Genomic DNA, 72,089 nt, shown 5'->3' on the forward strand with positions numbered 1-72,089 from the left:
GCGGCTCCCCGAACTACAAACCTCCGGTGCCTGCTGAGTGACTCGCGGCCCGCTCCTCCACGAGAAACGGCAGAGATTTCCGAGAGAAGCAACATCCCCTCAGCTCGAGGATTGAGAGCTGTGCGCCGGATACCTCGCAGAGGCACTGATTCAAAGACTGTCCCGCTACCCCTTTTCCCTCATCACGAGATCGCTGCCGCTTGTGGCATCAATTCTGCACCTGCCTTCCGGGTCATAAAGATCCCTGACAACTACCGATAAAAATCTATTGTCTTACAACGAATTACTGTGTGGTGTCCCTCTATCCGAAGAGAGAGTAAGCGCAGCGTGTGCGATCCTAGGTACGAGACCCTTCCAGGAAGGGCCTCACCGCTCTTGCTCGGCCTAACTCTGGGAAAGGTGGGCCTCCGGGTGGTCAGGAACGCATTCCGTAGCCTCCCCGGGGAACGCCTTCCAACATTTGGTGGCAGGCGACGGGATCCGAGCCAACACCTAGAGATCGTGCAGTAGACGGCTTACGCACTACCAGGAAGAAATGGAAGAAGAAACTTCCCTAGGTGCCGCAGGCACCAACCCGAGCACCATATTCCAAAAGGACCTGTTAGAATCTTATACTCACCGAGAACTGAAAAAATTTTGCAAAGACCTTGGAATCGCTACCACCGGACTGAGCACGAAACAGGACTTCCAGGGGGCATTAAAAACCTGGGTCGAGGCGGGAACTCCCCGGACACAAACAGAAGGAGAGCCTCCCAACGAACCACGAAGCACCCCGGGGAGGAACGGCGCCCCCGAGGGGGGCCTATCCCCAGAGGAACTAGCGGACCGAGAAAGAGGTCGCAACCACGAACTAGAACTAGCAAAATTAAAAATCGAAGGAGAGCTAAAACTGGCGGAAAAAAAGCTGGCGGTGGATCAGTTACGCCTACACGGAGAACTCGAGGAAAAGAAACAACAAAGAGAACACGAGGAAAAGAAACAACAAAGAGAACACGAAGAAAGAAAACTCCAACTGGAGCATGAACGTAGCCTGAAAGAGATCGAGCTCAAAGCGAAGAATGCGGAGGCCAGACCCTCGGAAACCCAACCCCTCTCCTCCACCGTGGAACCAAAGGTCCACATCCCCAAAGACGTGGTGAAAGAATACTATAAGAACGACGACATCCAGCAATGGTTCAAAGCCTAAGAAGTCGCCATGACCTCCCACCGAGTCCCGCAGAAAGACTGGGGGGCTGGGCTGTGGGGCCGGTTCCTGAGCGAGGGGAGAGATACCCTGCTGGACCTGCCCTCCACGGTGTTGAACTCCTACAGTCACATGAAAGAGGCCCTAGTAGCCAGATGTTGGAGGGAGGACCACCGGGGAGTCGGGAGGACTACTCCGGGGCACTTCCTACCGCAAAGTTATAGCCGAGCGCCCCTGAGAAGCCTCCTAGGAGAGGTCCTTCTCCTATGATCGTACTAGGCCCAGCAACACCACCACACAGGACTCTGTATCAGTTGCTTATCTTGGTTCTTTATATAAAAAGGAGCACGTTCAATATTTACAGTGGGATCGAGTGATCCAATAAGAGTCTCAATGTCTTTGGAGGGATAGGTTAGCGGGACAGTCTTAGTACCAGCAAGGTACGGGAAGGCTCTGCGCCAGACCTTGGGTGCTGGTCTCAGAGCGGCTCGGACGTGGAGAGCCGCGATGGCGTCAGCAGGGCTCGGGTGGTAGTTCCGCTAGGGTCGAGCCGCGACACAGTCAGCAGGGCTCCGGTGGTAGGTCCGCTTCGGTCGAGCCGCGACGAGGTCAGCTGGGCTCTGATGGTACGTTTCAGCAAGGTCGGGCCGCGACAGTGTCAGCAGGGCCCCAAAGGTTCGTGGAGGTCTTGTAAGCACGATGGAGCCACGACGTCGTCAGCAGGGCTCAGAGTGTGGTTTCAGGAAGAGTCTTTCTCCGTAGGGTCAGCCGCGATCCGATCAGCAGGGCTCTTGACTCCGGGATACAACTGTCGTCTTGTTGCCGGGTCGCCCCAGATATAGGTCTGGAGCCCTTTGATGTCCGGACCCTTGCGCCCAGGAGGGCGGAGAGGCCGGGTAGGGCGCGGCCAGACGCCCAGCAGGAGAGGCGCCTGGCCCCAGAGAGCTGTGGGGCGATCGCACCTAGGTGTGGAAGGACGGTTGGGGGTCCCATCGATACTGCCCTCCTCCGGGAGTGGGAAGGGCTCACGTGGTATCCCCCGGGCCAGGGGTTGGCGCCTCGATGTCAGGCCTTGCTGGGACCGAGGCCGGGTAGAGCAGGGTCACGTAGGTGGTCACGTGGAGTGACGTATAATCCAAGATGGAGGAGCCCCGAGGTGCATGGGACCTCGTGCGGCTTAGCGAGGGGGAACAGGACCACGCCACGAGGCCGGCTCCAACACCAGATATGGGCTCACCCCTGAAATGTACCGGCAACGGTTTAGAGACTGCAAGAAGATACCCGGTACCACCTGGGTGGAGTACGTGAACTTTTACAGCCGGGCCTTGGACGGGTGGATCAAGGGCAGCAAGGTCTCCACCTTTGAGGAGCTGTTCGACCTAATCGCATGGGAACAGTTGTCCGCTAATTGCTTTGTAGAGCTGCGCCAGCACCTCCTGGACAGCAAACTCACAGACCCTCGGAAACTGGCCGTCGAGGCTGACCGGTGGGTAAACACCCGGGCCTCCCGGGGCCCTGTGGGAGACTACAGTCGCCACAGTCAGGGACCCCCCCGCCAGAGGGGCAGAGGGAATCAAGGCCAGCCAAGGGAACTCCCCCAGAGGACAACCTCCGCCCTTTCCAGCTCCACCTCCGGCCAGCACCGGGCCACCGAGGAGGCCGGGGCCCCGAGTGAGGATCACCTGTTTCCGCTGCCAACAGACCGGACACTATGCCAGCGACCCTCAATGTCCCATGTACCAGCGAACCGCCACAACAACCCCGCCGGCTCGACAAATGGCCTCCATAGCCCTGGGGGAAGAGATGGAAGACTCCGAAGAATGGGAACCAGCCGCCATGGCCTTGGTCTCCCTAGGGGACCGGGAGATGGTCCCCGGAACGTCCCTGCCCGCCAACACGAAGAAGTACCGACAGCAGGTAACGGTCAACGGTCACCGCGTCGAGGGCCTCCGGGACACGGGGGCGAGTGTCACGGCGGTTCATTGTCACCTGGTCTCCGAAGAACAGATCCTACCGGCGCCTTTTGTCCCGTCATATCGTCAGACAATTCCGAGAACCTCTGCCGGATAGCCCTAGTCCCCTTCGAATGGGGGGGAGTCACCGGCAAGTTAAAGGTGGCGGTCCGAACCTCCCACCCCGTGGACTGCCTCCTGGGCAACGACCTTGAGAACTCCCCGTGGGGACAAGTGGAACGAAGAGCCCATCTCGAGATGATGGGCCTACCCGAATGGGTATGCGCCACCACGCGCTCAATGACTCTCAGGGTGCCTTCCTCCGAGGGGGGAGAAGCCATGCCGCTAAGCACCGCCACCATCCCCGAGGTCCAGAATACGCCACCAGGGGCCAACGACCCCCTTCTGGACGAAACGACCGCTCCCGACGAAGGGTCCGTGCCTTCCGACCCCGAATCCCTGACCGAACTCGGGGACCTGCCAGAACTGGCCCAGTGGCACTGCGAAGGAGGCCCCTCCCGTGAAGAATTCTGCCGAGAACAATCCACCTGCCCGTCCCTCATTGGACCCCGACAACAGGCCGAGGCCCAAGCAGCAGGCGACCGGACCGGCACCCACTGGGTATACTGGGAAAACGGCCTCCTGTACAGCGAACAGAAGTCGGCCGAGTTGGGATCGGCCCGAGTACTAGTGGTACCCCTGCGCTTCCGAAGTCTCCTCCTGGGCCTGGCCCATGATGTACCCCTGGCCGGACACTTAGGCCAAGATAAGACCTACCAACGACTCGTCACCCACTTCTATTGGCCCAAGATGCGAGCAAATGTGGAGGCCCATGTGAGAAGTTGGCCTGATATGTAGTGCTCACTATTCTAGTGATCACTGTGTATCATTCCAAACGACCCTTATTGATGATTGGTTGTAAGTCAACCTTGTAGACCAGCTATCCTAGTAGCGTGGACAAGAGCAGTCTTCAGGCTAAACTCTAGAGGGCGTGTTAAGCCAGCTGTTTACCACCACATATACCCCTTGAACACCAATGTGAAAGGACACCACACCAGTTGTTATGAAAATAAAGGATATTTATTTATAACAAGACTACCCTGGCTCTTTATGAGTCAGGGAGCTAAGCACAATACAAAACTCTTGGGAAAATACTTCTAGTTGCACAATTTACACAAATGCCCGAAGGGCACGAAACCATTTACACTGCAAGTGGAATGGGAGAGGTTAGAGAGTCTAAAGTTACTGATTCCGGAGGAATCCGATCAGTTGGACTAAACGGCAAAGGAGCTGGACACTTGTAGAGTGAACCTACGATGGAGCACCGAAATGCTCGAGTTACCTAGCCCAGAGGCTGCGGCTGCGTGGGGTTCAGCAAGATGTCTGGAGTCCTCGTTGTAGTCTCGGGAGCCTGAAAGAAGAAGTTGCTGGCAGGCGACCAGTGTCGATATTCAGCGAGATCCAAGCCTGGATCGGTGATGAAGGAAACCTGAAAGCAGAGGGGACTCAGTTCTCAACCGCTAGCCAGCGATCGTGTGGGCACCAGGGAGGTACCGGCTGAAGTCACCTTGACCAGGTGAGTGGGCGACGTCGGACTCGGCTGTTCCTCGGACCAGGAGGCGCGGCGGCGACCAGGATGAAGGGCGAGCTGTCCCACGAAGGTGTCTGCTGTCGATGATGCTGGGCCCAGGAGTGGGGCAGCAGGTCTTAGCAGAGGCAAGCCCACGCGGGGGAGTCAAGATGGCGTCTGGAGTGGACCAGGAGGGTCCGAGGTACTCCTCTGTTGAAGGGGAGCAAGGACCAGTCTGGAGCAACCAGACCAGTGATGAAAAACTGTCGTGGTGCGTCGTGAAGAGGGCCACTAGCCGACGGCGAGTGGCCGGACAACGCGGTGAGCAGCAAGGAGCAGAAGGGCCCCCACGCAGATCTCGTGGATGCTGGGGAGGCAGGCTTCGGTGCTGGAGCTACTCAGGGTTAGGGCTTCTCAAACCCTAGGTGCACTCACTCGAGGGTCCCTCGGTGGTTGTGCTAGATAAGCGTCGTGCAGGTTCGGAAGATGGCTGGTCCCGCAGGTCTCGTCACACCTACGAATCTCAGCTGGGCTGACGATGTAGGTAGAGGTCAGAGATGGCGGGGAATCCGGGTCTCGTCGAGCTGGGCAGTCTTGATCTGTAGGAGAGACGTACAGCAAACCGCAAGCGCTTAGGTGGTGCCTGCTGGTGCAGGGTGGCTACTCCTTAGCCACAAGGGAGAGTCTTCAGAAAAAGTCAAGAGTTCCTTTCGTGGAAAGTAGTTCAAGATTCAGAATTATCCAATTTGGGAAGGGGACTCGCTCCTACCTTTATACTAGGAAAAGGGGCTGGCCCGTGACTAGGTCCTACCTATGGGTGGGACCAGGAGGGGGGTGGTTACACCCCTATCCTTTGTCCGGCTTCGCCCCAGCTCAGGGGCTGGGGTGCCCCCGAAACTGGTTTGAGCCGGGCTATGCACAGTGAGCACCGGGGTGCCACTTGCAATCACCTTCCTTTCAGCCCTGCCTACCTGGGATACACAAACCCTGTCTGGGATGGGGCTAACCCCGCCCTCGACAGGAAACCCTTTGTCCAAGCTCCCTTCGCTGGAAGGTCTCCCAGCAGCAGGAGGTCAGACTTGTGTCGGGTGGCAGCATCCATTTTGTGATGCTGAGGCTTGAGTCAACTTTAACCGGGGTTCAAGGTTACTTCCATGTCATGTCCCTCTAGAAGGGTGGAATGCTAACCCCGTCGCCAGAATTGGCGAGGGGTTCGTATTCCAATTCGTATGACACCTTACTCGACATGTGTGGGTGATGCGATGCCATAGTTAGCAAATAACCGCGAGGATTATAATGCATTTTAAGGTAGATGGCACGCGTCACCATGGAACAGCTATTAGGACTTGGTTCCGCAAGCTGTCGACGGGCTCAGCTCGCGACAGAGCACCATCTCACATGATTCCCAGCACTCTGCCTTCAGGATTGATAAGGCCTGCCATAGGAGTGACTGATAGGAATCCATGCGTCCATTTTAGGGTTAGGTATAGGAATACTACACCTACAGCAACGGGTGATTACACCACCTTGCCCCAGCTGTCATGCAGCCAGTTGTGTCAGATTTGGGTGGCCATCCAGGGGTGGCATAATACATGCTGCAGCCCCTGGTAGGCCCTGGGTACGCCGATGCCCTGGATACCTGTGGTATGCTGATACAGGGACTGATAAGGCGGCCCAGTTCCAATTAGTGGATGCACCTAATGTACATGCGTTTTAATCTGGAGAGAGAACAGCTAGGCTGTGGGTCTGACTGGCAGGCCCACAGCCAGGGAAAGTCGTAAACCAATGAAGCAAAAGCAAAAAAATCTGGGTGATCATAGGATTGCAGACCCTACTCTCCTACATGACCCCCCCCCCAAACTTTGGGACAATAAGCTAACCTTGACCAGGTGAGTCTTCTTGCTCTAAGTGGAAATACCTGGAGAGCCCATCTGCATTGCCATGATCAGTGCCAGGTCTCTGCTCCACTGTGAAGTCCATCCCCTGTAGGGAAATGGACCACCTAAGCAGTTTGGGCTTTTCACCCTTCATTTGATTTAGCCACAAGAGGGGCTTATGGTCGGTCTGAATCTTGAAGTGAGTGCCAAACAAGTATGGCCTCAACTTCTTCAGGGCCCAAACCACAGCAAAGGCCTCCCTCTCAATAGCTGACCAATTCTTCTCTCTGGGGGTCAGCCTCCTGCTAATAAAAGCTATGGGCTGGTCATGACCATCAAAATTCAGCTGAGATAGAACAGCTCCCACAGCCAACTCCGAAGCGTCTGTTTGGACAATGAATGTTTTGGAGTAGTCTGGACTCTTTAGGATAGGCGCTGTGCACATGGCCTGCTTTAGGTCATCGAATGCCTTTTGACAGCTTGCTGTCCACTGAACTTTTTTTGGCATCTTTTTACTTGTCAGATCGTTTAGCGGGGTCACAATGGATCCATAATTTCTGACAAATTTCCGGAAATAACCAGTCAGGCCCAAGAAAGCTCGAACCTGAGTCTGGGTGGTTGGAGGAGCCCAGTCCTGGATGGCCTGTATCTTGCTCTCCAATGGCTGAACCTGGCCTCCACCTACAAGGTGGCCCAGGTATACAACCTGTGTCTGCCCTATCTGGCACTTAGTGGCCTTGATAGTGAGGCCTGCCTTTTGCAGAGCCTCTAACACTTTCCTCAGGTGGACCAGGTGATCCTCCCAGGTGGAGCTAAAGACAGCGATATCGTCCAGATACGCCGCACAGAAGTCGTCCAACCCAGTGAGAACTTGATTCACCAGCCTTTGGAACGTGGCAGGTGCATTTTTCAAACCAAAGGGCATTACCACGAACTGATAATGCCCACCCGGGGTAGAAAATGCGTTTTTGGGCTTGGCCTCCTCAGCTAACCTGATTTGCCAATACCCAGCTGTCAGGTCAAATGTACTTAAGTAGTTGGCCGAAGCCAACCGGTCTATAAGTTCATCTGCTCTTGGTATTGGGTGGGCGTCAGTCTTAGTGACTGCATTGAGGCCTCTGTAGTCTACGCAAAACCTCATTTCTTTCTTACCGCCCTGGGTGTGAGGTTTTGGCACAAGAACTACTGGACTAGCCCAGGGGCTGTCCGAGGGCTCAATGACTCCCAGCTCCAACATTTTCTGCACCTCTGTCTTGATGCAGTCTCTGACATGATCAGGCTGTCGATAGATTTTACTCTTTACGGGCAGACTGTCCCCAGTGTCGACCTCATGGGTACACCAATTGGTCTGACTGGGTGTCAGAGAGAACATATGTCGGAAGGATTGAAGAAACTGTTTACAATCCTTTTGTTGATGTCCAGAGAGGCTGCCACAAAAGACAACACCATCTACTGATCCATCGTCAGGGTTCTGAGAGAGCAGGTCCGGGAGAGGGTCACTCTCCTCCTCCTGTCCCTCATCTGTGGCCATGAGCAAGCCCATGCCCTCCCTGTCGACATATGCCTTGAGCCTGTTTACATGGAGCACCCTGTGGGGGCTCCGGGGAGTTCCCAGGTCTACCAAGTAGGTGACCTCTCCCTATTGCTCAATGATCGCGTGGGGCCCAGACCATTTGTCTTTGAGCGCTGCTGGGGCCACTGGCTCCAGCACCCACACCTTCTGTCCAGGCTGATACACAGTCAGACAGCCTTTTGGTCGTGCCAAGCTTTTTGTAATTCCTGGCTCGCCTCAAGGTTTTTAGATGCCTTTTCCATGTACTCAGCCATCCGCGAGCGGAGACCGAGCACATAGTCCGCAATGTTTGATGCCGGCTTTTTGAGAGGTCTCTCCCATCCTTCCTTTACCAAACAAAGGGGTCCCCTTACAGGATGTCCGAACAGAAGCTCAAAAGGGCTGTAGCCAACCCCCTTCTGCGGGACCTCTCTGTAGGCGAACAAGAGGAAGGGTATCAGGACATCCCATCTCCGCCGAAGCTTTTCCGGTAGTCCATGAATCATCCCTTTCAGGGTCCTGTTGAATCTCTCAACAAGCCCATTGCATTGTGGGTGATAGGGTGTGGTGAACTTATAGTTGACACCACACTCTTTCCACATGGCAGTCAGATATCCCGACATGAAGTTTGCACCTCTGTCAGAGACAACCTCCTTAGGGAAGCCCACTCTGGAGAACACTCCAACTAGGGCTCGTGCCACAACAGGTGCTGTAGTGGTCCTAAGGGGAATAGCTTCAGGATACCTGGTGGCGTGGTCCACCACCACCAGTATAAACTTGTGCCCTGATGCTGTCTGGGGTTCCATTGGTCCGACAATGTCGATCCCCACTCATTCAAAGGGTACCCCCACCACCGGCAGTGGTATGAGGGGGGCCTTTGTCGTGCCACCTGACTTGCCACTGGCTTGGCAAGTGACACAGGAGCGACAAAACTCCTTCGTATCTTCGGACATGTGGGGCCAGTGAAAGTGTGGAACAATTCTGTCCCAAGTGTTATTCTGGGCTAAGTGACCTGCAAGGGGAATCTCGTGGGCCAAGGTAAGAAGGAAACCTCTCAGAGACAAGGGGATGACCAGCCTCCTGGTCGCGCCAGGCTTGGGGTCTCTTGCCTCGGAGTACAGGAGTCCATCGTCCCAGTACACTTTGTGGGTACCTGTGGCGTTCCCTGCAGCCTCAGCAGCAGCCTGCTGTCTGAGGGGTTCAAGTGAGGGGCAGTCTAACTGTGCCTTCCCCAGGTCTTCTCTAGAGGGTCCCCCTGAGCCCAGAAACTCAACCTGACCAGGTTCAAGCTCTTTTGGCTCAGTTTCCCTTAGTTCGTTAAGGTCAGCCTCCTCAGAGACTTGATCCACGACCTGGGGCAAGGGGGAAGGCGAGGCCTTACCCTTACTGCTCCTTTTCTTGGATGGTGTCTGGTCCGTTCTTCCAGGATCCAGCACCTGTTCAGTGGGGCATCTTTTGGCCTGTGACCTGGTCACAGCAAGGACATGTGCTGGCAAGCCTAACATTTCCATGTGAGTCCTCTGCTCCACTTCTGACCATTGTGACGTTTCCAAATCATTGCCCAACAGACATTCTACGGGGAGGTCTGAACTAACCACAACTTTCTTTGGGCCACTTACCCCTCCCCAGGAGAAATCAACAACTGCCATACTGTGATTGGTAGTGACATTGCTGGCATTGGTCACTAGGTAATCGGTACCTAGCATGATCTGTCCAGGGTCCACAAAGTTAGGTGTCACCATGGTGACACTGGCACAAGTGTCCCTGTAGGCCTGAGCCACTTTTCCATTGATCAAAGGCGTCTGCCTGTATTTGCCCAAAGTATTGGGACTGGCATCAGGGGACATATCCATATCCCCTGTACAGACAAGGACGGCCTGAGTGAGCGTGCCAACTAAGTCGTCACACCCCTCAGTTCCCAAGGTTAACCCAACTAATGCCTTGGGAGGCGCACTACCACTGCTGACTGTACTAGGGGGTGCAGGTGCCTTAGGGGCTGCAGTGGCAGGAGTTTGCCCTCCTTTCTTGGTGCACTCACTAAACCAGTGAGTCTTACTTTTACAGTATTGGCACCACCTTTTTGACTGGCCTTCTTGAGTCTTCTTCTTCTGTGAAGCCTGACCCCCACCCTCTTTGGTTTGTTGGAGACCTGTCGAAGACTTCTGGTCATTTTGTTCGTTCTTGTTACTACCCTTTTGGTCTGCTTTCTTCTGACCACCCTGGTTCTGAGTCTGGTTCTGCTTGACTCTTGTTCTGACCCATCTGTCTGCCTTCTTTCCCAATTCTTGGGGAGAGGTCAGCTCCGAGTCGACAAGGTGCTGATGCAACAATTGGTTCTGACAGTTGTTTAAAATCTGTTCTCTCATGATAAGATTGTACAATCCTGTGTAATCAGTAACCTTGCTACCCAGCAACCAGCCTTCCAAAGCCTTAGTGGCACAATCGACAAAGTCAGTCCAATCCTGAGACTGAATTTTCTGGGTGTCTCTGAACAGCAACCTGTACTGCTCAGTGGTTAAGCCGAACCCATCAATCAGTGTATTTTTCAGGACTTGGTAGTTGTTAGCATCCTCAGCTCTCGTAGTGAGGAGCTTGTCCCGTCCTTTACCTTCAAAGGAGAGCCACAGTATAGCTGCCCACTGACTTGGGGGGACGCACTGGACAGTGCAGGCCCTCTCCAAAGCAGTTATCCGCTTGTGGATGTCGTCCCCTTGTTTAAAGGGGGGCACTATTTTACTCAGGTGTCTAGTGTCTATACCCCTGTCTTTCTCTCTAATGAGAATGCTGCCACCAGTGGGGTCTAACCCACTCAATTTCTGCTCTCGGGCCAAGGCAAGTCTTTCTTTGGCGAGGGCAAGTTCTTCCCGCTCGATCCTCAGATTGACTTCCCTCATCTTCGCCTCGTGCTCCCTTCTCTGAGGGGACGTCATTCCTCTCTGAGAAGATGCCTGAGAGACATGTGTTCGAACAGATCTGTTAGAGCCTCTCGAGAGAGACCTAGCTCGTCCGTTCCCAAGGTTAAGCCTGCTTGAGCGTGGGCCCGGGGCTCCCCCAGTTCCATTCTCGTGCCTGCTTAAGTTGGTCCTCGTGAGCCTGCCGACTACTACTGGACCTTTGTCTGCCTCGTCTCCTGATAATTCCTCCTCTTCTTCCTCCTCTGTATGGAGGCCGAGGTCTGGGTCACCAAGGGTTCCCTCTAAGGGGGGCATGCTCCCATCTGGGTTAGAGGGGCCTACGTTAAGAGCCCTTCTAGCATCATAAGTCTCTAAGAGACCTATCAGGAATGGGACGGTAGGGTTAGAACCCTGTTTTAACTTCCTGGAGGCACACAGTTGTCTCATCTCCGTGAAGCTAAGAGCTGCATATCATGACTTGACCTGTGGAGGGTCGATGACCACTAAGGCAGTCTCTGCAGACTCTCCGCGGACCGACATGCTTTCTAGTGAGGTGTAAGTGATGCACCTACCTACACTATGTGTTTCCCTACTGATCCCTTGCTAAGAGTTATAGTCAGGGTGTGCTAGTCCCTGTTTCACTATAACAGCTGGTTCAGTAGAACTCTGAGTAGTCTAAGTTACGTTATATGTACCTGGGTACTTATGTGATCTTTCAACTTGATATTCTTAGGATACGTGTGTGGTAAAATAACAGCAAGCTCAAATCCCAACCGCTGCTCACCAATGTGAGAAGTTGGCCTGATATGTAGTGCTCACTATTCTAGTGATCACTGTGTATCATTCCAAACGACCCTTATTGATGATTGGTTGTAAGTCAACCTTGTAGACCAGCTATCCTAGTAGCGTGGACAAGAGCAGTCTTCAGGCTAAACTCTAGAGGGCGTGTTAAGCCAGCTGTTTACCACCACATATACCCCTTGAACACCAATGTGAAAGGACACCACACCAGTTGTTATGAAAATAAAGGATATTTATTTATAATAAGACTACCCTGGCTCTTTATGAGTCAGGGAGCTAAGCACAATACAAAACTCTTGGGAAAATACTTCTAGTTGCACAATTTACACAAATGCCCGAAGGGCATGAAACCATTTACACTGCAAGTGGAATGGGAGAGATTAGAGAGTCTAAAGTTACTGATTCCCGAGGAATCCGATCAGTTGGACTAAACGGCAAAGGAGCTGGACACTTGTAGAGTGAACCTACGATGGAGCACCGAAATGCTCGAGTTACCTAGCCCAGAGGCTGCGGCTGCGTGGGGTTCAGCAAGATGTCGGGAGTCCTCGTTGTAGTCTCGGGAGCCTGATAGAAGAAGTTGCTGGCAGGCGACCAGTGTCGATATTCAGCGAGATCCAAGCCTGGATCGGTGATGAAGGAAACCTGAAAGCAGAGGGGACTCAGTTCTCAACTGCTAGCCAGCGATCGTGTGGGCACCAGGGAGGTACCGGCTGAAGTCACCTCGACCAGGTGAGTGGGCGACGTCGGACTCGGCTGTTCCTCGGACCAGGAGGCGCGGCGGCGACCAGGATGGAGGGCGAGCTGTCCCACGAAGGTGTCTGCTGTCGATGATGCTGGGCCCAGGAGTGGGGCAGCAGGTCTTAGCAGAGGCAAGCCCACGCGGGGGAGTCAAGATGGCGTCTGGAGTGGACCAGGAGGGTCCGAGGTACTCCTCTGTTGAAGGGGAGCAAGGACCAGTCTGGAGCAACCAGACCAGTGATGAAAAACTGTCGTTGTGCGTCGTGAAGAGGGCCACTTGCCGACGGCGAGTGGCCGGACAACGCGGTGAGCAGCAAGGAGCAGAAGGGCCCCCACGCAGATCTCGTGGATGCTGGGGAGGCAGGCTTCGGTGCTGGAGCTACTCAGGGTTAGGGCTTCTCAAACCCTAGGTGCACTCACTCGAGGGTCCCTCGGTGGTTGTGCTAGATAAGCGTCGTGCAGGTTCGGAAGATGGCCGGTCCCGCAGGTCTCGTCACACCTACGAATCTCAGCTGGGCTGAAGATGTAGGTAGAGGTCAGAGATGGCGGGGAATCCGGGTCTCGTCGAGCTGGGCAGTCTTGATCCGTAGGAGAGACGTACAGCAAACCGCAAGTGCTTAGGTGGTGCCTGCTGGTGCAGGGTGGCTACTCCTTAGCCACAAGGGAGAGTCTTCAGAAAAAGTCAAGAGTTCCTTTCGTGGAAAGTAGTTCAAGATTCAGAATTATCCAAGTTGGGAAGGGGACTCGCTCCTACCTTTATACTAGGAAAAGGGGCTGGCCCGTGACTAGGTCCTACCTATGGGTGGGACCAGGAGGGGGGTGGTTACACCCCTATCCTTTGTCCGGCTTCGCCCCAGCTCAGGGGCTGGGGTGCCCCCGAAACTGGTTTGAGCCGGGCTATGCACAGTGAGCACCGGGGTGCCACTTGCAATCACCTTCCTTTCAGCCCTGCCTACCTGGGATACACAAACCCTGTCTGGGATGGGGCTAACCCCGCCCTCGACAGGAAACCCTTTGTCCAAGCTCCCCTCGCTGGAAGGTCTCCCAGCAGCAGGAGGTCAGACTTGTGTCTGGTGGCAGCATCCATTTTGTGATGCTGAGGCTTGAGTCAACTTTAACCGGGGTTCAAGGTTACTTCCATGTCGTGTCCCTCTAGAAGGGTGGAATGCTAACCCTGTCGCCAGAATTGGCGAGGGGTTCGTATTCCAATTCGTATGACACCTTACTCGACATGTGTGGGTGATGCGATGCCATAGTTAGCAAATAACCGCGAGGATTATAATGCATTTTAAGGTAGATGGCACGCGTCACCATGGAACAGCTATTAGGACTTGGTTCCGCAAGCTGTCGACGGGCTCAGCTCGCGCCAGAGCACCATCTCACATGATTCCCAGCACTCTGCCTTCAGGATTGATAAGGCCTGCCATAGGAGTGACTGATAGGAATCCATGCGTCCATTTCAGGGTTAGGTATAGGAATACTACACCTACAGCAACGGGTGATTACACCACCTTGCCCCAGCTGTCGTGCAGCCAGTTGTGTCAGATTTGGGTGGCCATCCAGGGGTGGCATAATACATGCTGCAGCCCCTGGTAGGCCCTGGGTACGCCGATGCCCTGGATACCTGTGGTATGCTGATACAGGGACTGATAAGGCGGCCCAGTTCCAATTAGTGGATGCACCTAATGTACATGCGTTTTAATCTGGAGAGAGAACAGCTAGGCTGTGGGTCTGACTGGCAGGCCCACAGCCAGGGAAAGTCGTAAACCAATGAAGCAAAAGCAAAAAAATCTGGGTGATCATAGGATTGCAGACCCTACTCTCCTACAGCCCACTGCAAGTCCTGCCTCACGTGCCAGGCCAGCGGAAAGAGTGGGGGCAAGCGCAAGGCTCCGCTACAACCCTTCCCAGTCGTCAGTACCCCTTTTGAGCGGGTAGGAATCGACATTGTGCAACCACTGGACCCCAAGACCGCCCAGGGCCACCGGTTCATCCTCGTCCTGGTGGATCATGCCACCCGTTACCCCGAAGCCATCCCTCTCCGCACCGTGACGGCCACCGTGGTAGGCCGGGCCTTGATGGGAATCTTCTCCCGCGTGGGGTTCCCCCGCGAAGTCGTGAGTGACCGGGGTACGAACTTTATCTCCCGATATATGAGGTCCCTCTGGCAGCAGTGCGGAGTATCGTACAAGTTCACCACCCCGTACCACCCCCAAGGAAACGGCCTAGTCGAGCGCTTTAACAAAACACTGAAAGGAATGATCATGGGCCTCGAGGAACCCCTACGCCGGAGGTGGGACGTCCTCCTCCCATGCCTCCTGTTCGCCTACCGGGAGGTTCCACAAAAATCCCTGGGGTTCAGCCCATTCGAACTACTATATGGACACCCCGTCCGGGGACCCCTGAGCCTGGTCAAGGAGGGTTGGGAAACGACTCCCCGGGGGACCCCTCCGGATGTGTTCCGATACATCCTGGTGCTCCGCAACCAGACCCGGAAATTCCGAGAACTCGCAGAGGCGAACCTCGAGGCTAGCCAGGAAGAGATGAAGCGCTGGTATGACCAGAATGCTACGCTGGTCGAGTTTCAGCCGGGCCAACAAGTCTGGGTCATGGCCCCGGTGAAACCCTGCGCCCTCCAAGATAAATGGACTGGACCCTTCAAGGTGGTCGAGCGGAAGAGCCAAGTCACCTATCTCGTCAATGTGCAGTCCCCGCGGAACCCCCTCCGGGTTCTCCACGTGAACCGCCTCAAACCCCACTTTGTACAGACAGAATTGAGTTTGCTCCTGGCCACCGACGATGGGGCCGAAGAAGACACCGAGCCCCTTCCAGACCCCCTGGGGGTGAAAGAGGCCGATGGTTCCGTGGAGGGGGTGAGACTATCAACCACCTCACAGCCCAACAGTCCGACGACTGCCGCCAGCTACTAAGGCAGTTCGCGGACCTCTTCTCCCTAACCCCTGGGGTCACCAACTGGTGTGTCCACAACGTGAACACCGGCGACAGCCCGCCAGTGAGACACCGGGCCTACCGGGTCCCTGATCGGGTCCGAACCTGCATCCAGACCGAGGTGGCGAAGATGCTGGACCTCGGGGTGATTGAACCCTCCGACAGCCCCTGGGCCAGCCCGGTAGTCCTGGTTCCGAAAGCGGCTACCCCGGGTGTCGCCCCCGAGCTGAGGTTTTGCGTGGACTACCGAGGGCTCAATGCGGTCACCCGAGCGGACGCTCAACCTATCCCCCGTGCCGACGAGCTAATTGACCGCCTCGGGCCGCTCGCTACCTCAGCACCTTCGACCTGACTAGTGGATACTGGCAGATTGCCCTCACCGAGGGAGCCAAGGAGCGCTCCGCCTTCTCTACCCCGGATGGGCAGTACCGCTTTAGGGTGATGCCGTTTGGAATGAAGAATGCCCCGGCCACCTTCCAGCGGTTGGTGAACAGGGTCCTGTCCGGACTAGAAGGGTGCAGCGCAGCATACCTCGACGATATAGCGGTATTCAGCTCCCAATGGACCGAGCACCTCCAGCACCTCCGACAAGTCCTGCTGGCTCTGCGCCAGGCCGGCCTCACCATCAAAGCCAGCAAATGTCAAATTGGGCACGGCTCCGTAACCTATCAGGGGCACCAGGTGGGAAGTGGGCAGGTCGCCCCCCTCCAACCGAAGATCGACGCCATCTTTTCCTGGGAACCCCCCACGACCCAAACGGAAGTCCGGGCCTTCCTGGGCCTCACCGGTTACTACCGGAGGTTTATTAAGAACTATGGCAGCATCGCAGGCCCCCTCACAGAACTAACCTCCAAAAAACACCCCAAGAAAGTACACTGGACTCCCTCCTGCCAGAAGGCGTTCGACACCCTAAAGGCCGCCATGTGCGCGGCTCCGGTGCTCAAAGCACCCGACTACGCCCAGGAGTTTGTGGTCCAGACGGACGCCTCGGAACACGGCATCGGGGCAGTCCTCTCCCAGTTCGACGACAAGGGCATAGATCGGCCCATAGCCTTCATCAGCCGAAGGTTGCTGCCCCGAGAACAGCGGTGGAGCACCATTGAGAGAGAGACCTTCGCAGTAGTCTGGGCCCTCAAAAACCTACGGCCCTACCTGTTTGGAACTCACTTCCGAGTACAAACGGATCACCGACCCTTGCGGTGGTTGATGCAGATGCGAGGGGAAAACCCCAAGTTGCTACGCTGGTCCATCTCCCTCCAGGGGATGGATTTCACGGTGGAACATCGCCCCGGGACGGACCACGCCAACGCGGATGGCCTGTCCCGATTCTTCCGCTTCAGCGAGGAGAACCCCCAAGTGGATGGGTAGTTCTCCCCGCCTTTCAGCTGGGGGGGGCACATGTGAGACCGGCCTCGTGGCATGGGCCCTCCCGACCAGCAAGTTACCCTGCAACCACGCCGAACCTCGTTGATACAGCCTTCCGGCTCCCGCGGGCCAACATCCCGAGGGCCGACCAGATCCCCAACACGCATGCCCGGCCGAGGGAGAGCGAAACCCCCCCCAAACCAGACCGAGAGGCGCCGATCCTGTCACACCTCTGGTCTCTCCCCCGAGGGAGGTTTCGATCGACCACCAGGCTCCCGGTGAGCAGGCGCCTCGCCCGCTGGGTGTCTGGAGTCCCTCCCGGACCCACCTGAACAGATCAAAGGGCCGAGCGACAGGAAACCCCGACACACCGCCCCCCAGGCACCAGACCCCTCTCCGCGAGGACTCCGGACTTCAAAGAGGAGGGGGAGTATAACAAGGGGTGCTGAAGGGACAAGAGCAGAGAAGACCTGGACTGACGAGAGCCTGCTGACCTGGTCGCGGCTCGATCGCTCCCCGAACCGAAGAACGCTACCCGAACTCTGAACCATATGAGCCCTGCTGACGCTGTCGCGGCTCCCCGAACTCTGAACCATCTGAGCCCTGCTGACACCGTCGCGGCTCCCCGAACTCTGAACCATCTGAGCCCTGCTGACGCTGTCGCGGCTCCCGAACTCTCTACTACTCGCTCTCTACTACTCTATTACACTCTCTACTACACTCTCTCTACTTCTCATTGCTACTCACTCTCTACTAACTCTCTACTACTCACTGTACTACTCTCTATTACTCGCTCTACTACTCACTCTACTCTACTCGCTGCCTACTACTCGCTCTCTACAACTCCCTACTACTCACTCTACTACTCTCTCAATTACTCACTCTCTACTACTCACTCTCTACTACTCTACTACACTCTCTACTACACTCTCTACTACACTCTCTACTACACACTCTCTACTACACACTCTACTACACACTCTACTACTCACTCTAGTACTCACTCTACTACTCACTCTCTACTACTCTCTCTACTACTCGCTCTGTTCTACTCTCTACTACTCGCTCTCTTCTAGTCGCTCTACTACTCGCTGTACTACTTCCTCTACTACTCACTCTACTACTCAGTCTACTACTCTCTCTACTACTCACTCTCTACTACTCACTCTCTACTACTTTCTACTCTCTCTACTACTCACTCTACTACTCTCTCTACTACTCGCTCTCTACTAGGCTCTCTACTACTCGCTCTCTACTACTCACTCTACTACTCACTCTACTACTCTCTTTACTACTCACTCTCTACTACGCTCTCTACTACTCACTCTCTACTACTCACTCACTACTACTCTACTACTCTCTCTACTACTCACTCTGCTACTCACTCTCTACTACTCACTCACTACTACTCTCTACTACTCTCTCTACAACTCTCTCTCTACTACCCTCTCTACTACTCTCTCTACTACTCTCTCTACTACTCACTCTCTACTACTCACTCTACTACTCACTCTACTACTCACTCTCTACTACTCTCTCTACTACTCACTCTCTACTACTCACTCGCTACTACTCTTTACTACTCACTCTCTACTACTCTCTCCACTACTCTCTACTACTCTCTAGTACTACTCTCTACTACTCACACTACTACTCTCTACTACTCTAGTACTCTCTACCATTCATTCTTGTTGGAAGGCGGACCTTGGGGGAGTTGGAGAGACCACCCAGGGGGGCCCCCACACTGGACGAAGTAGCCGAGCGCTGCTGAGAAGCCTCCTAGGAGAGGTCCTTCTCCTATACCGTACTAGCACAGTAACACCACCACACAGAACTCGAGGATGTTCATCAAGACGAGCAATTCTTTATCAGCATTTAGGAAGTTACGGTTATCGATATATACAAGGGGGGGATCGAGGGATCCGCAAGAGTCTCAAAGTCTTTGGTAGGGATGGGGTAGCGGGACAGTCTTTAGTAGCAGCTGGGTACGAGGGTACCTTAGGCCCAGTTCTTGATCCTCAAGCTGGAGGGACTCCGGGTCTCGGAGTGGTCGAGCCGCGACGGCGTCAGCAGGGCTCTGGCGATCAGTTCGTAGAGCTTGAGCCACGACTGGGTCAGCAGGGCTCTTTAAGGTTTTTTAGTTCAGCTCGAGCCGCGACGACGTCAGCAGGGCTCTGGTGGAGGTTTCAGCGAGGTTGGGCCGCGACAGCGTCAGCAGGGCCCCGATGTTCCGTGAGGTTCCTGGTCTCAATAAGGTGGAGCCGCGACGCAGTCAGCAGGGCTCGTGGTATACTATCAAGCAAGGGTTCTTCTCCGTAGGGTCAGCCGCGTTTCCGTCAGCGGGTTCTTGACTCCGGGATACAACTCCTGTCTCATTGCGGGGTTGCCCCAGATATAGGTCTGGAGCCCTTTGATGCCCGGACCCTTGCGCCCGGGGGGGCGGAGAGGCCGGGCTGGGAGAGGCCAGACGCCCAGCGAGAGAGGCGCCAGGCACGGGGAGGCCGGAGGACGATCGCACCTAGGTGTTGAGGGACGGTGGGGGTACCATCGAAACTCTCCTCCTCCGGGAGTGGTGAAGTGGCCATGCGGTGCCCCCTGGCCAGATCTTGGTGCCTCGATGTCAGGGCTTCGCTGGGGCCGAGGCCGGAGGGAGCCGGGCTGCATGGGCTGGTGCGTGGAGCAAGCATGGGGGGAACCCCGAAGGGATGAGGGGTCCCTGTGCGGCCTGGAAAAGGGGGCCGCTGAGGCAGGTGTAGAAAAACGGGTACAATCCAAAGGGGGCCTCGAAGGGAAGAGGGGTCCCTGGCGGCCTGAAAGGGCGGCCCATGTAGGCCGGTGCGGGGGACGAGCACAATCCAAGAGGGTTAAGACCACGCCACGAGGCTGGGTCCAACAGGCGTCCCCCCCAGCCGAAGGAAGGGAGAGTCACCCATTTCCTTAGGGGTTCTCCTCGTCGAGGCGGAAGAAGCGGGACAGGCCGTCGGCGTTGGCGTGGTCATTGCCGGGCCGGTGTTCAACAGAGAAGTCCATCCCTTGCAGCGAGATGGACCATCGCAGCAGCTTGGGGTTCTCGCCCCTCATTTGCATTAACCACCGCAAGGGCTGGTGGTCGGTCTGGACCCGAAGTGGGTGCCGAAGAGATAGGGCCGGAGCTTTTTGAGGGCCCACACTACAGCGAAGGCCTCCCGCTCGATGGTGCTCCATTGCTGCTCCGGGGCAGCAGCCGTCGGCTGATGAAGGCCACGGGTCTGTCGAGTCCCTCCGAATCTACCTGGGACAGGACGGCCCCAATTCCATATTCGGAGGCGTCCGTCTGCACCACGAACTCGTTGCTGTAGGCAGGGGCCTGTAGTACGGGGGCAGTGCACATCGCCGTTTTGAGAGTCTCGAAGGCCATCTGGCAGCGGGGGGTCCAGTGTACATTCTTGGGTTGCTTTTTTGACGTGAGCTCTGTGAGGGGGCCGACGATGCTCCCATAGTCTCTGATGAATCGCCGGTAGTACCCGGTGAGGCCCAGGAAGACCCGGACAGCTGTCTGGGTGGTGGGGGGTTCCCACGCCTGGATGGCATCAACTTTCGGTTGGAGGGGAGCCACCTGGCCACTCCCTACTTGATGGCCCAGATAGGTCACCGATCCTTGGCCTATCTGGCATTTGCTGGCCTTGATCGTGAGCCCGGCCCTTTGGAGGGCGGCCAGGACTGCTTTGAGGTGCCCTAGTTGCTCAGCCCAGTGGCTGCTGTATACGGCAATGTCATCTAAATAAGCCGCGCTGAAGGCCTCTAGCCCAGCCAGGACCTTGTTCACTAGTCTCTGGAAGGTGGCCGGGGCGTTCTTCATGCCGAAGGGCATCACCCGAAAGTGGTAGTGCCCATCAAGGGTGTGAGGTCAAAGTGCTCAGGTAGCGGGCTGCCCCTAAGCGGTCGATGAGCTCGTCGGCCCGGGGAAGAGGATGGGCATTGGTCTTGGTAACAGCGTTCAGGGCCCGGTAGTCTACACAAAATCGTAGCTCCGGGGGGGGTGCCTGGTGCGGTGGCCTTTGGCACCAGGATGACGGGACTGGCCCACGGGCTGTCGGAGGGCTCGATGACCCCGAGGGCCAGCATCTTCGCCACCTCAGCCTGGATGCAGGCCCGCACCCGGTCGGGTACTCTGTAGGCTCTGTGTCGCACGGGGGGACTGTTCCCAGTGTCGACATCGTGGACACACCATGAAGTCACCCCCGGAGTGAGGGAGAAGAGGGCCGCAAAGGGCTGCAACAGTTGCTGACAGTCGTGGTGCTGTTCCGGGGTCAGGGAGGAGGCGAGTTGGACGCCTTCGATGGTCCCGTCGTGGTCGCTGGTCCGCAGGAGGTCGGGTAGGGGCTCGGAGTCGCCTTCGCCCCCGTCGTCGGTCGCTAGCAGTAGGTTTAGTTCGATCCGGGCAAAGTGGGGTTTGAGCCGGTTAGTGTGTAGAACCCGGAGGGGGTTCCGGGGAGACTCCATGTCGATCAGGTAGGTGACAGGGCTCTTCTTTTCCACCACCTTGAAGGGCCCGGTCCATTTGTCCTGGAGGGCGCAGGGGTCAACCGGTGACATGACCCAGACTTGCTGGCCCGGCTCAAACTCGATGGTAAAGGCGTTTTGATCGTACCATCTTTTCATGTCCTCTTGGCTGGCCTCGAGGTTGGCTTCGGCCAGGGCTCGGAACTTTCGTGTCTGGTTTCGTAGGGTCAGGAGGTACCTGTAGACGTCGGGAGGGGCATCTCGGGACCTCGTCTCCCAGCCCTCCTTGACCAGGCTGAGGGGTCCTCGGACTGGATGCCCGTACAATAATTCGAAAGGGCTGAATCCCAGGGACTTCTGCGGGACCTCCCGATAGGCAAACAGGAGGCACGGCAGCAGGACATCCCATCTCTGCCGTAGGGGTTCTTCCAGGCCCTAGATCATGCCTTTTAAGGTTCTGTTGAACCGCTCGACCAATCCGTTCCCCTGAGGGTTGTATGGGGTGGTGAACTTGTACGTGACCCCGCACTGCTGCCACAGGGACCGCATGTATTTAGAGATGAAGTTCGTACCTCGGTCGCTCACCACTTCTCGGGGGAACCCCACTCTCGAGAAGATCCCCATTAAGGCCCGGCCCACTACGGGGGCTGTCACAGTTCGAAGCGGGATGGCCTCAGGGTACCTGGTTGCGTGGTCTACGAGGACCAGGATGAAGCGGTGACCCAGGGCAGTCCGGGGGTCCAGGGGCCCTACGATGTCTATTCCGACCCGTTCGAACGGGGTGTTGACTGCTGGGAAGGGCTGGAGAGGGGCTTTGACCCGTCCCCCTGTCTTGCCGCTGGCTTGGCAGGTCTGGCAGGACCGGCAGTGGTTGTCCACGTCCCTCCGCATCCGGGGCCAGTAGAAGTGGGTCACCAGGCGGCTGTAGGTTTTGTCCTGCCCCAGGTGCCCGGCGAGGGGCACATCGTGTGCCAGGTTAAGGAGGAACTCCCAGAATCGGAGGGGGACCACCAGCACTCGACTGGCCCCCAGTTCTGCAATCTTCTGTTCGCTGTACAGTAGTCCTTCGGCCCAATAGACCCAGTGGGTTCCAGTCGGGTCACCGTTGATCTCATCCGGGGGGGGCACCGTGGATCTGGCATCGGGGTCCGAATCTTCTTCGCTGGAGGCAGGTGGTGGCACGGGCCCCTCGGGCTCGACGGTGTCGGCGGCCATGGACGAATGGGGGGCCTGGGCGGCCATGGACCGGGTGGTGGCGCAGGCCCATTCGGGTAGTCCTAGCAATCGGAGATGCTCTCGCCGCTCCACTTGAGCCCAGGGGGAACTCTCAAGGTCGTTCCCCAGGAGGCAGTCCACCGGAGCGTCGTCGCGGACAGTCACCTTCAGCATGCCCGTCACCCCTCCCCATTCAAAGGGAATCTGGGCCATCTGGCACATGCTCTCGCTGTTGTCGGCCGCCCGGACAGGGCATAGCACATTCGGCAGGATCTGTTCGGGGGCCACCAGGTGGCAGCGGACAGCGGTGACACTGGCTCCGGTGTCACGGAGGGTTTCGGTCCGTCGTCCATTGATGGTGACCCACTGTTGGTACTTCTGGGTGTTGCTCGGGATGGGTGTTCGGGGCACCATTTCTCGGCTGCCCAGGCAGACCAGGGACATGGCCGCTGGCTCCCACTCAGGGGACCCCCCGTCGAGGGGTTCTTCCTCTTCCTCCCCTTCTCCCAGGGCGGCAGCCGCTAGTTGTCGGGGCGGGGGCCCGCTGGTCCCACTTTGTCGGTTCCGGGGGCAGGCAGGGTCGCTGGCATAGTGTCCGGTTTGTTGGCAGCCGTAGCAGGTTATCGTGGGCCGGGGTCCGGTTTTGGCTGGCGTCGTCCCTCTTCGGGCTAGGTTCGGGGAGGTGTGTTGTGGAGGCGGCCCCCGAGGCGGACTCCGGGGCGGCCCGGCTGGGATGTCCCGATTCCTGTTCGACCCTCCTCCCCCGCCGCGCTGGCGGGGGGTCCGGTGGGGTTTCGCTGGTACTCCCCCATCGAGCTCCGGGGGACTCGGGTGTTGACCCATCGATCGGCCTCGGCGGCGAGCTTCCGCGGCTCGGTCAGCTTGCTGTCGAGGAGGTGTTGTCTTAGCTCCATGAAGCAGTTGTTGGAGAGGTGTTCCCAAATAATGAGGTCGACCAGCTGCCCGTAGGTGGTGACCTTGCTCCCCTTGATCCAACCTTCTAGGGCCCTGCTAAAAAAGTCAACATACTCTACCCACGTGGTACCGGGGATTTTCTGGCAGTCCCTGAAACGCTGGCGGTACATTTCCGCGGTTAGTCCATAGCGGTGAGCAGGGCCTCCTTCATATGGTCGTACAAGGTCATCACCTCTTCCGGGAGCTGGAGTAGGGTGTCTCGACCCTCGCTAAGGAACCGACCCCATAGGCCGGCACCCCAATCCTTCCGGGGTACCCGATGGGAGGTCATGGCCACCTCGTACGCCTTAAACCACTGCTGGATGTTGTCGTTTTTATAGTACTCCTTGACGACATCTTTGGGAATATGGACCTTGTATTCGGTGGGCGGCAGAGCGTCTCTATTGCTGGGGGTGCCGGTCTCCCCCTTCTGGGCCTTGAGCTCGAGTTCTTTGAGGCCCCGCTCGTGTTCAAGGGTCAGCCTTTTCTCCTCCAGCTCTCAATGCCGCTTCTTCTCCTCTATCTCCTCTTGTAGCCGTAGCTGTTCCATGGCCAATTTCTTTTCGGCCAGCAGGAGTTCGCCATCCAGCCGAAGTCGTGCGAGCTCTAGCTCATGGGTCCGGACCTTCTCCCGCTCTCGTATTTCTTCCGCGGAGAGGCCGGTTTCCAGGCTGTTTCTCCCTCCGTTCGCTGGGGTCGGTGCTGGTGGCGTGGCTGCATTCAGGGGCAGGAGACCTTCACTCTGGGAGGGACCCGCCTCGGACTCTATCCAGGTTCTCAGGGCTTCCTGCATCTCTTCCTTGGTATCTAGGCCAGTGGTCGCAATGCCCTTGTCCTTGCAGAACTGTTTTAACTCTTTGTGCGTGTACTCTTCCAATCGTTCTGGTTGGAACTCCATGGTCTCTGTTCGTCTGAATGGATAGCGAGTGGGTTACTTGCTTGTACGATCTGCGTTCGGCTTGGATCCCGTCGCTGGCCACCAAATGTTGGAAGGCGGACCTCGGGGGAGTCGGAGAGACCACCCCGGGGGGCCCCCACACTGTACGAAGTAGCCGAGCGCTGCTGAGAAGCCTCCTAGGAGAGGTCCTTCTCCTATACCGTACTAGCACAGTAACACCACCACACAGGACTCGAGGATGTACGAGCAATTCTTTATCAGCATTTAGGAAGTTACGGTTATCGATATATACAAGGGGGGGATCGAGGGATCCGCAAGAGTCTCAAAGTCTTTGGTAGGGACGGGGTAGCGGGACAGTCTTTAGTAGCAGCTGGGTACGAGGGTACCTTAGGCCCAGTTCTTGATCCTCAAGCTGGAGGGACTCCGGGTCTCGGAGTGGTCGAGCCGCGACGGCGTCAGCAGGGCTCTGGCGATCAGTTCGTAGAGCTTGAGCCGCAACTGGGTCAGCAGGGCTCTTTAAGGTATTTTAGTTCAGCTCGAGCCGCGACGACGTCAGCAGGGCTCTGGTGGAGGTTTCAGCAAGGTTGGGCCGCAACAGCGTCAGCAGGGCCCCGATGTTCCGTGAGGTTCCTGGTCTCAATAAGGTGGAGCCGCGACGCAGTCAGCAGGGCTCGTGGTATAGTATCAAGCAAGGGTTCTTCTCCGTAGGGTCAGCCGCGTTTCCGTCAGCGGGCTCTTGACTCCGGGATACAACTCCTGTCCCATTGCGGGGTTGCCCCAGATATAGGTCTGGAGCCCTTTGATGTCCGGACCCTTGCGCCCGGGGGGGGGCGGAAAGGCCGGGCTGGGAGAGGCCAGACGCCCAGTGGGAGAGGCGCCAGGCCCGGGGAGGCCGGAGGACGATCGCACCTAGGTGTTGAGGGACGGTGGGGGTCCCATCGAAACTCTCCTCCTCCGGGAGTGGTGAAGTGGCCATGAGGTGCCCCCTGGCCAGATCTTGGTGCCTCGATGTCGGGGCTTCACTGGGGCCGAGGCCGGAGGGAGCCGGGCTGCGTGGGCTGGTGCGTGGAGCAAGCATGGAGGGAACCCCGAAGGGATGAGGGGTCCCTGTGCGGCCTGGAAAAGGGGGCTGCTGAGGCAGGTGTAGAAAAACGGGTACAATCCAAAGGGGGCCTCGAAGGGAGGAGGGGTCCCTGGCGGCCTGAAAGGGCAGCCTGTGTAGGCCAGGGCGGGGGACGAGCACAATCCAAGAGGGTTAAGCCCACGCCACTACTCTCTAATATTCAATCTACTACTCTCTCTGCTACTCACTCTCTACTACTCTCTCTACTACTTGCTCTCAACTACTCTCTCTACTACTCTCTCTCTACTACTCTCTCTCTACTACTCGCTCTCAACTACTCGCTCTCTACTACTCTCTACTACATTCTCTACTACTCTCTCTACTACTCTCTCTACTACTCACTCTCTACTACTCTCTACTACTCTATCTCTACTACTCTCTCTAGTACTCTCTCTCTACTACTCGCTCTCTACTACTCTACTACACTGTACTTCACTCTCTAATACTCTGTCTACTACTCTCTCTCTACTACTCACTCTCTACTACTCGCTCTCTGCTACTCGCTCTCTACTACTCGCTCTACTACTCGCTCTACTACTCTCTCTACTACTCACTCTACTACTCACTCTACTACTCGCTCTCTACTACTCACTCTCTACTACTCACTCTCTACTACTCACTCTCTACTACTCTCTACTACTTTACTTCTCACTCTCTACTACTCTCTACTACTCTCTCTCTACTACTCTCTCTCTAGTACTCTCTCTCTACTACTCGCTCTCTACTACTCTCTACTACTCACTCTCTACTACTACTCTCTACTACTCACTCTCTACTACTCTACTACTCATTACTACTCACTCTCTACTAACTCTCTATTACTCACACTCTACTACTCACTCTCTACTACTCACTCTCTACTACTCACTACTACTTACTACTACTTACTCTCTACTACTTACTCTCAACTACTCTACTACACTGTACTTCACTCTCTACTCTCTCTACTACTCACTCTCTACTACTCACTCTCTACTACTCACTCTCTCTACTACTCACTCTACTACTTGCTCTCTAATAGTCTCTCTACTACTCTCTCTCTACTACTCACTCTCTACTACTCGCTCTCTGCTACTCGCTCTCTACTACTCGCTCTACTACTCGCTCTCTACTACTACTCTCTACTACTCACTCTCTACTACTCACTCTCTACTACTTACTCTCTACTACTTACTCTCTACTACTCTCTACTACTCACTCTACTACTCTACTACTCTACTACTACTCTACTACTCACTCTCTACTACTCACTCTCTACTACTCACTCTCTACTACTCACTACTACTCTAGTACTCTCTCTGCTACTCTCTCTCTACTACTCTCTCTCTACTACTCGCTGCCTACTATTCGCTCTCTACTACTCCCTACTACTCACTCTCCACTACTCACTCTCTACTACTCACTCTCTACTACTCTACTACTCTCTCAATTACTCACTATCTACTACTCACGGTCTACTACACTCTACTACACCCTACTACACTCTCTACTACACACTCTCTATTACTCACTCTACTACTCACTCTCTACTACTCTCTCTACTACTCTCTTTACTACTCACTCTCTACTACTCACTCTCTACTACTCTCTACTACTTACTCTCTACTACTTACTCTCAACTACTCTACTACACTGTACTTCACTCTCTACTCTCTCTACTACTCACTCTCTACTACTCACTCTCTACTACTCACTCTCTCTACTACTCACTCTACTACTTGCTCTCTAATAGTCTCTCTACTACTCTCTCTCTACTACTCTCTCTCTACTACTCACTCTCTACTACTCGCTCTCTGCTACTCGCTCTCTACTACTCGCTCTACTACTCGCTCTCTACTACTACTCTCTACTACTCACTCTCTACTACTCACTCTCTACTACTTACTCTCTACTACTTACTCTCTACTACTCTCTACTACTCACTCTACTACTCTACTACTCTACTACTACTCTACTACTCACTCTCTACTACTCACTCTCTACTACTCACTCTCTACTACTCACTACTACTCTAGTACTCTCTCTGCTACTCTCTCTCTACTACTCTCTCTCTACTACTCGCTGCCTACTATTCGCTCTCTACTACTCCCTACTACTCACTCTCCACTACTCACTCTCTACTACTCACTCTCTACTATTCTACTACTCTCTCAATTACTCACTATCTACTACTCACGGTCTACTACACTCTACTACACCCTACTACACTCTCTACTACACACTCTCTATTACTCACTCTACTACTCACTCTCTACTACTCTCTCTACTACTCTCTTTACTACTCACTCTCTACTACTCACTCTCTACTACTCTCTACTATTCTCTCTCTACTACTCTCTCTCTACTACTCTCTCTACTACTCTCTTCTATTCACTCTCTACTACTCACTCTCTACTACTCTCTACTATTCACTCTCTACTACTCTCGCTCTACTACTCTCTCTCTACTACTCTCTCTCTACTACTCACTCGCTACTACTCTCTACTACTCTCTACTACTACTGTCTACTACTACTCTCTACTACTCTCTACTACTCACTCTCTACTACTCACTCTCTACTACTCACACTCTACTTCTCTCTACTACTCTCTACTATTCACTCTCTACTACTCTCTCTACTACTCACTCTCTACTACTCTCTCTACTACTTGCTCTCCACTACTCTCTCTAATACTTGCTCTCTACTGCTCTCTACTACTCGCTCTCTACTACTCACTCTCTACTACTCTCTACTACTCACTCAACTACTACTCTACTACTCACTCTCTACTACTCACTCTCTACTACTCACTCTCTGCCACTTACTCTCTACTACTCTCTACTACTCACTCTACTACTACTCTACTACTCACTCTCTACTACTCTCTCCCTACTACTCACTCTCTGCTACTCACTCTATTACTCTCTACTACTCACTCTCTACTACTCGCTGCCTACTACTCACTCTCCACTACTCACTCTCTGCTACTCACTCTCTACTACTCTACTACTCTCAATTACTCACTCTCTACTACTCACTCTCTACTACTCACTCTCTACTACACTCTCTACTACACTCTCTACTACACACTCTACTACTCACTCTCTACTACTCACTCTCTACTACTCTCTACTGCTAGTCTACTACTCACTCTCTACTTCTCACTCTCTACTACTCACTACTACTCTCTAGTACTCTCTACTACTCTCTAGTACTCTCTCTACTACTCTCTACTACTGTCTCTAGTACTCTCTCTACTACTCTCTGTTGGACCCGGCCTCGTGGCGTGGTCCTTAACCCCCTGGATTGTGGCCGTTCCCCGCCCCGGCCGTCACGGGCCACCCGTCTGGACTGCACCAAGGCCCTTCACCCGGAGCTGCACGTGGTCGCATACTCCTCGTGGCTCCGCCATCTTGTTGGCATCCACGTCACACCGTGCCCCAGCTGGCGCGACCCCGCTCAACCCGGCCTCGACCCCAGCGAAGCCCCGACATCGAGGCACCACGAACTGGCCAGGGGGTGCCGCAGGAGCCATTCATCGCCCCCGGCGGAGGACAGTATCGATGGGACCCCCAACTGTCCTCCCCTCTCGAGGTGTGATCGCCCTGCAACTCCCATGGGCCTGGCGCCTCTCCTGCTGGGCGTCTGGCCACCTCCACCCGGCCACTCCGCCCCCTCGGGCGCATAGGTCCGGACATCAAAGGGCTCCAGACCTATATCTGGGGCGACCCCACCACAGCTCGGCAGTTGTATCCCGGAGTCGAGAGCCCTGCTGATCGAATCGCGGCCGACCCTACGGAGAAGAACTCTTGCCGGAACCATCACGAGCCCTGCTGACTGCGTCGCGGCTCCCTCTTGTAACCCCTTTCTGAACCACCTGGAACATCGGAGCCCTGCAGACGCTGTCGCGGCCCAACCTCGCTGAAACCTTCCTCGGAGCCCTGCTGACGACGTCGCGGCTCGAGCTGAGCAGAAACCATCTTGAGAGCCCTGCTGATTGAATCGCGGCTCTCCACGAACTGTACGCCAGAGCCCTGCTGACGCCGTCGCGGCTCGACCCCTCCGAGATCGGAGGTCCTCCAGCTTGAGGATAAGAACTGGGCCCCAGGTACCCTCGTACCACATTCCTGCCAAAGACTGTCCCGCTACCCCTACCCTTCCAAAGAGACATTGATACTTTTGGTGGATCCCTCGATCCCTTTGTGTAAATATTGAACTCGTAACCTTTTATTGATGATAAAGAATTGCTTGTCTTGAGACAACCTCCTTGAGTCCGGTGTGGTGGTGTTACTGTGCTAGTACGTGATAGGAGAAGGATCTCTCAGGAGACTTCTCGGCAGCGCTCGGCTACTTCGTGCAGTGAGAGGGCCCCCCCCCCTTGGTGGTCTCACCGACTCCTCGGGGTCCGCCTTCCAACATTTGGTGGCCAGCGACGGGATCCGAGCCGAACGCAGTACGTACCAGCCAGTACCCACTAGCTACCCATCCAAACGAATAGCATCATGAGCAGCCAGGAAAACAACGCGACAATGGAGTTCCAGCCCGAACGGCTGGAAGAATATACGCACAAAGAATTAAAACAGTTCTGCAGAGACAAAGGCATTGCAACCACCAGCCTCGGTACCAAGGAAGAGATGCAGAAAGCTCTGAGGGCATGGTTGGAGGCCGGGGCAGGCCCCTCCCAGGAAGAAGGGCCCTTGCCCCTGACGGAGACCACAGCAACCGCACTGACCCCGGCAACCGGAGGAAGAAAGAGCCTAGAAACCGGCCTCTCCGAAGAAGAAATACGAGAGCGGGAAAAGGTCCGGAGCCACGAACTAGAGCTCGCCCGACTGCGACTGGACGGCGAACTCCAGCTGGCAGAAAAGAAACTGGCCCTCGAGCAGCTACGCCTTCAAGAAGAAATAGAAGAGAAGAGATGACACCGGGAGTTGGAGGAAAAGAAACTAACTCTTGAGCACGAGCGCAGTCTCAAGGAGCTCGAGATCAAGGCCAAGAACGGGGGGACCAACACCCCCAGTACTAGAGACACTCTACCGCCTCCCGAGGCCAAGGTGCATATCCCGAAGGAGGTCGTCAAGGAGTATTACAAGAATGACGATATCCAACAATGGTTCAAGGCCTACGAGGTGGCCATGACCTCCCATCGAGTGCCCCGAAAAGACTGGGGCGCAGGCCTGTGGGGGCGATTCCTGAGTGAAGGGCGGGACACGCTGCTCCAGCTACCGGAGGAGGTGATGACCTCCTACGATCACATGAAGGAGGCCCTGCTCACCCGCTACGGGCTAACAGCGGAGATGTACCGCCAGCGGTTCCGAGACTGCAAGAAAATCCCGGGTACCACATGGGTGGAATATGTGGACTTTTTCAGTCGGGCCCTAGAAGGGTGGATCAAAGGCAGCAAAGTAACCACCTACGGGCAACTGGTCGACCTCATCGTGTGGGAACATCTTTCCAACAATTGCTTCGTGGAACTGAGACAGCACCTCCTCGACAGCAAAATGACCGACCCGCGAAAACTTGCCGTCGAGGCCGATCGATGGGTCAACTCCCGGGTCCCCCGGAGCTCAATGGGGGAGTACCAGAGGAACCCCAACGGACCCCCACGCCAGCGCGGTGGGGGGGAGGGCCGAACAGGAACCGAGACCCTCCCGCTGGGGCCCCCAGGAGCCCCCCTCGAGGGCCACCGCAGCCACATCTCTCCCCGAGCCTAGCGCGAAGGGTGGGCCCGGCCCAACCCGGACCACGGCCACCAGTGACCTGCTATGGCTGCCAACAAACCGGACACTTTGCCAGCGATCCGGCCTGCCCTCTGAACCGAAGAAATGGGGCCGGCGGGCCCCCGCCCCGGCAGCTGACAGCCGCCGCCTTGGGGGGAGGAGAAGAGGAAGAAGAGGCCCTCGACCGAGAAAACACTGAGTGGGAACCGGCAGCCATGTCCCTGGTCTGCCTGGGTAGCCGAGAGATGGTACCCTGCACCCCCATCCCAACTGTTAGAGTCGGGGATCTCTGGTTGGCGCAAAGTTGCCCTTGTGTCAAGCAGGGACCCTCTCCTCCACGTCAGGGCGCAGGATAACCCCTCGCGAATGACCCTTGCTCACCCTCTAGGTGCGTGGCGTGAGCAGCCAAGGCGATTCCTCAGGCGTTGTTGGTTAAGCACTTACAATCATACACACAGTAAATACATCAATCCCCCCAGAAACGGACACCAGACTTGGATATATATAAAAATACGATTCTTTATGTAAAAATAAGGTATATATATCTCAGCAGACTTATCACAAGACCAATAACGTTTTCGCTATGCCACCAGGTTGTAACGCGGGCAAATGTTCGTTGTTCGTAGCTTCAAATGGATACTGTGTGGTTCTCTTGCAAATGTTACTTGTGGTTCCAGTACTCACAGAGATCGGCTCCTGCGAACGGGGAAATAAGGCGTTGCGGGCCCCGAGCCCGATACTGGAACTTCTTTCGTGATGTGGAGAGCCGGCCCAGGTTGGTGCGACTCTCAGCTTGGGAAGTGTTCTTGGGTCCTCAATCAGCAGGTGTGGGCACGTAGGCAGGCGCGGCCAGCGACCCTTTAGCACGGCGGTGCAGGAGGGTCTCCACAGCGGGGGCGGCGCGGCCTGAGATGTCCGGGGATAGCGAAGCGGGGTCGCAGGGCACGGTTAGTGCAGCTGGATGACCCGGCGTAGATCACAGTCGTCGGACGGCTTCCGGCGGGAGGGGTGATAGCGCGGTCAGCGCGCTCCAGTAGCAGGCGGTGACAGGGATGCAGGCGGCCTGGCCCGGGAACAGAGAGCGGCTCGGGACGGAGCGGGGCTCTCACGGGTTTGAGGCAGGCGAGCTTCTGAGTGTCACGGCCCTAGGAGGGGCGATGAGGGGCGCAGTCTCTTTTCCAGCGGGATGCCCACACGGCTCGAATTGGAGGATGAGCAAGAAGCACAGAGAACCCACTGTTCCTGGGGTTCAGTTCAGGGGGCAAGCTCAGATCAAGCCCTTGGAGAATGTTCAAGCACAAAGTAGCAAAGTCTTTTCAGTAGTCTCTTCCTCTCCTTTCTCAGCAAGGCAAGCAGCAGGCCAGCTCCTCCGGCGTCTTCTTCTCCTTCTAGTCGGGCAGAGGTTCTTTGTGGTAAACAGGATTCTGATTTCTTAGGAGCCAGGCTCCTACTTTTATACCATGATTCTTTTGTTCTTTAGCGCCAGGGGGCCTAGGCCTGGCTCAGTCCAGTTCTGGAGCACTTTGTTATGGTGACTCTGCTCTTTCCTTTCAGCAGCAGGGCAGAGACATCAGCCGCCCCACAGGGGGTGGCGCCGGCTTTGTGGTGGCAGAGCACAGGTCTATTCAAGAGTCAAGGTGTACTCCTCCCACCCATCCAGGTGTCACCTCTCTACCCACCACCTGGCAGCCAACCTGTCTCTGGGGATTCCCCAACCCTGCTCCTTACTGTTGCCAGGCAGAACACATACACACAGCAGAGGCGGACTGAGATGGTCAGGTCAGTAAATACTAACTTTCTAAAAGTAGTATTTACAAACCCAGGATATTAAAATAACCTTGACTACAAGAAGTATTTTATTATTCTGAGTTCAGGCATACTAAACTTGACACTTCTACCATGCTCTCTGAGTCCACTGGGGTCACAGCGTTGGCGTGATCCCGGCAGCCCATTCTGGCCTATGGAGAGCAGGTAGCCTTCAATAGTGAAGAACGGAAATGGCTGTAATTCACTACTAAGACATGCCACACACATCAGGGCATGTCCTACCTTATGCCGACAATGCACCCTGCCCTTGGGCCTACCAGAGGGGTGGCTAATATGTAGGTAAGGGAAGGTTTAGGGACTGGCAAGTGGGGGCACTTGCGCAGTCAGCGCGACGGTCCCGGACCGCGCACAGGGTCTGCGGTGGCAGACCCTAGACACACTTTACAAGGCCGCTTCCGTGGGTGGCGCAACCAGCGCTGCAAGCCCACCAGCAGCATTGGCATTCACAAGCCCTGGCACCCCTGGTGCACTTTACTGGGGACTGACAGTGAATCCAATAAACCAATCATGGACATCAATTACAGGTACACTTTACTTAGGGAGCACTTGCACTGCAGCACGGATTAGCCGTGGCGCAGTGCCCTGAGCGGACATCACCAGCAAAACAGTCGAGGCACACCATCAAAAAGTGGAAGGGAAACTCACGCCAAGGTGCCAGGTCTAACACGTGTCCCCTCCAGCTGAAATGTGGGGAGAACTACCCTTGCCCAGGGGGTTCCTCGTCACTAAGGCGGAAATACCTGGACAGACCGTCAGCGTTGGCGTGATCTGTACCAGGGCGGTGTTCCACCGTAAAGTCCATACCCTGTAGGGAGATGGACCACCTCAACAGCTTCGGGTTTTCACCCCTCATTTGCATCAACCATCTGAGGGGCCTGTGGTCCGTCTGAACCCGGAAGTGAGACCCAAACAAGTAGGGTCTTAGCTTCTTCAGCGCCCAGACCACAGCAAATGCTTCTCGCTCAATTGCACTCCACCTACTTTCCCGTGGAAGTAACCTCCTACTGATGAAGGCTACGGGTTGGTCCCAGCCCTCCTCAGTCATCTGCGAGAGAACAGCCCCTACACCATGCTCTGAAGCGTCTGTCTGTACTAGGAATTCCTTGGAGAAGTCAGGGGCCAAGAGCACGGGCGCCGTGCACATGGCAGTCTTCAGGGTGTCGAAAGCTTTCTGACAGGTGCCAGTCCAAATCATGTTCCTGGGCTGCTTCATGGAAGTCAGCTCTGTCAAGGGGGCAACGATCGTTCCATAGCCCTTGACAAACCTCCTGTAGTACCCAGTGAGCCCCAGGAAGGCCCTCACTGCGGTCTGCGTCTTGGGGGGTTCCCAAGCCAGGATGGTCTCGATTTTAGGTTGCAAGGGTGCCACCTTGCCACTCCCCACTTGGTGTCCCAAGTACACCACGGAACCCTGCCCGATCTGGCACTTGCTTGCCTTGATCGTGAGGCCTGCTCGGCGCAGAGCCATCAACACTTCCCAGAGGTGGCGCAGGTGTTCGGGCCAGGTGGCACTGAACACTGCGATGTCATCCAGGTAGGCGGCACTGAACGCATCCAGCCCAACCAGTACCTGGTTGACCAACCTCTGAAAGGTGACAGGGGCATTCTTCATCCCAAATGGCATGACTCGGAACTGGAAGTGCCCATCTGGTGTAGAGAATGCGGACCTCTCTTTGGCCCCATCGGTCAAGGCGATCTGCCAGTACCCAGACGTTAAATCAAACGTGCTGAGGAACCGGGCAGCCCCCAGCCGATCAATGAGCTCATCAGCTCTGGGGATGGGGTGCGCGTCAGTCTTCGTTACTGAATTGAGTCCTCTGTAGTCCACACAGAACCGGAGTTCAGGTGTGGCTCCCGGCGCAGCAGCTTTGGGGACCAAGACCACGGGGCTGGACCAAGGACTGCTGGAGGACTCAACCACCCCTAGCGCAAGCATTTTGGAGACCTCCTCCTTGATGCAAGCTCTGACCCTGTCAGTTACCCTGTAAGCTTTGTGCTTTACAGGTAAGCTGTCTCCTGTGTCCACATCATGGACGCACCAATCTGTGACACCAGGAACCAGGGAGAATCGGTCGGAAAACTGTCCCAGCAAGTGGCGGCAGTCTTCCTGTTGCTCGGGCGTCAGGGTGGGTGAGAGGTTAACTCCATCCACTGACCCATCTTTCTCAGAGGCCACTAAGAGGTCAGGAAGAGGCTCGGTCTCCTCTTCCATTCCATCATCAGTGGCCAGCAGCATGCCCACTTCGGTCCTCTCTAAGTGGGGCTTAAGGCGGTTAACATGTAGGACCCTCAAAGGGTTCCTGGGAGTCTGCATGTCCACCAAGTAGGTGATAGGACTTTTGCGCTCCACAACCTCAAATGGACCTGTCCACTTATCCTGAAGTGCACAAGGCTCCACTGGGGCCAAGACCCACACCTTTTGTCCAGGTTGAAGCTCTACCAGAGTGGCATTCCGGTCGTACCACCGCTTCATCTCCTCCAATCTTATATCATGATCCATTTGGCGTTGTTGTGCCTCCAGGGCCAACTTCTGCTTTTCCATTTCCATTTGTCCGGCCGGCTTTGCCATCTCCATTGCATGCGCCCTGTCGGCTGCCCTGTCTGCCAGCTCCTCTGGCGACCGGACTCTGCTGGGCTCCTCAAGGTTGTCGGGTGGAACGATGTCCCCCGCATTCCGTGGGTCTCGTGACTCCTTCCAGGCTCTCAGCGCCTTGAGGTACTGGTTCTTCTTCCTGAATCCAGCATGGGGAACTCTGAATTTTACACTGTAGCCTTTCAATTGCTCCGTTGTGTAACCTTCCAGTCTCTCCCAATCCACCTCATCTATTCCAGAAATCACAGAGAGCGCTCTTCCAGCAGAGAGTGAGCCAGGCATGGTTGCAGTAATGGCAGATGTCTCAACAAAGTTCAACAATTAAAAACCTGTGGCTGCGTTATTTGGTCTGCTCTCACTATCTGGTGATTAATAATTCACTGTATGCAAATTACAAGTGCAAATCCGAAATCCCAACCGCTGCCACCAATGTTCGAGTCGGGGATCTCTGGTTGGCGCAAGGTTGCCCTTGTGTCAAGCAGGGACCCTCTCCTCCACGTCAGGGCGCAGGATAACCCCTCGCGAATGACCCTTGCTCACCCTCTAGGTGCGTGGCGTGAGCAGCCAAGGCGATTCCTCAGGTGTAGTTGGTTAAGCACTTACAATCATACACACAGTAAATACATCAATCCCCCCAGAAACGGACACCAGACTTGGATATATATAAAAATACGATTCTTTATGTAAAAATAAGGTATATATATCTCAGCAGACTTATCACAAGACCAATAACGTTTTCGCTATGCCACCAGGTTGTAACGCGGGCAAATGTTCGTTGTTCGTAGCTTCAAATGGATACTGTGTGGTTCTCTTGCAAATGTTACTTGTGGTTCCAGTACTCACAGAGATCGGCTCCTGCGAACGGGGAAATAAGGCGTTGCGGGCCCCGAGCCCGATACTGGAACTTCTTTCGTGATGTGGAGAGCCGGCCCAGGTCGGTGCGACTCTCAGCTTGGGAAGTGTTCTTGGGTCCTCAATCAGCAGGTGTGGGCACGTAGGCAGGCGCGGCCAGCGACCCTTTAGCACGGCGGTGCAGGAGGGTCTCCACAGCGGGGACGGCGCGGCCTGAGATGTCCGGGGATAGCGAAGCGGGGTCGCAGGGCACGGTTAGTGCAGCTGGATGACCCGGCGTAGATCACAGTCGTCGGACGGCTTCCGGCGGGAGGGGTGATAGCGCGGTCAGCGCGCTCCAGTAGCAGGCGGTGACAGGGATGCAGGCGGCCTGGCCCGGGAACAGAGAGCGGCTCGGGACGGAGCGGGGCTCTCACGGGTTTGAGGCAGGCGAGCTTCTGAGTGTCACGGCCCTAGGAGGGGCGATGAGGGGCGCAGTCTCTTTTCCAGCGGGATGCCCACACGGCTCGAATTGGAGGATGAGCAAGAAGCACAGAGAACCCACTGTTCCTGGGGTTCAGTTCAGGGGCAAGCTCAGATCAAGCCCTTGGAGAATGTTCAAGCACAAAGTAGCAAAGTCTTTTCAGTAGTCTCTTCCTCTCCTTTCTCAGCAAGGCAAGCAGCAGGCCAGCTCCTCCGGCGTCTTCTTCTCCTTCTAGTCGGGCAGAGGTTCTTTGTGGTAAACAGGATTCTGATTTCTTAGGAGCCAGGCTCCTACTTTTATACCATGATTCTTTTGTTCTTTAGCGCCAGGGGGCCTAGGCCTGGCTCAGTCCAGTTCTGGAGCACTTTGTTATGGTGACTCTGCTCTTTCCTTTCAGCAGCAGGGCAGAGACATCAGCCGCCCCACAGGGGGTGGCGCCGGCTTTGTGGTGGCAGAGCACAGGTCTATTCAAGAGTCAAGGTGTACTCCTCCCACCCATCCAGGTGTCACCTCTCTACCCACCACCTGGCAGCCAACCTGTCTCTGGGGATTCCCCAACCCTGCTCCTTACTGTTGCCAGGCAGAACACATACACACAGCAGAGGCGGACTGAGATGGTCAGGTCAGTAAATACTAACTTTCTAAAAGTAGTATTTACAAACCCAGGATATTAAAATAACCTTGACTACAAGAAGTATTTTATTATTCTGAGTTCAGGCATACTAAACTTGACACTTCTACCATGCTCTCTGAGTCCACTGGGGTCACAGCGTTGGCGTGATCCCGGCAGCCCATTCTGGCCTATGGAGAGCAGGTAGCCTTCAATAGTGAAGAACGGAAATGGCTGTAATTCACTACTAAGACATGCCACACACATCAGGGCATGTCCTACCTTATGCCGACAATGCACCCTGCCCTTGGGCCTACCAGAGGGGTGGCTAATATGTAGGTAAGGGAAGGTTTAGGGACTGGCAAGTGGGGGCACTTGCGCAGTCAGCGCGACGGTCCCGGACCGCGCACAGGGTCTGCGGTGGCAGACCCTAGACACACTTTACAAGGCCGCTTCCGTGGGTGGCGCAACCAGCGCTGCAAGCCCACCAGCAGCATTGGCATTCACAAGCCCTGGCACCCCTGGTGCACTTTACTGGGGACTGACAGTGAATCCAATAAACCAATCATGGACATCAATTACAGGTACACTTTACTTAGGGAGCACTTGCACTGCAGCACGGATTAGCCGTGGCGCAGTGCCCTGAGCGGACATCACCAGCAAAACAGTCGAGGCACACCATCAAAAAGTGGAAGGGAAACTCACGCCAAGGTGCCAGGTCTAACACCAACCAACACCCAGAAGTACCGGCAGCAGGTCACGGTCAACGGACAACGGGCCGAAGCCCTTCGCGACACCGGCGCCAGTATCACCGCTGTCCGCTGCCACCTGGTGACCCCTGAACAGATTCTACCGAATGTGCTGTGCCCTGTACGGACGGCCGACAACAGTGAAAGCCTATGCCAGATGGCCCTGGTCCCCTTCGAGTGGGGAGGGGTGACGGGCCTGCTGATGGTGACAGTGCGCGACGACGCCCCGGTCGACTGCCTCCTGGGGAATGACTTGGAGAGTTCCCCCTGGGCTCAAGTAGAACGACGAGAGCACCTCCGAATGTTGGGACTGGCTGATTGGGCCTGCGCCATCACCCGGTCCATGACCGCCCGGGCCCCCAGCTCATCCTCGGCCTCCGGGGCCGCCCAGCCTGAGGGGCTCGCACCCCCTCCCGCCAGCAGCGAGGAGGAGGCGGACACTGACCCTGGGCCCAGCGAATCCTCCCCCGAAGAGATGGCTTCTCCGAGCGCCCTACCAGAGCTGACGCAATGGCAACACGAAGGGGGCCCCACCTGAGAGCAGTTCCAGCAAGAGCAACAGTCCTGTCCCTCTCTCGAAGGGGTCCGACAGCAGGCGACCGCGCAAGCCAACGGTGACCAGACCGGCACCCACTGGATCTACTGGGCCGAGGGCCTGTTGTACAGTGAACAGAAAGTAGCAGAACTCGGGGCCAGCCGCGTGTTGGTGGTCCCCCTCCGCTTCCGGGAGTTCCTTCTCAACCTGGCCCATGATGTGCCCCTCGCCGGACACTTGGGGCAAGACAAAACGTACAGTCGTCTGGTGACCCACTTCTACTGGCCCCGGATGCGGAGAGATGTGGACAACCACTGCCGGTCCTGCCAGACCTGCCAAGCCAGCGGAAAGACGGGGGGTCGGGTCAAGGCCCCCCTCCAGCCCTTTCCCGCCGTCAGCACCCCGTTTGAACGAGTCGGAATCGACATTGTGGGACCCCTGGACCCCCAAACCGCCCTGGGCCACCGCTTCATCCTGGTCCTCGTGGACCACGCCACCAGGTACCCGGAGGCGGTCCCGCTCAGAACTATAACGGCCCCTGTGGTAGGCCGGGCCTTGATGGGGATCTTCTCCCGAGTGGGATTCCCCAGCGAAGTGGTGAGCGACCGCGGAACGAACTTTATCTCCAGGTACATGCGGTCCCTGTGGCAACAATGCGGGGTCACATACAAGTTCACGACTCCATATCACCCTCAGGGGAACGGACTGGTTGAGCGGTTCAACCGAACATTGAAAGGGATGATCCAGGGCCTGGAAGAACCCCTCAGGCGGAAATGGGATATCCTGCTGCCCTGCCTCCTGTTTGCCTATCGGGAGGTCCCGCAGAAGTCCCTGGGGTTCAGCCCGTTTGAACTATTGTATGGACACCCGGTCCGCGGACCGCTCAGCCTGGTCAAGGAGGGCTGGGAGATGAAGCCCCGAGGCGCCCCTCCTGACGTCTACCGATACCTCCTGGCCCTCCGAAACCAGACCCGCAAGTTCCGAGCCATAGCCGAAGCCAACCTCGAGGCCAGCCAGGAGGACATGAAGCGGTGGTACGATCGCAACACTTCTACTGTAGAATTCGAGCCAGGTCAGAAAGTATGGGTCATGGCCCCGGTCGAACCCGGCGCCCTCCAGGACAAGTGGACCGGGCCCTTCAAGGTGGTGGAGAAGAAAAGTCCCGTCACCTACCTGGTCGATCTGGAGTCCCCCCGGAACCCCCTCCGGGTCCTACATGCTAACAGGCTAAAACCCCACTTCGCCCGGACCGAACTGAGCCTGCTGCTGGCGACCGACGAGGGGGGCGAGGACGACTCCGAGCCCTTGCCCGACCTCTTGCAATCCGACATTCACGATGGATCGATCGAAGGGGTCCAACTCGCCTCGTCCCTGACCCCGGAACAGCGCAACGACTGCCAGCGATTACTGCAGGACTACGCAGCCCTCTTCTCTCTCACCCCGGGGGTGACCCACTGGTGCGTCCACGACGTCGACACCGGGGAGAACCCCCCCATACGACACAGAGCCTACCGGGTGCCTGACCGAGTGCGGGCCTGCATCCAGGCCGAAGTAGCGAAGATGCTGGCCCTGGGGGTCATCGAGCCTTCCGACAGCCCGTGGGCCAGCCCTGTCGTCCTGGTGCCCAAGGCCGCAGCTCCCGGTCACCCCCCGGAGTTGCGATTCTGCGTGGACTACCGAGCCCTGAATGTAGTAACCAAGACGGACGCACACCCGATACCCCGGGCCGACGAACTCATCGACCGCCTAGGGGCCGCTCGCTACTTGAGCACGCTGGACCTCACCGCCGGGTACTGGCAAATCCAGCTCACCCCCGGCGCCCAAGAAAGATCCGCCTTTTCGACTCCGGATGGGCGTTACCACTTTCGGGTGAGGCTCTTCGGAATGAAGAACGCCCCGGCCACCTTCCAAAGACTGGTGAACAAGGTTTTGGCCGGGCTTGAGGCCTTCAGCGCGGCCTACTTAGACGACATTGCCGTGTACAGCAACCACTGGGCCGAGCACCTCCTCCACCTGAAGGCCGTCCTGGCCGCCCTCCAGCGGGCCGGGCTTACAATCAAGGCCAGCAAATGCCAAATCGGCCACGGATCCGTGACCTACCTGGGCCATCCAGTGGGGAGCGGGCAGGTGGCCCCCCTCCAAGCGAAGATAGATGCCATCCAGACCTGGGAACCCCCCACTACCCAGACCGCTGTCCGGGCCTTCCTGGGCCTCACCGGATACTACCGGCGGTTTATCCGGGACTATGGGAGCATTGTTGGCCCCCTCACAGAGTTAACGTCCAAAAAACAGCCCAAGAAGGTACACTGGACACCCCGCTGCCAAACAGCCTTCGACACCCTCAAAACGGCCATGTGTACTGCTCCGGTGCTGCAGGCCCCGGACTACCAGAAGGAGTTCGTGGTACAGACGGACGCCTCCGAGTATGGGATCGGGGCCGTCCTCTCCCAAACTGACGAAAAGGGGCTCGACCGACCAGTGGCCTTCATCAGCCGGCGACTACTGCCCCGGGAGCAACGCTGGAGCACTATTGAGCGCGAGGCCTTTGCTGTGGTGTGGGCCCTCAAGAAGCTCCGGCCCTACCTCTTTGGCGCCCACTTCCGGGTCCAGACCGACCACCGGCCCTTGCAATGGTTAATGCGAATGCGGGGCGAGAACCCCAAGCTGCTGCGATGGTCCATCTCGCTACAAGGGATGGACTTTGACGTCGAACACCGGCCCGGCAATGACCACGCCAACGCCGACGGCCTGTCCCGCTTCTTCCGCCTTGACGAGGAGAATCCCCAAGGAGATGGGTGACTCTCCATGCCTTCGGCTGGGGGGGACACCTGTTGGACCCGGCCTCGTGGCGTGGTCCTTAACCCCCTGGATTGTGGCCGTTCCCCGCCCCGGCCGTCACGGGCCACCCGTCTGGACTGCACCAAGGCCCTTCACCCGGAGCTGCACGTGGTCGCATACTCCTCGTGGCTCCGCCATCTTGTTGGCATCCACGTCACACCGTGCCCCAGCCGGCGCGACCCCGCTCAACCCGGCCTCGACCCCAGCGAAGCCCCGACATCGAGGCACCACGAACTGGCCAGGGGGTGCCGCAGGAGCCATTCATCGCCCCCGGCGGAGGACAGTATCGATGGGACCCCCAACTGTCCTCCCCTCTCGAGGTGTGATCGCCCTGCAACTCCCATGGGCCTGGCGCCTCTCCTGCTGGGCGTCTGGCCACCTCCACCCGGCCACTCCGCCCCCTCGGGCGCATAGGTCCGGACATCAAAGGGCTCCAGACCTATATCTGGGGCGACCCCACCACAGCTCGGCAGTTGTATCCCGGAGTCGAGAGCCCTGCTGATCGAATCGCGGCCGACCCTACGGAGAAGAACTCTTGCCGGAACCATCACGAGCCCTGCTGACTGCATCGCGGCTCCCTCTTGTGACCCCTTTCTGAACCACCTGGAACATCGGAGCCCTGCAGACGCTGTCGCGGCCCAACCTCGCTGAAACCTTCCTCGGAGCCCTGCTGACGACGTCGCGGCTCGAGCTGAGCAGAAACCATCTTGAGAGCCCTGCTGATTGAATCGCGGCTCTCCACGAACTGTACGCCAGAGCCCTGCTGACGCCGTCGCGGCTCGACCCCTCCGAGATTGGAGGTCCTCCAGCTTGAGGATAAGAACTGGGCCCCAGGTACCCTCGTACCACATTCCTGCCAAAGACTGTCCCGCTACCCCTACCCTTCCAAAGAGACATTGAGACTTTTGGTGGATCCCTCGATCCCTTCGTGTAAATATTGAACTCGTAACCTTTTATTGATGATAAAGAATTGCTTGTCTTGAGACAACCTCCTTGAGTCCGGTGTGGTGGTGTTACTGTGCTAGTACGTGATAGGAGAAGGATCTCTCAGGAGACTTCTCGGCAGCGCTCGGCTACTTCGTGCAGTGAGAGGGCCCCCCCCTTGGTGGTCTCACCGACTCCTCGGGGTCCGCCTTCCAACACTCTCTCTACTACTCTCTATACTACTCGCTCTCTACTAGCTCTACTACTCATTCTACTACTCACTCTACTACGCTCTCTACTACTCGCTCTCTACTACTCACTCTACTACTCACTCTCTACTACTCACTCACTACTACTCTACTACTCACTCTACTACTCACTCTCTACTACTCACTACTACTCACTCTCTACTACTCACTCACTACTACTCTCTACTACTCTCTCTCTACTACTCTCTCTGCTACTCTCTCTACTACTCACTCTCTACTACTCACTCTCTACTACTCACTCTACTACTCACTCTACTACTCGCTCTCTACTACTCACTCACTACTACTCTCTACTACTCACTCTACTACTCGCTCTCTACTACTCACTCACTACTGCTCTCTACTACTCTCTCTACTACTCACTCTCTACTACTCACTCTCTACTACTGTTGGAGCCGGCCTCGTGGCGTGGTCCTGTTCCCCCTCGCTAAGCCGCACGAGGTCCCATGCACCTCGGGGCTCCTCCATTTTGGATTGTACGTGACTCTACGTAACCACCTACGTGACCCCGCTCCACCCGGCCTCGGTCCCAGCGAGGCCCAGATGGACACCGAGGGCCTCGACCGACCTGTGGCCTTCATCAGCCGCCGATTGCTACCACGAGAACAGAGGTGGAGCACCATCGAGCGGGAGGCCTTCGCTGTGGTATGGGCTCTCAAGAAGCTCCGGCCCTACCTTTTCGACACCCACTTCAGAGTCCAAACTGACCACCGGCCCTTGCGGTGGCTAATGCAAATGCGGGGCGAGAACCCCAAGTTGTTGCGATGGTCCATCTCGCTGCAAGGGATGGACTTCACCGTGGAGCACCGGCCCGGCAACAACCACGCCAATGCCGACGGCCTGTCCAGATTCTTCCGCCTCGGCGAGGAGAACCCCCAAGGAGATGGGTGACTCTCCCTGCCTTCAGCTGGGGGGGACGCATGTTGGAGCCGGCCTCGTGGCGTGGTCCTGTTCCCCTCGCTAAGCCGCACGAGGTCCTCGTGACTCTACGTAACCACCTACGTGACCCCGCTCCACCCGGCCTCGGTCCCAGCGAGGCCCGACATCGAGGCGCCAACCCCTGGCCCGGGGGATACCACGTGAACCCTTCCCACTCCCGGCGGAGGGCAGTATCGATGGAACCCCCAACCGTCCTTCCACACCTAGGTGCGATCGCCCACAGCTCTCTGGGGCCTGGCGCCTCTCCTGCTGGGCGTCTGGCCGCTCCCAACCCGGCCTCGCCGCCCCCCCGGGCGCAAGTGTCTGGACATCAAAGGGCTCCAGACCTATATCTGGGGCGACCCGGCAACAAGAGGGCAGTTGTATCCCGGAGTCAGGAGCCCTGCTGATCGGATCGCGGCTGACCCTACGGAGAAAGACTCATCCTGAAACCACACTCTGAGCCCTGCTGACGACATCGCGGTTCCACCGTGCTTAAAGACCTTCACGAACCTTTGGGGCCCTGCTGACGCTGTCGCGGCCCGACCTTGTTGAACGTGCCATCAGAGCCCAGCTGACCTCGTCGCGGCTCGACCGAAGCGGAACTACCACCCGAGCCCTGCAGACGCCGTCGCGGCTCTCCACGTCCGAGCTGCTTTGAGACCAGCACGCAAGGTCTGGCGCAGAGCCTCCCCGTACCGGGCTGATACTAAGACTGTCCCGCTACCCTATCCCTTCAAGGACATTGAGACTCTTTCTGGATCACTCGATCCCACTGTAAATATTGAATGAGCTACCATTGATAAAGAACCAAGATAAGTAACTGATACGGAGTCCTGTGTGGTGGTGTTACTGGGCCTAGTACGATCACAGGAGAAGGACCTCTCCTAGGAGGCTTCTCAGCGGCGCTCGGCTATAACTTTGCGGTAGGAAGGTGTCCCGGAGTAGTCCCCCGACTCCCCGGTGGTCCTCCCTCCAACATTTGGTGGCCAGCGACGGGATCCGAGCCAGATGCAATCGTACAGGCAAGTAACGCACCCACTACCTAACCAGACGGAAAAAGAAAGGGAACCATGGACGGCCAAGAAGCAACCGTGGCCGCAACCTTCCAGCCGGAAAGGCTGGAAGAATACACCCACAAAGAACTGAAACAATTCTGCAAGGACAAAGGGATCCCAACCACAGGATTGGGCACCAAGGAAGAAATGCAGAAAGCCCTGAAAGCCTGGGCAGAATCCGAGGCCACTCCACCCCGAGCCGAAGGGACCTCGGCCCGGGACGGAAACCTGCCACCGACCATAACTCCGACAGATGGGGGGCGAAGCATCCCGGAAGCCGGCCTATCCCACGACGAAATGCGAGAACGGGAGAGGGTCCGGACACACGAAATGGACCTCGCACGACTCTGGCTGGACGGTGAGCTCCTACTGGCGGAGAAGAAACTAGCCTTGGAGCAACTACGGCTGCAAGAGGAAATCGAAGAAAAGAAACGGCATCGGGAACTAGAAGACTGACGGCTAACCCTCGAGCACGAGAGGAGCCTCAAGGAACTCGAACTGAAATCCAAAACGGGGGAGACCAGCACCCCCGGGGGCCGGGACGCTCTGCCACTGACCGAGCCAAAGGTTCATATCCCCAAGGATGTCGTCAAGGAATACTACAAACACAACGACATCCAGCAGTGGTTCCGAGCCTACGAGGTAGCCATGACCTCCCATCGGGTACCCTGGAAGGATTGGGGTGCCGGCCTATGGGGGAGGTTCCTCAGCGAGGGCCGGGATACCCTGCTGCAACTCCCCAACGTGGTGATGACATCATACGACCACATGAAAGAAGCCCTACTCACCCGCTACGGACTATCAGCCGAGATGTACCGGCAGCGCTTCCGGGACTGCAAGAAGCTCCCCGGTACCACATGGGTCGAATACGTGGACTTCTTCAGCCGGGCCTTTGAAGGGTGGATAAAAGGGAGCAAGGTCACCTCGTACAATGAACTGTTCGACCTCATTGTCTGGGAGCACCTCGCCAACAACTGCTTTGTTGAACTAAGGCAACACCTCCTGGACAGTAAGCTGACCGAGCCCCGGAAGCTCGCCGACGAAGCCGACCGATGGGTCAACACCCGGGTCCCCCGGAACCCCGTGGGGCACTACCACGGGACCTCCTCGCCAGCGGGGCGGAGGAGGGGGATGTAGGAGAGTAGGGTCTGCAATCCTATGATCACCCAGATTTTTTGCTTTTGCTTCATTGGTTTACGACTTTCTCCGGCTGTGGGCCTGCCAATCAGACCCACAGCCTAGCTGTTCTCTCTCGAAATTAACACACATGTACATTAGGTGCATCCACTAATTAGAACTGGGCCGCCTTGTCAGTCCCTGTCTCAGCATACCACAGGTATCCAGGGCATCGGTGTACCCAGGGCCTACCAGGGGCTGAAGCATGTATTATGCCACCCCTGGAATGGCCGCCCAAATCTGACACAACTGGCTGCACGACAGCTGGGGCCACGTGGTGTAATCACCCGTTGCTGTAGGTGTAGTATTCCTACACCTAAAACCCTAAAATGGACACATGGATTCCTATCAGTCACTCCTATAGCAGGCCTTATCAATCCTGAAGGCAGAGTGCAGGGAATCATGTGGGACGGTGCTCTGGCGCGAGCTGAGCCCGTCGGCGGCTTGCGGAACCAAGTCCTAATAGCCGTTCCATGGTGACGCGGGCCAACTACTTTTAATGCATTATAATCCTTGCGGTTATTTGCTAACTTTGGCATTGCATCACCTACACATGTCGAGTAAGGTGTCATACGAATGGGAATACGAACCCCTCGCCAGCCCCGGCGACGGGGTTAGCATTCCCCCCTTTTAGAGGGACACGACATGGAAGTAACCTTGAACCCCGGTTAAAGTTGACTCAAGCCTCAGCATCACAAAATGGATGCTGCCACCAGACACAAGTCTGACCTCCTGCTGCTGGGGGACCTTCCAGCAAAGGGAGCTTGGACAAAGGGTTTCCTGTCGAGGGCGGTGTTAGCACCATCCCAGACAGGGTTTGTGTATCCCAGGTAGGCAGGGCTGAAAGGAAGGTGATTGCCAGTGGCACCCCGGTGCTCACTGTGCATAGCCCGGCTCAAACCAGTTTCGGGGGCACACCAGCCCCTGAGCTGGCGCGAAGCCGGACAAAGGATAGGGGTGTAACCACCCCCCTCCTGGCTCCACCCATAGGTAGAACCTAGTCACGGGCCAGCCCCTTTTCTTAGAATAAAGGTAGGAGCGAGTCCCCTTCCCAAATTGGATAATCAGATAATCGGATAACTCCGAATCACGAACCACTTTCCACGAAAGGAACTCTTGACTATTTCTGAAGACTCTCCCTTGTGGCTAAGGAGTAGCCACCCTGCACCAGCAGGCACCCCCTAAGCGCTTGCGGTTTGCTGTAAGTCTCTCCTACGGATCAAGACTGCCCAGCTCGACGAGACCCGAGTCCCTGCCATCTCTGACCTTTTACCTACCTCATCAGCGCAGCTGAGAGTCGTAGGTGTGACGAGACCTGCGGGACCGGCTATCTTCAGAACCTGCACGACGCTTATCTAGCACGCCCACCGAGGGACCCTCGAGTGAGTGCACCTAGGGTTTGAGAAGCCCTAACCCTGAGCAGCTCCAGCATCGAAGTCTGCCTCCCCAGCATCCCCGAGATCTGCGTGGGGGCCCTTCCGCTCCTTGTTGTTCACCGCGTTGTTCGACCACTTGCCGACCGGCTTGTGGCCCTCTTCACGACGCACCACGATTGTTTCATCACTAGTCTGGTTGCTCCAGACTGGCTCTTGCTCCCCTTCAACAGAGGAGTACCACGGACCCTCCTGGTCCACTCCCGACGCCATCTTGACTCCCCCGCTTGGGTTGCCACTGCCAAGATCCGCTGCCCCTGCCTGGGCCCAGCATCATCGACAGCAGACACCTTCGTGGGACAGCTCGCCCTCTATCCTGGTCGCCGCCGCGCCTCCTGGTCCGAGGAACAGCCGAGTCCGGCGTCACCCACTCACCTGGTCGAGGTGACTTCAGCCGGTACCCCCCTGGTACCCACACGATCGCTGGCTAGCGGTTGAGAACTGAGACCCCTCTGCTTTCAGGTTTCCTTCATCACCGATCCAGGCTTGGATCGCTCCGAACATCGTCACTGGTCACCTGCCAGCAACTTCTTCTTTCAGGCTCCTGAGACTACACGAGGACTCCCGACATCTTGCCGAACTTCACGCAGCCGCAGCCTCCGGGCTAGGTAACTCGAGCACCTCGGTGCTCCATCGCAGGTTCGCTCTACAAGTGTCCAGTTCCTTTTTCGTTTAGTCCCACTGATCGGATCACTCCGGAATCAGTACCTCCAGACTCTAACCATTCGCATTTCCCTGTTAGTGTAGATGGTTTCTCGTGCCCCTCGGGCATTTGTGTAAATTGTGCAACTGAAGTATTTTCCTAAGAGTTTTGTAGTGTGCTTAGCTCCCTGACTCATAAAGAGCCAGGGTAGTCTTGTTATAAATAAATATCCTTTTATTTTCATAACAACTTGTGTGGTGTCCTTTCACTTGGTGTTCAAGGGGTATATGTGATGGTAAACAGCTGGCTTAACACGCCCTCTAGAGTTTAGCCTAAAGACTGCTCGTATCCACGCTACTAGGATAGCTGGTCTAAAAGGTTGACTTACAACCAATCATCAATAAGGGTCGTTTGGAATGATACACAGTGATCACTAGAATAGTGAGCACTACATATCAGGCCAACTTCTCACATTGGTGAGCAGCGGTTGGGATTTGAGCTTGCTGTTGTTTTACCACACACGTATCCTAAGAATATCGCAGTGAAAGATCACATAAGTACCCAGGTACATATAACTTAACTTAGAATACTCCGAGTTCTACTGAACCGGCTGTTGTAGTGTAACAGGGCTTAGCACACCCTGACTACAACTCTTAGCAAGGGATCAGTAGGTAAACCCATAGTGTAGGTAGGTGCAACACTTACACCTCACTAGAAAAGCATGTCGATCCACGGAGAGTCTTCGCAGACTCCCTTAGTGGTCAGTGACCCTCCACAGGTCGTGTCACGATATGCAACTCTTAGCTTCAAGGAGATGCGACAACTGTGTGCCTCCAGGAGGCTAAACCAGGGTTCTAACCCTACCATCGCAATTCTGATAGGTCTCTTAGAGGCGTACGATGCTAGGAGGTCCTCTAACACAGGTCCCCCCAGTGCAGATGGGAACATGCCGCCCTTAGAGGGAACCCTCGGTGACCCAGACCTCGACCTCCACACAGAGGAGGAGGACGAGGACGAGTTATCGGGAGACGAGGCAGACAAAGGTCCAGTGGTAGTCGGCAGGCTTACAAGGACCAACTTAAGCAGGCATGAGAACGGAACTGGGGGAGCCCCGGGCCCACGCTCAAGCAGGCTTAACCTTGGGAACGGACGAGCTAGGTCTCTCTCCAGAGGCTCTGGCAGATCGGTTCATACACATGTCTCTCAGGCACCTTCTCAGAGAGGAATGACTTCCCCTCAGAGGAGGGAGCATGAAGCGAAGATGCGGGAGGTCAATCTGAGGATCGAGCGGGAAGAACTTGCCCTCGCCAAAGAAAGACTTGCCTTAGCCCGAGAGCAGAAATTAAGTGGGTTAGATCCCACTGGTGGCAGCATTCTCAATAGAGAGAAAGACAGGGGTATAGACACTAGACACCTGAGTAAAATAGTGCCCCCCTTTAAACAAGGGGACGACATCCACAAGTGGATAACTGCCTTGGAGAGGGCCTGCACTGTCCAGTGCGTCCCCCCAAGTCAGTGGGCAGCTATACTGTGGCTTTCCTTTGAAGGTAAAGGAAGGGACAAGCTCCTCACTACAAGAGCTGAGGATGCTAACAACTACCAAGTCCTGAAGAACACACTGATTGATGGGTTCGGCTTAACCACGGAACAGTACCGGGTGCTGTTCCGGGACACCCAGAAAATTCAGTCTCAGGATTGGGCTGACTTTGTCGATTGTGCCACTAAGGCTTTGGAAGGCTGGTTGCTGGGTAGCAAGGTTACTGATTACACAGGATTGTACAATCTTATCATGCGAGAACAGATTTTAAACAACTGTCAGAACCAATTGTTGCATCAGCACCTTGTCGACTCGGATCTGACCTCTCCCCAAGAATTGGGAAAGAAGGCAGACAGATGGGTCAGAACAAGGGTCAAGCAGAACCAGAATCAGAACCAGGGTGGTCAGAAGAAAGCAGACCAAAAGGGTAACAAGAACGAACAAAATGACCAGAAGTCTTCGACAAGTCCCCAACAAACCAAAGAGGGTGGGGGTCAGGCTTCACAGAAGAAGAAGACTCAAGAAGGCCAGTCAAAAAGGTGGTGCCAATACTGTAAAAGTAAGACTCACTGGTTTAGTGAGTGCACCAAGAAAGGAGGGCAAACTCCTACCACTGCAGCCCCTAAGGCACCTGCGCCCCCTAGTACAGTCAGCAGTGGTAGTGCGCCTCCCAAGGCATTAGTTGGGTTAACCTTGGGAACCGAGGGGAGTGACGACTTAGTCGGCACGCTCACTCAGGCCGTCCTTGTCTGTACAGGGGATATGGATATGTCCCCTGATGCCAGTCCCAATACTTTGGGCAAATACAGGCAGACACCTTTGATAAATGGAAGAGTGGCTCAGGCCTACAGGGACACGTGTGCCAGTGTCACCATGGTGACGCCTAACTTCGTGGACCCTGGACAGATCATGCTAGGTACCAATTACCTAGTGACCAATGCCAGCAACGTCACTACCAATCACAGTATGGCAGTTGTTGATTTCTCCTGGGGAGGGGTAAGTGGCCCGAAAAAGGTTGTGGTTAGTTCAGACCTCCCCGTAGAATGTCTGTTGGGCAATGATTTGGAAACGTCACAATGGTCAGAAGTGGAGCAGAGGACTCACATGGAAATGTTAGGTTTGCCAGCACATGTCCTTGCTGTGACCAGGTCACAGGCCAAAAGATGCCCCACTGAACAGGTGCTGGATCCTGGAAGAACGGACCAGACACCTTCCAAGAAAAGGAGCAGTAAGGGTAAGGCTTCGCCTTCCCCCTTGCCCCAGGTCGTGGATCAAGTCTCCAAGGAGGCTGATCTTAAAGAACTGAGGGAAACTGAGCCGCAAGAGCTTGAACCTGGTCAGGTTGAGTTTCTGGGCTCAGGGGGACCCTCCAGGGAAGACCTGGGGAAGGCACAGTTAGACTGCCCCTCACTTGAACCCCTCAGACAGCAGGCCGCTGCTGAGGCTGCAGGGAACGCCACAGGTACCCACAAAGTGTACTGGGACGATGGACTCCTGTACTCTGAGGCAAGAGACCCCAACCCTGGTGCGACCAGGAGGCTGGTCATCCCCTTGTCTCTGAGGGGTTTCCTTCTCACCTTGGCCCACGAGATTCCCCTTGCAGGTCACTTAGGCCAGAATAAGACTTGGGACAGAATTGTTCCACACTTTCACTGGCCCCACATGTCCGAAGATACGAAGGAGTTTTGCCGCTCCTGTGTCACTTGCCAAGCCAGTGGTAAGTCAGGTGGCACGACAAAGGCCCCCCTCATACCACTACCAGTGGTGGGGGTACCCTTTGAACGAGTGGGGATCGACATTGTCGGACCGATGGAACCCCAGACAGCATCAGGGCACAAGTTTATACTGGTGGTGGTGGACCACGCCACCAGGTATCCTGAAGCTATTCCCCTTAGGACCACTACGGCACCTGTGGTGGCACGGGCCCTACTTGGAGTGTTCTCCAGAGTGGGCTTCCCTAAGGAGGTCGTCTCAGACAGAGGTGCAAACTTCATGTCGGGATATCTGACTGCTATGTGGAAGGAATGTGGTGTCAACTACAAGTTCACCACACCCTATCACCGACAATGCAATGGGCTTGTTGAGAGATTCAACAGGACCCTAAAAGGGATGATTCACGGGCTACCTGAAAAGCTTCGGCGGAGATGGGATGTCCTGATACCCTGCCTCTTGTTCGCCTACAGAGAGGTCCCGCAGAAGGGGGTTGGCTACAGCCCTTTCGAGCTTCTGTTCGGACATCCTGTAAGGGGACCCCTTTGTTTGGTAAAGGAAGGATGGGAGAGACCTCTCAGAAAGCCGGCATCAAACATTGTGGACTATGTGCTCGGTCTCCGCTCGCGGATGGCGGAGTACATGGAAAAGGCGTCTAAAAACCTGGAGGCGAGCCAAGAATTACAGAAAGCTTGGCACGACCAAAAGGCTGTCCTGACTGTGTACCAGCCTGGACAGAAGGTGTGGGTGCTGGAGCCAGTGGCCCCAGCAGCACTCAAAGACAAATGGTCTGGACCCCACACGATCATTGAGCAAAAGGGAGAGGTCACCTACTTGGTAGACCTGGGAACTCCCCGGAGCCCCCACAGGGTGCTCCATGTAAACAGGCTCAAGGCATATGTCGACAGGGAGGGCATGGGCTTGCTCATGGCCACAGATGAGGGACAGGAGGAGGAGAGTGACCCTCTCCCAGACCTGCTCTCTCAGAACCCTGACGATGGATCAGTGGATGGTGTTGTCTTTTGTGGCAGCCTCTCTGGACATCAACAAGAGGATTGTAAACAGGTTCTTCAATCCTTTCGACATATGTTCTCTCTGACACCCAGTCAGACCAAGTGGTGTACCCACGAGGTCGACACTGGGGACAGTCTGCCCGTAAAGAGTAAAATCTATCGGCAACCTGATCATGTCAGAGACTGCATCAAGACAGAGGTGCAGAAAATGTTGGAGCTGGGAGTCATTGAACCCTCGGACAGCCCCTGGGCTAGTCCCGTAGTGCTCGTGCCGAAACCTCACACCCAGGGCGGTAAGAAAGAGATGAGGTTTTGCGTGGACTACAGAGGTCTCAATGCGGTCACTAAGACCGACGCCCACCCGATACCAAGAGCAGACGAACTTATCGACCGGTTGGCCTCGGCCAACTACTTAAGTACGTTTGACCTGACAGCTGGGTATTGGCAAATCAGGTTAGCTGAGGAGGCCAAGCCCAAAACAGCATTTTCTACCCCGGGTGGGCATTATCAGTTCGTGGTAATGCCCTTTGGTTTGAAAAATGCACCTGCCACCTTCCAAAGGCTGGTGAATCGAGTTCTCACTGGGTTGGACGACTTCTGTGCGGCGTATCTGGACGATATCGCTGTCTTTAGCTCCACCTGGGAGGATCACCTGGTCCACCTGAGGAAAGTGTTAGAGGCCCTGCAGAAGGCAGGCCTCACTATCAAGGCCACCAAGTGCCAGATAGGGCAGACACAGGTTGTATACCTGGGCCACCTTGTAGGTGGAGGCCAGGTTCAACCATTGGAGAGCAAAATACAGGCCATCCAGGACTGGGCTCCTCCAACCACCCAGACTCAGGTTCGAGCTTTCTTGGGCCTGACTGGTTATTACCGGAAATTTGTCAGAAATTATGGATCCATTGTGACCCCGCTAAACGACCTGACAAGTAAAAAGATGCCAAAAAAAGTTCAGTGGACAGCAAGCTGTCAGAAGGCATTCGATGACCTAAAGCAGGCCATGTGCACAGCACCTATCCTAAAGAGTCCAGACTACTCCAAACCATTTATTGTCCAAACAGACGCTTCGGAGCTGGGTGTGGGAGCTGTTCTATCGCAACTGAATTTTGATGGTCATGACCAGCCCATAGCTTTTATTAGCAGGAGGCTGACCCCCAGAGAGAAGAATTGGTCAGCTATTGAGAGGGAGGCCTTTGCTGTGGTTTGGGCCCTGAAGAAGTTGAGGCCATACTTGTTTGGCACTCACTTCAAGATTCAGACCGACCATAAGCCCCTCTTGTGGCTAAATCAAATGAAGGGTGAAAACCCCAAACTACTTAGGTGGTCCATTTCCCTACAGGGGATGGACTTCACAGTGGAGCATAGACCTGGCACTGATCATGGCAATGCAGATGGGCTCTCCAGGTATTTCCACTTAGAGCAAGAAGACTCACCTGGTCAAGGTTAGCTTATTGTCCCAAAGTTTGGGGGGGGGTCATGTAGGAGAGTAGGGTCTGCAATCCTATGATCACCCAGATTTTTTGCTTTTGCTTCATTGGTTTACGACTTTCTCCGGCTGTGGGCCTGCCAATCAGACCCACAGCCTAGCTGTTCTCTCTCGAAATTAACACACATGTACATTAGGTGCATCCACTAATTAGAACTGGGCCGCCTTGTCAGTCCCTGTCTCAGCATACCACAGGTATCCAGGGCATCGGTGTACCCAGGGCCTACCAGGGGCTGAAGCATGTATTATGCCACCCCTGGAATGGCCGCCCAAATCTGACACAACTGGCTGCACGACAGCTGGGGCCACGTGGTGTAATCACCCGTTGCTGTAGGTGTAGTATTCCTACACCTAAAACCCTAAAATGGACACATGGATTCCTATCAGTCACTCCTATAGCAGGCCTTATCAATCCTGAAGGCAGAGTGCAGGGAATCATGTGGGACGGTGCTCTGGCGCGAGCTGAGCCCGTCGGCGGCTTGCGGAACCAAGTCCTAATAGCCGTTCCATGGTGACGCGGGCCAACTACTTTTAATGCATTATAATCCTTGCGGTTATTTGCTAACTTTGGCATTGCATCACCTACACATGTCGAGTAAGGTGTCATACGAATGGGAATACGAACCCCTCGCCAGCCCCGGCGACGGGGTTAGCATTCCCCCCTTTTAGAGGGACACGACATGGAAGTAACCTTGAACCCCGGTTAAAGTTGACTCAAGCCTCAGCATCACAAAATGGATGCTGCCACCAGACACAAGTCTGACCTCCTGCTGCTGGGGGACCTTCCAGCAAAGGGAGCTTGGACAAAGGGTTTCCTGTCGAGGGCGGTGTTAGCACCATCCCAGACAGGGTTTGTGTATCCCAGGTAGGCAGGGCTGAAAGGAAGGTGATTGCCAGTGGCACCCCGGTGCTCACTGTGCATAGCCCGGCTCAAACCAGTTTCGGGGGCACACCAGCCCCTGAGCAGGCGCGAAGCCGGACAAAGGATAGGGGTGTAACCACCCCCCTCCTGGCTCCACCCATAGGTAGAACCTAGTCACGGGCCAGCCCCTTTTCTTAGAATAAAGGTAGGAGCGAGTCCCCTTCCCAAATTGGATAATCAGATAATCGGATAACTCCGAATCACGAACCACTTTCCACGAAAGGAACTCTTGACTATTTCTGAAGACTCTCCCTTGTGGCTAAGGAGTAGCCACCCTGCACCAGCAGGCACCCCCTAAGCGCTTGCGGTTTGCTGTAAGTCTCTCCTACGGATCAAGACTGCCCAGCTCGACGAGACCCGAGTCCCTGCCATCTCTGACCTTTTACCTACCTCATCAGCCCAGCTGAGAGTCGTAGGTGTGACGAGACCTGCGGGACCGGCTATCTTCAGAACCTGCACGACGCTTATCTAGCACGCCCACCGAGGGACCCTCGAGTGAGTGCACCTAGGGTTTGAGAAGCCCTAACCCTGAGCAGCTCCAGCATCGAAGTCTGCCTCCCCAGCATCCCCGAGATCTGCGTGGGGGCCCTTCCGCTCCTTGTTGTTCACCGCGTTGTTCGACCACTTGCCGACCGGCTTGTGGCCCTCTTCACGACGCACCACGATTGTTTCATCACTAGTCTGGTTGCTCCAGACTGGCTCTTGCTCCCCTTCAACAGAGGAGTACCACGGACCCTCCTGGTCCACTCCCGACGCCATCTTGACTCCCCCGCTTGGGTTGCCACTGCCAAGATCCGCTGCCCCTGCCTGGGCCCAGCATCATCGACAGCAGACACCTTCGTGGGACAGCTCACCCTCTATCCTGGTCGCCGCCGCGCCTCCTGGTCCGAGGAACAGCCGAGTCCGGCGTCACCCACTCACCTGGTCGAGGTGACTTCAGCCGGTACCCCCCTGGTACCCACACGATCGCTGGCTAGCGGTTGAGAACTGAGACCCCTCTGCTTTCAGGTTTCCTTCATCACCGATCCAGGCTTGGATCGCTCCGAACATCGTCACTGGTCACCTGCCAGCAACTTCTTCTTTCAGGCTCCTGAGACTACACGAGGACTCCCGACATCTTGCCGAACTTCACGCAGCCGCAGCCTCCGGGCTAGGTAACTCGAGCACCTCGGTGCTCCATCGCAGGTTCGCTCTACAAGTGTCCAGTTCCTTTTTCGTTTAGTCCCACTGATCGGATCACTCCGGAATCAGTACCTCCAGACTCTAACCATTCGCATTTCCCTGTTAGTGTAGATGGTTTCTCGTGCCCCTCGGGCATTTGTGTAAATTGTGCAACTGAAGTATTTTCCTAAGAGTTTTGTAGTGTGCTTAGCTCCCTGACTCATAAAGAGCCAGGGTAGTCTTGTTATAAATAAATATCCTTTTATTTTCATAACAACTTGTGTGGTGTCCTTTCACTTGGTGTTCAAGGGGTATATGTGATGGTAAACAGCTGGCTTAACACGCCCTCTAGAGTTTAGCCTAAAGACTGCTCGTATCCACGCTACTAGGATAGCTGGTCTAAAAGGTTGACTTACAACCAATCATCAATAAGGGTCGTTTGGAATGATACACAGTGATCACTAGAATAGTGAGCACTACATATCAGGCCAACTTCTCACAGGGGGTCCCACCGCAGTCGAGATTTCCCAGCCGGGCCGCCCAGAAGCCCGCCACGAGGCCAAGCCGCCAACCACACATCCCCGACCCTGGGCCGAAGGGGGACCCCCATCGCCAGGCCTGGACCCCGACCAACAGTGACCTGCTTCGGCTGCCAACAGACAGGCCACTATGCGAGTGACCCGGCCTGCCCCGCGAACCGACGGAACGGGCCCACTGGGCCCCCTCCCCGACAAATAGCCGCCGCAGCCCTGGGGGAAGGAGAGGACGAGGAGGAAAACCGCGACGATGGGTCCCCCGAGTGGGAACCAGCTGCCATGTCACTCGTATGCCTGGGCTCCCGAGAAATGGTGCCCCGAGCTGCCATCCCAAGCAACACCCAGAAGTACCAGCAGTGGGTCACCATCAATGGACGACGGGCCGAAGCCCTCCGGGTCACTGGGGCCAGTGTGACCGCTGTCCGCTGCCACCTGGTGACCCCCGAACAAATCCTGCAGCATGTCCTATGCCCTGTCCGGACCGCGGACAACACCGAAAGCATGTGCTGGATGGCCAGGATCCCCTTCGAGTGGGGAGGAGTGTCAGGCACCCTAAAAGTAACTGTCCGCGACGACGCCGCAGTGGACTGCCTCCTGGGGAACGACCTAGAGAGCTCCCCCTGGGCCCAGGTGGAGCGCCGAGAGCATCTGGGGATGCTAGGGCTGCCCGAGTGGGCCTGCGCCACCACCCGGTCCATGACCGCCCAACCAGCCGCTGCAGCGGCCCCCGACGAGCCTACGGGGCAAGAACTGCCACCCTCCTCCGGCACGGAGGAGCTTGACGATGAGGCCGGGCCATCCGAACTTTCCCCCGACGAGGCCGCCTCCCTCAGCGAGATCCCCGAGCTGGCCCAGTGGCGCCACGATGGGGGCCCCAACCGCGAACATTTCCAGCAAGCAGAAGGCCTGCCCGTTCCTCGAGGGGGCCCGACAGCAAGCGGCCGCCTAGGCCTCGGGGGACCCCACGGGAACCCACTGGATCTATTGGGACAATGACTTGTTGTATAGCGAGCAGAAAGTCGCCGAGCTGGGAGCCGGCCGGGTGTTGGTGGTTCCCCTCCGATTCCGAGAGTTCCTCTTGAACCTTGCGCATGACGTGCCTCTCGCCGGACACCTCGGGCGAGACAAAACTTACAGCCGCCTAGTGACCCATTTCTATTGGCCCCGAATGTGGAGAGACGTGGACCACCACTGCCGGTCCTGCCAGACCTGCCAGGCTAGCGGAAAGACTGGGGGTCGAGTGAAGGCCCCCCTCCAACCGTTTCCAGCCCTCCACACCCCGTTCGAACGAGTGGGGATCGACATCGTGGGGCCCCTCGACCCCCGAACCGCCCTGGGACACCGCTTCATCCTGGTACTGGTCGACCATGCCACCCGATACCCCGAGGCCATCCCACTCCGGACTGTGACAGCTCCAGTGGTGGGCCGGGCCCTGATGGGCATCTTCTCCAGGGTGGGGATCCTCCGAGAAGTGGTGAGTGACAGGGGTACGAACTTTATTTCGAAGTACATGAGATCCCTCTGGCAACAATGTGGGGTCACCTACAAATTCACCACCCCTTACCACCCCCAGGGGAACGGACTGGTCGAGCGGTTCAACAGAACCTTGAAGGGGATGATCAAGGGTCTGAAAGAGCCCCTGAGGAGGAGATGGAACGTCCTGCTGCCCTGCCTCCTGTTCGCCTATCGAGAGGTACCACAGATATCCCTGGGCTTCAGCCCCTTCGAACTGTTGTATGGGCACCCCGTCCGAGGGCCCCTCAGCCTGGTCAAGGAGGGCTGGGAGGCGAACGTCCAAGCTGCCCCCCCCCCGACGTCTACCGGTACCTCCTGGCCCTGCGGAACCAAACTCGGAAGTTCCGGGCCCTGGCAGAAGCCAACCTCGAAGCCAGCCAAGAAGACATGAAACGCTGGTATGACGAAAATGCCTCGACCCTCGAGTTCGCGCCGGGCCAGCAAGTCTGGGTCATGTCGCCCGTGGACCCCGGCGCCCTGCAGGACAAGTGGACCGGGCCCTTCAAGGTGGTTGAGAGGAAGAGCCCTGTCACCTACCTGGTCGACATGGAGTCCCCAAGGAACCCCCTCCGAGTCCTACACGCCAACCGGCTCAAGCCCCACTTTGCCCGAACCGAACTAAGCCTGCTGCTGGCTACCGACGATGGGGGCGAAAGCGACTCCGAGCCCCTACCCGACCTCCTGGGGTCCTCGGGCCAAGACGGCTCCTTGGAGGGCGTCCACCTCTCCGCCACCCTGACCCCAGAACAGCGCCATGACTGCCGGAAGCTGCTGCAACCCTTCGCTGCCCTCTTCTCTCTCATGCCCGGGGTGACCCCTGGTGTGTCCACGACGTGGACACCGGGGACAGCCCCCCTGTGCGACACCGCGCCTACAGAGTGCCCGACCGAGTCCGAGCCTGCATACAGACCGAGGTCTCCAAGATGCTCGCCCTCGGAGTCATCGAGTCATCCGACAGCCCGTGGGCCAGCCCTGTGGTCTTGGTGCCGAAGGCCGCCGCCCCCGGCCCCCCCCCCGGAACTCAGATTTTGTGTAGACTACCGGGGCCTGAACGCAGTCACCAAGACCGATGCCCACCCCCTGCCACGGGCAGACGAGCTGATCGATCGCTTAGGGGCCGCCCGCTACCTAAGCACCGTTGATCTTACCGCTGGGTACTGGCAGATCAAGCTCACCCCCGGCGCCCAGGAACGATCCACTTTTTCCACCCCTGATGGGCACTACCACTTTCGGGTGATGCCCTTCAGTATGAAGAACGCCCCAGCGACCTTCCAGAGGCTGGTGAACAAGGTCCTGGCCGGGCTAGAAGCTTTCAGCGCAGCCTACCTCGACGACATTGCAGTCTTCAGCAACCACTGGGCCGCGCACCTAGGACACCTCGGAGAAGTCCTGGCCGCTCTCCAAAGGGCCGGGCTCACGATTAAGGCCAGCAAGTGCCAGATCGGTCAAGGATCTGTGACCTATCTGGGCCATCAGGTGGGGAGTGGCCAGGTGGCGCCCCTCCAGTTGAAGGTCGATGCCATTCAGGCGTGGGAGCCCCCCGCAACCCAAACCGCTGTCCGGGCCTTCTTAGGCCTCACAGGCTACTACCAGCGATTTATTAAAGCTGACTACAGCAAGGAATTTGTGGTTCAGACCGATGCCTCGGAGTACGGGGTTGGGGCGGTCCTCTCCCAGATGGACACCGAGGGCCTCGACCGACCTGTGGCCTTCATCAGCCGCCGATTGCTACCACGAGAACAGAGGTGGAGCACCATCGAGCGGGAGGCCTTCGCTGTGGTATGGGCTCTCAAGAAGCTCCGGCCCTACCTTTTCGACACCCACTTCAGAGTCCAAACTGACCACCGGCCCTTGCGGTGGCTAATGCAAATGCGGGGCGAGAACCCCAAGTTGTTGCGATGGTCCATCTCGCTGCAAGGGATGGACTTCACCGTGGAGCACCGGCCCGGCAACGACCACGCCAATGCCGACGGCCTGTCCAGATTCTTCCGCCTCGGCGAGGAGAACCCCCAAGGAGATGGGTGACTCTCCCTGCCTTCAGCTGGGGGGGACGCATGTTGGAGCCGGCCTCGTGGCGTGGTCCTGTTCCCCTCGCTAAGCCGCACGAGGTCCTATGCACCTCGGGGCTCCTCCATTTTGGATTGTACGTGACTCTACGTAACCACCTACGTGACCCCGCTCCACCCGGCCTCGGTCCCAGCGCCAACCCCTGGCCCGGGGGATACCACGTGAACCCTTCCCACTCCCGGCAGAGGGCAGTATCGATGGGACCCCCAACCGTCCTTCCACACCTAGGTGCGATCGCCCACAGCTCTCTGGGGCCTGGCGCCTCTCCTGCTGGGCGTCTGGCCGCTCCCAACCCGGCCTCGCCGCCCCCTGGGCGCAAGGGTCCGGACATCAAAGGGCTCCAGACCTATATCTGGGGTGACCCGGCAACAAGAGGGTAGTTGTATCCCGGAGTCAGGAGCCCTGCTGATCGGATCGCGGCTGACCCTACGGAGAAAGACTCATCCTGAAACCACACTCTGAGCCCTGCTGACGACATCGCGGCTCCACTGTGCTTAAAGACCTTCACGAACCTTTGGGGCCCTGCTGACGCTGTCGCGGCCCGACCTTGTTGAACGTGCCATCAGAGCCCAGCTGACCTCGTCGCGGCTCGACCGAAGCGGAACTACCACCCAAGCCCTGCAGACGCCGTCGCGGCTCTCCACGTCCGAGCTGCTTTGAGACCAGCACGCAAGGTCTGGCGCAGAGCCTCCCCGTACCGGGCTGATACTAAGACTGTCCCGCTACCCTATCCCTTCAAGGACATTGAGACTCTTTCTGGATCACTCGATCACTGTAAATATTGAATGTGCTACCATTGATAAAGAACCAAGATAAGTAACTGATACGGAGTCCTGTGTGGTGGTGTTACTGGGCCTAGTACGATCACAGGAGAAGGACCTCTCCTAGGAGGCTTCTCAGCGGCGCTCGGCTATAACTTTGCGGTAGGAAGGTGTCCCGGAGTAGTCCCCCTGACTCCCCGGTGGTCCTCCCTCCAACAACTACTCTCTACTACACTCTATCTACTACTCATTACTGCTCACTATACTCACTCTCTACTACTCACTCTCTACTACTCACTCTCTACTACTCACTCTCTACTACTCACTCTCTACTACGCGCTGCCTACTACTCGCTCTCTACTACTCCCTACTACTCACTCTCTACTACTCTACTACTCTCTCAATTACTCACTCTCTACTACTCACTCTCTACTACTCTACTACACTCTCTACTACACTCTCTACTACACACTCTCTACTACACACTCTACTACACACTCTAGTACTCACTCTAGTACTCACTCTAGTACTCACTCTCTACTACTCACTCTCTACTACTCACTCTCTACTACTCTCTCTAGTACTCTCTCTACTACTCACTCTCTACTACTCGCTCTCTACTACTCACTCTCTACTACACTCTCTCTACTTCTCATTGCTACTCACTCTCCACTAACTCTCTACTACTCACTCTACTACTCTCTATTACTCTCTCTACTACTCACTCTACTCTACTCGCTGCCTACTACTCGCTCTCTACAACTCCCTACTACTCACTCTACTACTCTCTCAATTACTCACTCTCTACTACTCACTCTCTACTACTCTACTACACTCTCTACTACACTCTCTACTACACTCTCTACTACACACTCTCTACTTTACACTCTACTACACACTCTACTACTCACTCTAGTACTCACTCTACTACTCACTCTCTACTACTCACTCTCTACTACTCTCTCTCTACTACTCTCTCTCTACTACTCGCTCTCTTCTACTCTCTACTACTTGCTCTCTTCTAGCCGCTCTACTACTCGCTCTACTACTCGCTCTACTACTCACTCTACTACTCAGTCTACTACTCTCTCTACTACTCACTCTCTACTACTCACTCTCTACTACGTTCTACTCTCTCTACTACTCACTCTACTACTCTCTCTACTACTCACTCTCTACTACGCTCTCTACTACTCGCTCTCTACTACTCACTCTACTACTCACTCTACTACTCTCTTTACTACTCACTCTCTACTACGCTCTCTACTACTCACTCTCTACTACTCACTCACTACTACTCTACTACTCACTCTACTACTCACTCTCTACTACTCACTCTCTACTACTCACTCACTACTACACTCTACTACTCTCTCTCCAACTCTCTCTCTACTACTCTCTCTACTACTCTCTCTACTACTCACTCTCTACTACTCACTCTCTACTACGTTCTACTCTCTCTACTACTCACTCTACTACTCTCTCTACTACTCGCTCTCTACTACGCTCTCTACTACTCGCTCTCTACTACTCACTCTACTACTCACTCTACTACTCTCTTTACTACTCACTCTCTACTACGCTCTCTACTACTCACTCTCTACTACTCACTCACTACTACTCTACTACTCACTCTACTACTCACTCTCTACTTCTCACTCTCTACTACTCACTCACTACTACACTCTACTACTCTCTCTCCAACTCTCTCTCTACTACTCTCTCTACTACTCTCTCTACTACTCTCTCTACTACTCTCTCTACTACTCACTCTCTACTACTCACTCTACTACTCACTCTACTACTCTCTCTCCACTACTCTCTCTACTACTCACTCTCTATTACTCTCTACTACTCACTCTCTACTACTCACTCGCTACTACTCTTTACTTCTCACTCTCTACTACTCTCTCCACTACTCTCTACCACTCTCTAGTAATACTCTCTACTACTCACATTACTACTCTCTACTACTCTAGTACTCTCTACCATTCATTCTCTACTACTCTCTACTATTCACTCTACTACTCTCTCTGCTACTCACTCTCTACTACTCTCTCTACTACCTGCTCTCAACTACTCTCTCTCTACTACTCTCTCTCTACTACTCTCTCTCTACTACTCGCTCTCAACTACTCGCTCTCTACTACTCTCTACTACATTCTCTACTACTCTCTCTACTACTCTCTCTACTACTCTCTCTCTACTACTCTCTCTCTAGTACTCTCTCTCTACTACTCGCTCTCTACTACTCTATTACACTGTACTTCACTCTCTACTCTCTCTACTACTCACTCTCTACTACTCACTCTGTACTACTCACTCTCTCTACTACTCACTCTACTACTTGCTCTCTACTACTCTCTCTACTACTCACTCTCTACTACTCACTCTCTACTACTCGCTCTCTGCTACTCGCTCTCTACTACTCGCGCTACTACTCGCTCTACTACTCTCTCTACTACTCACTCTACTACTCACTCTACTACTTGCTCTCTACTACTCACTCTCTACTACTCACTCTCTACTACTCACTCTTTACTACTCACTCTCTACTACTCACTCTCTACTACTCTCTACTACTTTACTACTCACTCTCTACTACTCTCTACTACTCTCTCTCTACTACTCTCTCTCTAGTACTCTCTCTCTACTACTCGCTCTCTACTACTCTCTACTACTCACTCTCTACTACTACTCTCTACTACTCACTCTCTACTACTCTACTACTCATTACGACTCACTCTCTACTAACTCTCTATTTCTCACACTCTACTATTCACTCTCAACTACTCGCTCTCTACTACTTACTCTCTACTACTTACTCTCTACTACTCTCTACTACTCACTCTACTACTCAACTACTACTCTACTACTACTCTACTACTCACTCTCTACTACTCACTCTCTACTACTCACTCTCTACTACTCACTACTACTCTAGTACTCTCTCTGCTACTCTCTCTACTACTCTCTCTCTACTACTCACTCTTGTTGGAAGGCGGGCCTCGGGGGGTCGGAGAGACCACCCAGAGGGGCCCCCACACGGCACGAAGTAGCCGAGCGCTGCTGAGAAGCCTCCGGGGGGAGGTCCTTCTCCTATAACGTACTAGCACAGTAACACCACCACACAGGACTCATGGGGATTCAGCCAGACGAGCAGTTCTTTATCAGCCCTTATGAAGTTACGATTATCAATATTTACAAGGGGGGATCGAGGGATCCACCAGAGTCTCAAAGTCTTTGGTAGGGACGGGGTAGCGGGACAGTCTTTAGCAGCAGCTTGGTACGAGGGTACCTGGGGCCCAGTTCTTATCCCCACGCTGGAGGGCCTCCGGATCTCGGAGGGGTCGAGCCGCGACGGCGTCAGCAGGGCTCTGGTGTTCAGTCCATGGAGTTCGAGCCGCGACCAGGTCAGCAGGGCTCTTACGGTGTCTTGGTTCAGCTCGAGCCGCGACGACGTCAGCAGGGCTCCGAGGAAGGTTTCAGCGAGGTTGGGCCGCGACAGCGTCAGCAGGGCTCCGATGTTCCGTGAGGCTTCGTGACCTCAATAAGGTGGAGCCGCGACGCAGTAAGCAGGGCTCGTGGTAGAGTCTCAAGCAAGAGTTCTTCTCCGTTGGGTCGGCCACGATTCAATCAGCAGGGCTCTCGACTCCGGGATACAACTGCTGTCCTGTTGCAGGGTCGCCCCAGATATAGGTCTGGAGCCCCTTGATGTCCGGACCCTTGCGCCCGGGGGGGCGGAGAGGCCGGGCTGGGAGAGGCCAGACGCCCAGCGGGAGAGGCGCCACGCCCAGGAGAGCTGTGGGGCGATCGCACCTAGGTGTGGGAGGACGGTTGGGGGTCCCATCGATACTGCCCTCCGCCGGGAGTGTGGAAGTGTTCACGTGGTACCCCCTGGCCAGTTGTTGGTGCCTGGATGTCGGGGCTTGCTGGGGCCGAGGACGGGTTGAGCGGGGTCACGTAGGCTGGCGCGCAGAGTCACGTATAATCCAAAATGGAGGAGCCCCGAGGTGCAGGGGACCTCGTGCGGCTTGGCGAGGGGGAACAGGACCACGCCACGAGGCCGGCTCCAACAAGCGTCCCCCCCAGCTGAAGGCAGGGAGAGTCACCCATCTCCTTGGGGATTCTCCTCGTCGAGGCGGAAGAAGCGGGATAGGCCGTCGGCGTTGGCGTGGTCATTGCCGGGCCGGTGTTCGACGGAAAAGTCCATCCCTTGCAGCGAGATGGACCACCGCAGCAGCTTGGGGTTCTCGCCTCTCATCTGCATTAACCACCGCAAGGGCCGGTGGTCGGTTTGAAACCGGAAGGGGGTGCCGAAGAGATAGGGCTGGAGCTTCTTGAGGGCCCACACGACAGCGAAGGCCTCTCGCTCGATGGTGCTCCACCGCTGTTCCCGGGGCAATAGCCGTCGGCTGATGAAGGCCACGGGTCTGTCGAGTCCCTCCGCGTCTGCCTGGGACAGGACGGCCCCAATTCCATATTCGGAGGCGTCCGTCTGCACAATGAACTCCTTGCTGTAGTCAGGGGCCTGTAGCACGGGGGCAGTGCACATCGCCGTCTTGAGAGTCTCGAAGGCCGACTGGCAGCGGGGTGTCCAGTGCACCTTCTTGGGCTGCTTCTTGGACGTGAGCTCTGTGAGGGGGCCAACAATGCTCCCATAGTCTTTGATGAATCGCCGGTAGTACCCGGTGAGGCCCAGGAAGGCCCGGACAGCTGTCTGGGTGGTGGGGCGTTCCCAGGCCTGGATGGCATCAACTTTTGGTTGGAGGGGAGCCACCTGACCGCTCCCCACCTGATGGCCCAGATAGGTCACCGATCCTTGACCTATCTGGCACTTGCTGGCCTTGATTGTGAGCCCGGCCCTTTGGAGGGCGGCCAGGACTGCCTTGAGGTGCCCCAGGTGCTCAGCCCAGTGGTTGCTGTACACGGCAATGTCATCCAAATAAGCCGCGCTGAAGGCCTCTAGCCCGGCCAGAACCTTGTTCACCAGTCTCTGGAAGGTGGCCGGGAAGTTCTTCATGCCGAAGGGCATCACCCGAAAGTGGTAGTGCCCATCAGGGGTGGAGAAAGCGGATCTCTCTCGGGCGCCGGGGGTGAGCTGGATCTGCCAGTACCCGGCGGTGAGGTCAAAAGTACTCAGGTAGCAGGCTGCTCCTAAACGGTCGATGAGCTCGTCGGCCCGGGGAAGGGGGTGGGCATCGTTCTTGGTAACAGCATTCAGACCCCGGTAGTCCACACAAAATCGTAGCTCCGGGGGATTGCCTGGGGCGGCGGCCTTTGGTACCAGGACAACGGGACTGGCCCACGGGCTGTCGGAGGGCTCGATGACCCCGAGGGCCAGCATCTTTGCCACCTCGCCCTGGATGCAGGCCCGCACCCGGTCGGGTACTCTGTAGGCTCGGTGTCGCATGGGGGGACTGTCCCCAGTGTCGACGTCGTGGACGCACCATGGGGTCACCCCCGGAGTGAGGGAGAAGAGGGCTGCAAAGGGCTGCAACAGCTGCTGACAGTCGTGGCGCTGTTCCGGGGTCAGGGAGGAGGCGAGTTGGACACCTTCGATGGACCCATCGTGGTCGCTGATTCGCAGGAGGTCGGGTAGGGGCTCGGAGTCGTCTTCGCCCCCATCGTCGGTTGCCAGTAGCAGGCTCAGTTCGGTCCGGGCAAAGTGGGGTTTGAGCCGGTTAGCATGTAGGACCCGGAGGGGGTTCCGGGGGGACTCTAGGTCGATTAGGTAGGTGACGGGGCTCTTCTTCTCCACCACCTTGAAGGGCGCGGTCCATTTGTCCTGGAGGGCGCAGAGGTCAACCGGTGCCATGACCCAGACTTGCTGGCCTGGCTCAAACTCAATGGTAGAGGCGTTCCGATCATACCATCGCTTCATGTCCTCCTGGCTGGCCTCGAGGTTGGCTTCGGCCAGGGCTCGGAACCTGCGGGTCTGGTTTCGTAGGGTCAGGAGGTATCGGTAGACGTCGGGAGGGGCATCTTGGGGCTTCGTCTCCCAGCCCTCCTTGACCAGGCTGAGGGGTCCGCGGACCGGATGCGCATACAACAGTTCGAAAGGGCTGAACCCCAGGGACTTCTGTGGGACCTCCCGATAGGCAAACAGGAGGCACGGCAGCAGGACATCCCATCTCCGCCTTAGGGGCTCTTCCAGGCCCTGGATCATTCCCTTTAAGGTCCTGTTGAACCGCTCGACCAGTCCGTTCCCCTGAGGGTGGTATGGGGTGGTGAATTTGTACGTGACCCCGCACTGCTGCCACAGGGACCGCATGTATTTAGAGATGAAGTTCGTACCCCAGTCGCTCACAGCTTCTTGGGGGAATCCCACTCTCGAGAAGATCCCCATTAGGGCCCGGCCCACCACGGGGGCCGTCACAGTCCGAAGCGGGATAGCCTCAGGGTACCTGGTTGCGTGGTCCACGAGGACCAGGATGAAGCGGTGACCCAGGGCGGTCCGGGGGTCCAGGGGCCCTACAATGTCTATCCCGACCCGTTCGAACGGGGTGTTGACCGTTGGAAAGGGCTGGAGGGGGGCTTTGACCCGCCCCCCCGCCTTCCCGCTGGCTTGGCAGGTCTGGCAGGACCGGCAGTGGTTGTCCACGTCTCTCCGCATCCGGGGCCAGTAGAAGTGGGTCACCAGGCGGCTGTAGGTTTTGTCCTGCCCCAAGTGCCCGGCGAGGGGCACATCATGCGCTAGGTTAAGGAGGAACTCCCGGAATTGGAGGGGGACCACCAGCACGCGACTGGCCCCCAGTTCCGCAATCTTCTGTTCGCTGTACAGTAGGCCTTCTGCCCAATAGACCCAGTGCGTTCCGGTCTGGTCACCGTTGGCCTGCGAGGACGCCTGCTGTCGGACCCCTTCGAGGGAGGGGCAGGTCTTCTGTTCCTGCTGGAACTGCTCTCGGGTGGGACCCCCGTCGTGGCGCCATTGGGCAAGCGCTGGGAGCGCTTCAAGAGAGGCGATTTCGTCTGGGGAGGGTTCGGTGGATCCGGTATCAGCATCCGCTTCTCCCTCGCTGGAGGCGGGTGGTGGCGCGGGCCCCTCGGGCCTGGTGGGGTCGGATGCTATGGGCGAGCGTGGGGCCTGGGTGGCCACGGACCGGGTAGTGGCGCAGGCCCATTTGGGTAGCCCCAACATTCGGAGGTGCTCTCGTCACTCCACCTGAGCCCAGGGAGAACTCTCTAGGTCGTTCCCCAGGAAGCAGTCCACCGGGGCGTCGTCACGGACAGTCACCTTTAGTATGCCCGTCACCCCTCCCCATTCGAAGGGGACCTGGGCCATCTGGCACACGCTTTCGCTGTTGTCGGCCGTCCGGACGGGGCATAGTACATTGGGCAGGATCTGTTCGGGGGTCACCAGGTGGCAGCGGACAGCGGTGACACTGGCTCCGGTGTCACGGAGGGCCTCGGCCCGTCGTCCATTGATAGTGACCCACTGTTGGTACTTCTGGGTGTTGCTCGGGATGGGTGTTCGGGGCACCATTTCTCGGCTGCCCAGGCAGACCAGGGACATGGCCGCCGGCTCCCACTGAGTGGTTCCTCTGTTGAGGGGTCCTTCCTCTTCCTCCCCTTCCCCCAGGGCGGCAGCCGCCAGCTCTCGGGCGGGGGCCCGCCGGCCCCACTTCTTCGGTTCATGGGGCAGGCCGGGTTGCTGGCATAGTGTCCGGTTTGTTGGCAGCTGTAGCAGGTTATCGAGGGCCGGGGTCCGGTCCGGGCTGGTGCCGTCCCTCTTCGGGCCAGGCTCGGGGAGAGGTGTTGCTGAGGCGGCCCTCGAGGCGGACTTCGGTGTGGCCCGGCGGGGATGTCCCGATTCCGGTTCGACCCTCCTCCTCCGCCGCGCTGGCGGGGAGGTCCGGTGGTGTTTCTCTGGTACTCCCCCATCGAGTTCCGGGGGACTCGGGTGTTGACCCATCGATCGGCCTCGGCAGCGAGCTTCCGCGGTTCGGTCAGCTTGCTGTCGAGGAGGTGTTGTCTTAGCTCCACGAAGCAGTTGTTGAAGAGGTGTTCCCAAATAATGAGGTCGACCAGCTGCCCGTAGGTGGTGACCTTGCTACCCTTGATCCATCCTTCTAGGGCCCTGCTGAAGAAGTCCACATATTCTACCCACGTGGTACCGGGGATTTTTTTGCAGTCTCTGAAACGCTGGCGGTACATTTCCGCGGTTAGTCCGTAGCGGGTGAGCAGGGCCTCCTTCATATGCTCGTAGGAGGTCACCACCTCTTCTGGTAGCTGGAGCAGGGTGTCTCGGCCCTCGCTAAGGAACCGCCCCCACAGGCCAGCACCCCAATCCTTCCGGGGCACCCGATGGGAGGTCATGGCCACCTCGTACGCCTTGAACCACTGCTGGATGTCGTCGTTTTTATAGTATTCTTTGACGACATCTTTGGGGATATGCACCTTGGCTTCGGCGGGGGGTGGAGCGTCTCTATTACTGGGGGTGCCGGTCTCCCCCTTCTGGGCCTTGAGTTCGAGTTCTTTGAGGCCCCGCTCGTGTTCAAGGGTCAACCTTTTTACTTCCAATGCTCGATGCCGCTTTTTCTCCTCTATCTCTTCCTGCAGCCGTAGCTGTTCTAGGGCCATTTTCTTTACGGCCAACCGGAGTTCGCCGTCCAGCCGAAGTCGTGCAAGCTCTAGTTCGTGGGTCCGGACCTTCTCCCGCTCTTGTATTTCCTCCACGGAGAGGCCGGTTCCCAGGCTGTCTCTCCCTCCGTTCGCCGGGGTCGGTGCGGGTGGTGTGGCTGCATTTAGGGGCAGGGGCCCTTCGTTCTGGGAGGGGTCCGCCTCGGACTCTATCCAGGTTCTCAGGGCTTTCTGCATCTCTTCCTTGGTACCTAGGCCGGTGGTTGCAATGCCCTTGTCTTTGCAGAACTGTTTTAACTCTTTGTGAGTATACTCTTCCAACCGTTCTGGTTGGAACTCCATGTTCGCGGTGGTTTCCTGGTTGCTCATGGTCTCTGTTCGTCTGGATGGATAGCGAGTGGGTTACTTGCTTGTACAAACTGCGTTCAGCTCGGATCCCGTCGCTGGCCACCAAATGTTGGAAGGCGGGCCTCGGGGGGTCAGGGAGACCACCCAGAGGGGCCCCCACACGTCACGAAGTAGCCGAGCACTGCTGAGAAGCCTCCGGGGGGAGGTCCTTCTCCTATAACGTACTAGCACAGTAACACCACCACACAGGACTCAAGGGGATTCAGCCAGACGAGCAGTTCTTTATCAGCCCTTATGAAGTTACGATTATCAATATTTACAAGGGGGGATCGAGGGATCCACCAGAGTCTCAAAGTCTTTGGTAGGGACGGGGTAGCGGGTCAGTCTTTAGCAGCAGCTTGGTACGAGGGTACCTGGGGCCCAGTTCTTATCCCCACGCTGGAGGGCCTCTGGATCTCGGAGGGGTCGAGCCGCGACGGCGTCAGCAGGGCTCTGGTGTTCAGTCCGTGGAGTTCGAGCCGCGACCAGGTCAGCAGGGCTCTTACGGTGTCTTGGTTCAGCTCGAGCCGCGACGACGTCAGCAGGGCTCCGAGGGAGGTTTCAGCGAGGTTGGGCCGCGACAGCGTCAGCAGGGCTCCGATGTTCCGTGAGGCTTCGTGACCTCAATAAGGTGGAGCCGCGACGCAGTCAGCAGGGCTCGTGGTAGAGTATCAAGCAAGAGTTCTTCTCCGTTGGGTCGGCCGCGATTCAATCAGCAGGGCTCTCGACTCCGGGATACAACTGCTATCCTGTTGCAGGGTCGCCCCAGATATAGGTCTGGAGCCCCTTGATGTCCGGACCCTTGCACCCGGGGGGGCGGAGAGGCCGGGCTGGGAGAGGCCAGATGCCCAGCGGGAGAGGCGCCAAGCCCAGGAGAGCTGTGGGGCGATTGCACCTAGGTGTGGGAGGACGGTTGGGGGTCCCATCGATACTGCCCTCTGCCGGGAGTGTGGAAGTTTTCACGTGGTACCCCCTGGCCAGTTGTTGGTGCCTGGATGTCGGGGCTTGCTGGGGCCGAGGCAGGGTTGAGCGGGGTCACGTAGGCTGGCGCGCAGAGTCACGTATAATCCAAAATGGAGGTGCCACGAGGTGCAGGGGACCTCGTGCGGCTTGGCGAGGGGGAACAGGACCACGCCACGAGGCCGGCTCCAACAACTCTATTACACTCTACTACTCACTCTCTACTACTCGCTGCCTACTATTTGCTCTCTACTACTCCCTACTACTCACTCTCCACTACTCACTCTCTACTACTCACTCTCTACTACTCTACTACTCTCTCAATTACTCACTCTCTACCACTCACTGTCTACTACACTCTACTACACTCTACTACACTCTACTACACTCTCTACTACACACTCTCTACTACTCACTCTACTACTCACTCTCTACTACTCTCTCTACTACTCTCTCTACTACTCACTCTCTACTACTCACTCTCTACTACTCTCTACTATTCACTCTCTACTACTCTCTCTCTACTACTCTCTCTACTACTCTCTTCTATTCACTCTCTACTACTCACTCTCTACTACTCTCTACTATTCACTCTCTACTACTCTCTCTCTACTACTCTCTCTACTACTCTCTCTCTACTACTCACTCGCTACTACTCTCTACTACTCTCTACTACTCACTCTCTACTACTCACTCTCTACTACTCACACTCTACTGCTCTCTACAATTCACTCTCTACTACTCTCTCTACTACTCACTCTCTACTACTCTCTCTACTACTTGCTCTCCACTACTCTCTCTAATACTTGCTCTCTACTGCTCTCTACTACTCTCTACTACTCGCTGTCTACTACTCACTCTCTACTACTCTCTACTACTCACTCTACTACTACTCTACTACTCACTCTCTACTACTCACTCTCTACTACTCACTCTCTGCTACTTACTCTCTACTACTCTCTACTACTAACTCTACTACTACTCTGCTACTCACTCTCTACTACTCTCTCCCTACTACTCACTCTCTGCTACTCACTCTATTACACTCTACTACTCACTCTCTACTACTCGCTGCCTACTACTCGCTCTCTACTACTCCCTACTACTCACTCTCCACTACTCACTCTCTACTACTCACTCTCTACTACTCTACTACTCTCTCTACTACTCACTCTCTACTACTCACTCTCTACTACACTCTACTACACACTCTACTACACACTCTACTACACACTCTACTACTCTCTCTACTACTCTCTCTACTACTCACTCTCTCTACTACTCTCTCTACTACTCTCTCTACTACTCTC

The sequence above is a fragment of the Triturus cristatus genome, chromosome 10, assembly GCF_964204655.1.
Source record: "Triturus cristatus chromosome 10, aTriCri1.1, whole genome shotgun sequence".
Lineage (NCBI taxonomy): Eukaryota > Metazoa > Chordata > Amphibia > Caudata > Salamandridae > Triturus > Triturus cristatus.